The 72089-nt window shown below is 37.3% G+C and overlaps 2 long non-coding RNA genes across 2 annotated transcripts; one reads left to right on the plus strand and one right to left on the minus strand.

Moving 5' to 3' along the window:
* Window positions 1–29015: 29015 nt before the first annotated feature.
* LOC119700894 lies at window positions 29016–32236 on the minus strand. The gene is made up of 3 exons (XR_005256919.1): window positions 31856–32236; window positions 30258–30359; window positions 29016–29616 (listed from the first exon to the last, which is right to left on the minus strand). It is a non-coding gene; the product is annotated as an uncharacterized LOC119700894 (long non-coding RNA).
* A 92-nt stretch (window positions 32237–32328) lies between these two features.
* LOC119700895 lies at window positions 32329–49836 on the plus strand. The gene is made up of 4 exons (XR_005256920.1): window positions 32329–32625; window positions 37033–37096; window positions 47338–47457; window positions 49682–49836. It is a non-coding gene; the product is annotated as an uncharacterized LOC119700895 (long non-coding RNA).
* Window positions 49837–72089: the final 22253 nt, after the last annotated feature.

Genomic DNA, 72089 nt, shown 5'->3' on the forward strand with positions numbered 1-72089 from the left:
GCCTTTCACATTCCAGCTAAATGCCCAAAAATTTCCTGCCAGCTCTAATCTATGTGGAAAGAGACTAAGAGAGAGCACATTAACTATGTGTGGTTGCAATGAACAGTTTTATATATGGCAGTAAAACTGTGAGAGTCTTAGCTTAGACATACTTGACACAAACAATCTAGTTTTGCAAAAATATTACATTAAGAAAATGGAGGAAATATGGAGCTATGCTGTTTTTACAGACCATTCCACAAATTTAGCCCTAAAAACCTTTGGTGAGAAAGGTAAAATCCGTCTTTTGCTGTCACAATACTCTGCTACCATCAATGAATTTTGTTTAGAATAATATGGCCTTAATGCCCCCATCTCCTGTAGAATTGCTCAGACTGGTAGTTGATTAGAGTGGAGAGAGGTGCCAGTATTATCTGTGTTAGTGCTCCAGAGGTCATCCTACACTAACAAGACCGCCCCAGTCAGGCATGACAGAATCCAGCTGTTGCGCCTTCAGCTGAATGAGAAGAATCCACTTAATGCCAGGGATGCATCTCAAAAGATTAACTATTCTAACTAGTTACTTTCCACCTCTGAAAAAGTGTCTGGCTCATCATGATTGTCCTCTTTTTAGCAGAGGCCTATGGTATACATGAAACCATTTACCTTTTTAACCTCCTGAACTGTAAGGCACCAAATACACGTTTTTTTAAATGGATAAAACAAAGTTCTAACTTCACTGATATCTGCTTAGAGGTGAGCTCATGTAACAGAGAGTATCACTCTATTTCAGAGAAATATGCATATGCACATTTTAGATGTTTAAGCAGTGTACTAGATGTGCCATGCTCTTTGGCATGTGAGTTGTGATCTGAAAGACAAGAGGAACACAACACAAGCACGCTTGCAGTCATTACATAGCACTGCTACAATATACTCTGGAAATCTAACAAGCATCCTTAGGTAGAGGCTTAATATATTTTAAATGCTTTAATAAAAACCTAGTGTTAAATATTTTAGTCAGAACCCTTTTTTATAGCATTCCCTTGGTAGCCTGAAACTTTTTCCTGACTAACACTTTCTCATATGATGTTCCATGGGTTTTTGGTTTTTCTCTTTAAGAGGATTCAAGTTAACGTGGCTCTTGCTTCCGAGCTGCTCACGTGCTCGCATGTCAGCATCCGTGGGAATGTCATCTTGGCTCCGGGGCTACAGATTTATTGCTTGGCCAGCAGAGGGTACCAGAGTTTTCTAATGACTTCACAGATCCGAAGGAAAAAACAATGCTGAGGTCAAAGCATGCCTATTGTTTCCTTCCATTTCCCACCGAAGCTGATTACTCTGGGTTGTTTTTTGATAAGGTGGTGGAAGTTTTTTGGTTCTTGAATCTTACATTAGACAGGACTGGTCTCCAGTTTTCTTTCATTCAAGTGACCCTGCCTAACAGAAAAGACATTTAAAATTCATTTTATAGTTGAGCGTGGTTTAGCATGCAGAGGTTTTCTTGACAATAGAGTTCCTTCAAAAGCTTCAACACACTTGGATTCTTTTAAATACTTGGCTTCTAGAGTGCTGAAAATAAGAAGGTATTTTCCACACTCAAAAGAAAATTTGTGATCCATCACAATTGAACCTGAGAATAGGAGAAAGGCCTCTGTTTTTCGGTAGGCATTATCATTTGTGGATTCGTAGAAGTCCTATTCCAGAAATAGATTCTATTTCTTTTTATCAGCATTTTGATTTTGCTGATAAAGCTGATGTGCAATATACCAACCCAGCATAAATTCCCTGATTTATTTCCTGGTGATAACAGCATTAGTGTGAATGCAAAAACACAGACATGCATTCCTTTCAGCTCAATCTTGAAGTGGAATAAGCACATTAAAGATGGTGGAAATTTCACGGGAAGGTTTTCCCAAAGTTTTGAGGGTTTTCCTTGGTTTTTTTCCATTAAAAATACAAATCTTGCCTACATTGTTTACCCCAAAGCTTGCTTCAGTGGCGGGAGATTGAGTGAAATTATGACAATGCAAGAACCCAGGAAGTGAAATTTGATCAAATCAGATGTGATTTCATCTTCAGTTATTCAGAGATTTTAGTGACATAAGGGATCATGCCATCATGTAGTCTGACTTCTTACATAACAGAAACCATGGAATTTCACCCTGTAGTTCCTGTACTGTGTCCAATAAAAATATGGTTGAATTACAGCATAGTGTTTAGAAAGGCATCTGGTCTTGATTTTAGGAGTCCGGGTAAAATGTTTACTCCTAATGCTCAGGTCATTCTAAAATGGGATGGCCACCTAATTCACTTAGGCTTTTAATATTTTAGTTCTCTCTTTGAAAAATGCCTGCCATGATTGGTATGGAGCCATACCAACATACAACTAACTTATTGCCTAATGTTGCTCATGATGATTTCTGTACAGAGGGAAAACATGGACCTACTGAAGAGCTTACTGTTTATTTAGTATTGTAAGGATCTTCACCTCTCATTTATCCTTTCCAAATGCAATTTTTATTAGAAGAGATTAATAATAATTTCTTGCAGGGTAACAAGAAAAATAAAAGAAGTTTGAGTCAGAAAAACAGTGAAATACATCCTTAACATTTATATATTAAAAATAATGACAAAAAACCAAATTAATAGAAGGCTCTAAGCTTTCTTTGGAAAATCTGAGTACCAAAGCTTTTCAGCTGTGTACCAGGCCAGGCAATTTTGAGGACAGTATCTACATCCTCAATGAGAAATTCATATGATGTGATTTTTCTTTATGAAGTTTCTAATGCTGCTTCTGCAGCCTTTGGTCAAAATTCTCAAAGCACTTTCCAGAGCTGTAGTTGACCATGAATATGTGATCAACAAACAATATCTATGAAAACAGCATCTAAAAACTAAGGCTGGGAAAGGACAAAGTGATATGTGAAATGATCTAATACCCTTTCTTATCTGCATTATCCAGTTGGAGGATTTCATGTTGAGAAGCATGAGTGCTAAACAGTAATCCTTAAATTCTACTCAGGTAGGGGAAAACCTATCTTTCATCTTACCATCCAGTTGGGCAGTCATCAAGGTATTGTCTTATCTGTAGGTACAAAGAACGGGACAGAAGATGAGAGGCACTGCCATCAGCTTTACCATTGGTGAAGTCTTTTTTCTGTTCCTGTTGTAGTTGATGTTGAGTAGAAGTTGCTGCTGGTGGCCTAACAAAAGCAAAGGGGGAGGAATGGCATCTGCTTGCAGGGATATCAGCTGGGGTATGCTTCCACATAGTGCCTGCACCTAAGCCTCACCTTCCAGATATTATCTCAAGGTGCCACTGAAGACTTTTAACTAAAAGTGGTCAAATGTGACCACCTTTCTAGTGGAGCACAAGGGTGCCACAGAAGGACAGCAGCAAACACCTGTGTAGAGAGAGGGAGGTAGCAATGCACAAAACACTGTCGGGTTATTTGTTTGCAGAGTCAGAGCCCTCAACCTGTTTGTGCCTTAATTCTCTTAAATTGCCCATATCTGGGACAATCAATAATGAGAATACAATGCCAAAGATCCTTACAGCAAGCAGTAATAAGAGACTTTAATTTCGTATTCAGTTAGAAACTGGCATGAAAAGAAATTTTTAAATGGTTGTAGAGGAGAGATGCAGAGGAGGCATAAATGAGATTGAAATAGAAATTTTCAATATGTAAAATGAGTTACTAAAATATTCCTACACACAAACAAATATATTGTATCTATCCTAACTCTGCTTCAAAGTGAGTAAAGAACTGAACTTCTGTTTTTCATTGATGGTTTTGAAGATTTAGCCAGTTATTTTCATGGAGAATTGCTAGTCACCATTTAATCAGAACAAATAAGAGATCATAGAACAGGCAATGTTTGTTGTTTATTTCCTTGACATCGGTAAGAATGCAACATGATAAATAGGAAAATGAGACTGCTTAAAATGTTAGCTCAATAAAGGACATCACATATTGTTTATAGATTGCAGTGAGGTTTTGCAATTAGTTTTTTAATTGTTCCTGCATTACTTGTGGGCATGTGACATAATTTATGCTGTTATGTTGTCAGGCTCCTGATCATGGGAAGGGCTATTTGTTTAGACTGTGTAGCATTTCACTTTAATTCACTCTGGCTCCAGTGTGACATGTTAAAACTACTATCAATGGAAAATCCAAATTTCCCAGAAAAACTTAAAAGAGCACCCTCAGTGAACTGAAATTATCTCCTCTTAAAGCTAATTACCTTGGTATACTTAAGAAAGTAGCACTATAGGAAATCTGTTTCTTTAGACTTTCTTCTATTTCTTTAAATGCCTCAGGTCAGCATGAATAATTATTGTTTGCTTTTATTGCACTTTCTTTCATTATTCATCTACATGCCTCTGAAAGGACATAAAACTAAAATAATCTAACAAATTAAGAGTAATTTTTTGAGACACACATTCATTATTAAAAAACAAACAGAAAATATTTTCACCTTTCGGTTTATTTTATTAGAAAGAAAGTACTGTGAGGTTTCTATTTAATAGGAAGCTTTAAAGCATTAATGAGTCTCACAGGGCAGTTATTGCAAGTAAATATGGAATGTGTCCAAAATTAAATACATTCTATAATTATCTGTTACCTAAAGGCTGGACATAGGAGAAATATGCATCAAAGGTTGCTTGCTGATGAAAGCAACACATGATTCTGTATTCTATGTCTTCTTCTTTCAAGACAGTTCACCTACCATGAGCAGTGTGGAAATTTTCCCTGTCCACAAGTAGTGGGCTTGGAGCAGTTTCTTTATTTTGACTCACCCAAACATAAGTTTGGCAACGGTTTTAAAGCCCCACATCCCAAGGATTTTATGACCTCACAGGAGCTGCCTTTTATAAGGGCCAACCTGGGAGACAAATCAGGAAGCTCTCATACTCCAAAGCCTTCAGTGTAGACTGGAGCAAATGGGCTGGCTTACTTGCTACCAAGGTGAGAAGGGTTTGTGAGGAGAGACTTCAACACAGCTCACTATCATCAATATCCCACTTCCATTTATTTTTATATCTATTAGGCACTGCTTTCCCAGACTTATTATTAAGAGAGTTCTTTCCCTATTAGTGCTGTATGATTCAGCTTATCCTTTGTGCAACTCAGGCATGAACATAAGGACTCCCCTACACCTATTCAGACTGGAGCTGCGTTCATCCCTCTCTAGATAGGTATTATTGAGACACTGCCAAATGCACTTTGTCACAAACACCTTGTACTGATTTCATTTTAGCAGTTAAATGCAACAAACAGTTGAGACATGAAAATAAATAAGGAATTATATTTAAAAGTTAATTTATTTGAAATGAATGAACAATAGCCCAGTATTCCTACATCTTTTCTAATCCTGAATTATCCATGTGGAAGATAACCACTACAATCCTTCATTGCCTATTTCGTACAAGTTAAGGAAAAACAATGAAAAAAATTTAAAACAAGTTTTTAGATACTGTCTTCTTTTTTATTGTCATGGAAACAAAGAAAAACACTGCCACAGCAAATAAAAAATCAAAGCACCTTCTGCAAGCAACCATAATTGCTCACATATCTGCTTGTCTGTTCATCACCCCAGTATCATTTGTCAAGTTCTTTGGACAAAGATTAATTTTTGGCCCAAAAAGCAGCAAAATGAAACCTTTAAATATAATGATAATTTTGGTAATCCTCCCAGTAATATTACTCCATATCCTAGACTTTGCTTATGTAGTCTTCCCTTTTTCTACACTAAGCTATTGATCATATTGTAAGGAGCTTGTCATGTTGAACTTCTCTCCCCTAGATTAGCTAGTTTAGAAATACTTTCCTTTTAAAGGTCAGTATTCTTGTTTGGAAGAAAGAGGAAAAAGTTTGATGTAAAAAGCCTGCTGTAGAGTAAGACATCTAGAAGAAAAGGGATTTTTAAATCTATGTTATTTTCAGAAGTGAGCTAAAGATCAGCAGTCAAAGAGCCGCGAATCTCTTGTTATTTTAGCCCGAACTACACAGGATGTTTTCTATGGCCAAAAAATCTCTTAGGGAAAAACCTCGTCATGAACTCCTGGCTACAAAGTCATCTTGCAAAAGGGAATAACACAGCTAATTGCGTAGGAAAATAATTCCCCTTATCAGTATCCCCTTTTGGTTCTCTTCTTGTCTTTTTGGTTTAGGGATGAGAATAACACTTCCTAACAAGCTGCATTTAGTATGCTTCTCAGTAACATGATAATGGAGAAAAGGATTGACTTGCTGTGCCTTCCATGACGAAATCTACCTAGTTTTCATCTTTATATAACAATGACAATTATACTAATTTGCTTTAAACCCTTGTGACAATCCCTCTATTTTTTCCAAAAGCATATAATGATGAGCTTACCACTTTATGAAATATTTTCTTTTCAGATGGATAATAGTCATCCTTCTGAACAGAATCAGAAAAGCAATTTACATGGATAAGAATCAAAACTACTTGAACCATAAGTTCAGAAAACAAGAAAATGTAGACTGTTTCTTCAAGTCCAGATGTGAGATGTACAAGCTAAAATGCTCCCTGCTGCAGACAAGTGTAAATTCTTGTGTGTAACAAGTGTACATTATTGCTTCCAGGAACCAGTTTGGGGTTTTTGGGGTTTGGTTTGGGTTGCACTAGGGTTTTTTGATATTTTGTATTAATTACCTAAATTCTTTAGCAAAATTATTTAAAAATCCTGCAGCAAAAGCAGATTTCTTACCATAAAAAAGCAACTAATGAAAAATAGACTAGGGCAGACTAGGGAGTAGGGTAAGTTATTTATTTGAATGCAATTTGGGTTTAACAGTTTAATTTTTTATCAATTTCTTTTTTTAATTTGTGGGTACACACACAACATTCTACATGTACATATTTGAGCAACATTGCATGTGTTCTAGTGATCAACATAAAGGTAAGCTTAACATGTAATATTGTAAAAATGAACTAGGATATTAACTTACTAAAAGTTATTGGAAATTAGGATCCAGTGGAGTTCTGTATACTAGTGTAGAGGTTAAAGACATGAGGCATCAAATATATACAGATATACAAATTTTCATCAGGGCTCTGAAGGTTTATTTCTTTTTCTTTCTTTTTAAACAAAATCTGAAGCATCCCGCATGCATTTTTGGGTCTTTTAAAAATGCTTTCCCAAGTATTTAGACACCATGGTGGGAAGGTTTTTTCAACGAAAAAGAGCAAAGAGCAGATGGAACTTCAAATGTGAAGTAAAGCAGCAGCAAGAGATAGCTGGTGACATCTGAAAGTAACAGGACTGCTGATTGTCATCAAGCAAGTTGCCTAAATTTTAAAGAGAACCGAAAACCTGTTAATTCCTTTATTTTGGGGGGTTTGTGATTTATTAAATTTTTTTTTGCATATTTTGACATCCTGATTTGCAGCTTGGACATGCCTGAGCTAAAGACCTTAGTAACTTTGGGAAAGACCTTTACACACAATTCTATCAGGGCAAGTTCACAAAAATGTTGGTGTCTTGCTTTGAGGTACTGAGTTCATGCCTGACTTAGGGATTCTAAAGGTCCTTAGATGGGAGTGAAAAAATAACAGAGACATTCTGGGGTAATCTTTATTTAGTCTTTCACTGACCTCTTGGAGAATTACTGGATTTCTACTGTGTGGACATTTGTGGTTGGAGCTGAAGGAGGGGCAGGCTTCCAGAAATGGGAAAGTCTGAGAACAGCTGGAATATGGTTCCTCAGATGCTGTGATGGTATCCGGAAATACCTGTGGTATGACAGAAACGGTGGAGGAGTCATGAGATTACATTATGCACAATTATTACAGCTCTTTTTTTCTGCACCTCACTTTAATTTCTTGATGAGAAAGAAATTGGATATTTCCGAGCCTGAGGATACATTGTTTTACAGTATTTCAAAAGGTAAAATACAGAATTAAACCTCATGTTTACCATAAAGAAATCTCTGAAAAAAGATCTTGCAGTCAACATAGGAAACATTTTAGTGTATAAACTTTGTAAGTCCTATTTAAAATAACTTTAATTAGAACATTCTGGAGACTAGATTTACTAGTATCCATTCTTCAAAATGTTGTACTGATGTTCAATTATTTAAATTTGAATTTGAATGTATAGTTGAGCAGAACAAATACAATCCCATATGCCTAATTGCCGTCGTCCTGTCCAGCCAATTCAGGTTTCTCATTCTCCAGCCTCATGGGCAATCACAGCATGCATCATCTGGCCTCCTCCAAGCTTGGAAAAAACCCAGCAGCTTCTCAGTCCTTTACAAATTCTTCTGATCCCATTCGACAAGAAGTGCTGAGACCACCAAGCCGGCCAATTCAGCCCACGTGCCAATAGCTGTGTCAGTGACCAGTGGCCAGACCAAACTCTGTAGCCCCAGCAGTATCAGTGCTACAAGATACTGCTTTAAGCCTTGTTCAGCAGAGGCTTCTGCTACAATGATAGGTGAGAAAGGCCAACTGATAGCTCTGTCCACCTATATTTGTAAGAATGCTGCCCTTACTATAATTAACTCACGTGCCCAAAATACTGAGGTATTTCCTGCTGGGCAAATGTCCTTTACTGAGGTCTCTCATAACCTTTCACACTGTGTTCCACAGTCACTCTATCCAACTTCCCTGTGCTTTTCAGACAGCTTAGGCCACACAGTCCTGCCCTGCCGCAGTATAGAAACTTGGAATTTCTAGTCTACATCTGAAATTCTCACTCTCTACTTTTTCTTTCTCTGGGTTGAACAAATTCAAAATAAAGCCTGTGAATTACATGATCAATCTCAGTTCATTAACCTTACCTTCTCCTCAATATTTACTGCTTTTTCATTATCTCACTTAAGCTGGTGATTTAACAATTATTAGATTTTCTCAGATACTGTGTTGACAATCATTGAATTCTTCATTATTCATGAAAGAAGAATCCAATGTTTCAGTCTATTCAGCCTATTCAGTCGGATTTGGAGGTTTCTGCTAAAATGGAGAAGCTTTACTTTTGGCTGGGTCCTTTGTCTAGGTTTGTGTTAAATTTATGTTTCATCTTTGACATTGGGATGTTATTCTGAAGCTATTGAGTTTTTTTCTAATACCTATAAAATCTAATTATTTACAGAACTTTTGTTCTATTAGTGAAAAAAAATAATTAATTACCCATTCAAAGAAAAAAAAAAAAAAAGGTGTGCTGCTGAAGTGTGTAAATGCCTCAACTTGATGGAAATTTACTTTGGTAGGTGTTACACAAACCTCCCAACAAGTCAATTGTGTTGCTATAAGACACTGCCTAAATTCTCATTAAAAGATTTGGCCTTGGTCTCTGAGGTCAGGTCCCAAGAGGCTATTTGATTCCAGATGCAGATGCAGTCTAACCTGCATCTACCCACTACTTATACCCCTGTCCAGGAAAAGAAATCTGATTTCAGAATTTTCAACATCTAAAAAGAATGCATCCATGAATACAGGAAAGAGAGGGATGAGTGTGATGCACACTGTTAGGAACAGTGCCTTTCTAAAGGAGACAGCTTTACACCTTGACAACCCTTATGTCTGCTGACACCATTGCCCAAACGTGAGTCACATGTTATCATACACCTGACCAACACAAGCTTTTGAAAAAGCCTGTAGTACAGAAGTGAGCTGAGAGGTAGCAGGGTGCTGAGACACAAGGAAATGGTTGGAAATGGTTTGGAAGAGGCAGCTGTACAGTGTAGGCTTTGAACATGGACCGATTAATGCCCAAGTAAAAGAGAATAAAGACAACATATAAACAAACAGCTTGGACCAGGGGAATGATTTTCATTATATTTTTCCAGCAGAACCTAGTGTCCTTCTACTGCAGAATCTGCAAACTTCTGGCTCATTTTTTCCTAGTTACTAGGCTATACAACTATGCTTGTGGAGCTATTCCTGGTTAATCCTATGCTCTGGTACAGCCACACCTTGCTGTCTGGAAATGAAGGAACATTTCCATGAGCTGCAGATGCCAAAACAGTAGGCAGGAAAGGGTTACTTTAAAAATGGATGAGTGCACTCTGGGCCTCATTTAGAGGCCTCATTTAGATTAGGCCTACTGGAAGTGGGCAGAGGATTTTCCTAGCTCTTATAGACAACTTTTATCTCAGCCCATTTATCCTCTGAAGATACCTTGATAAAAGTTCAGGCCTGCCCTTCTAAAAGCAGTACTGGTCTGGTCTTCTAAGACTGAACTCTATAATGCACAACTCTCACAAAAGCATAAAGGTCTTGGACAGGTTGAGAAGGAGAAGGACTATGAGTCAGGCTGGGTATCCAGAGGAATCCACTGCATTTTTCATTGGAAAAAATTAATAAATCCTGCCTCAGAGGGTTTCTGCAGCTCTGAAGCAAGAAGTGCAGCACCGCTGCTCAGTCTTGTGAACATAACTGTCCTTCTGTTCCACACTCAGATGCTGGTGGTCAGCTGGGCCATGTCCTGTTTTCAAAATTTGGCCAAGTATAAATATTTACTGGAATTTTTGTTATAGTTTTAAGACAAAGGTCAGCATAAGAGAACAGACTACATATCAGTCCTTTTTCCTTCAGAATTAAAGCTCCTTTGTTAGTTTGCAAGAACCTGACCACATAAGATTTACTTTCCCTATCTTCAAAGCATGGCCATTTGGCACATAGGAATGGCTCTGTGAGTTCTCCAGCTGACTAATCTCAAAGAAGCTCTGCTGACTTACTCAAGGCCTGTGTCTGACCAAACCACAACAAACTGTGCCCCACATACCTTATGAAAGAGATGGGAGATCTCTTAAATGAAGGAGAGGAAATGATATTTTGTCATCTGTAAGCATCAACAAAAGCCTCTTCATTGATACTGGAGTTTTCAGTAAGCATTATATCAGCAGCTGGAACTAACTCCACTCAGAATGTTGATCTCAAATTGCAACTGCATCGTAGCAAACACTAGAAATCAGGAAGAGGCTGTTAGGGAAATGACCTCCCCTTACCTGCCAGCTGTATAAGAGCACATGTTGTACCTGCACCATCTGTGGATACAGCTTCACTGTAATTTAAAGTGTAAAAGCCATCATATTTTTCTGTCAGGATTCAGGACTCCCTAGTGTACACTAATATGTAAAACACTTTGTTGGTATAAGGTCCAATTGCATGTGCACATATGTCAGCCTTTACTGAGGCTCACTAAGTCATTGTCAGGCAGATGTTGTTTTGCCAGGTGTGCTTTTGTAGAACTTACATCTGGATAACTTTCCCAGAGAGGATTTTTAAATTGGAGATGGGCAAACTCAAAATGTTTAGAGGTTCAATTAAATAAACATCTAAAAACCTGGATGATTATTTGAACCAAATCAAGACCCCCAAAATAAGAGTCTAGGCCTTATAGAATAGACAAAAATTGTATTATTTCCCCACCATGATGACTTTTTAAATTTGCAGATTATTTTAAGTCAGATTCTTGCAAACTACAAAGTTTTGTTTAAGTCTTGCATAAGGGTTCAGGTCAGTTTTATTTTAGCCAAATTGTTTTTCCTAGTCCCTAATTTAAAACCCTGTGAACCATATTGCATGCCATTTAACCTAAGTGTAAAATTTCCCATTATTTTGAATATAAAATGGAAGCTTTGAGCTATGCATCTTACAAAGTATATCTAACGCAAAAAGAAAAAACTCTGTATAGAAATAAGGCTTTAACTTGCCTTTTATGTTTTGATGGGAGAAATAGGATATTGCTAACAATACCAGTGGTTCAAAAGTCACTTTTTCATTTCATTGTGAGAGAGCATTATATTTGTAATTTGGGGGAGTTTAATAAAATACCTCACTTTTCTGTTGTAGAAAACTAACTAACCTAAAATGCCAAGTAACTAAGTATTTGATAGACTTGGGCAGTTTGGAAGGTTGGATGCTAATAAACATAATTCTTCCCCTTCACATGTTAAACATTTTAAAGCTCTTGACAGGCAATAATAAGAGTTTGACTTGATGACTGGATTTGAGGGAATAATTAGTAATGGACAAGAGGTATGGCTTAATTCATCATCTAAAAATATTCCTCCAGAGGGGCAAAAATTGGTGGTGGAATTTTCTATTGAGGTTAATAAAAAGTTCTTTTCAAGTCAATGAAATGGCTGAAAATAATTCTCTCCATTCATCGATTATTTATAATTCTGTGGCGGTAACGTCTGATAATATTGCTTCATCATTAGTCATTCAGTAACTTCTTTTAAAAGTCTAGCCTTTTTTCTGTGATACATTTTTCTTGTATAAATAAAAAAGTTTGTCTGATGGAAGATATATTTGTTAGAAATATGTGAGAATTTCACAGAAAAACATTCTAATTCACAGAATTACTTATTGTGATGTGCTACCAAATATTTTGAGAATATTTTTGCACAATGGAAGCAATTAAACTGCAACCATTGCCTACGAATCAATTGGTTTGATTGGGATTTGTAAAAATACAATGATTTCTACGGATATAAAGTCATTAGAAGAAAACGATCTGTAAACAACATAAATGTGCAAATAGGAATTGCACAGTTCTCTGTACTTTTGACTACCTTCGAACCTTTACAGTAGGGTATAAACATACATTGTTGGAGAACCTTTATTTTGCTGCACAAGTTCTCAAAGTTCTCAATGCTACCACCTTTCGGACCATGTACAGATTAACATGAATTCTGTAGCCTCTTCTCATCTAACAGATTTACTATATTATAAATTTCATTATTCAGTACATTAATGCTGGAAAAGTGTGAAATATGATGGAATCACAGAATTATATAGGTTGGAAAAGACCTCTGAGATCATTGTGTCTAGCCTCTACTGATCACCACCCTGTTAACTAGACCATGGCACTAAGTGTAATTTTCAGTCATTTCTTGAGTTTTTCCAGGGATGATGCCTCTACCACCTCCCTGAAAAGCTTGTTCTAATATTTAACAACCCTTTCCATGAAGAAATTCTACTTGATGTTCAACCTGAATCTCCTCTGGTACAACTTGAGGCCATATCCTCTTGTCCTGCCACTTATTACGTGGGGGAAGGATCCAGCTCCCACCTGGTTACAGCCTCCTTTCAGGTGATTGTAGAGGGGGATAAGGCTCCTCAGAGCCTCCTTTTCCCAGACTAAACAACCCCAGCTCCCTCAGCTGCTCCTCATAAGACCCTTCACCAACTTTATTGCCCTTCTCTGGATTCACTCCAGCCCCTCAATGTCTTTCTTGCAGTGAGGGGCCCAGAGCTGGACACAGGATTCAAAGGTGTGGCCTCACCAGTGGCATACACTGGCTCAGGTTCAACTGCTGTTAATCAGCACCCCCAAGTCCCCTTCCACTGAGGAGCTTTCCAGCTACTCTTCCCCAGTCTGCAGTGCTGCATGGGGTTGTTGTGACTGAATATATGAAGCTAAATCAGAAAAGGCTGAAAGGCTGTTAGAATAGACATTAAAATTCCAAGAACTGCCTTGATTTCAGTTGAGGATATATGCTAAAAAAGCAAGTAAGGTGCCATGTTGTCTTGAGATACATCAGAGATGAGTCCTATTGGTCAGTCTTCATCTAGCAAGGCGTTTTTAGGGATTCTGTTTGTGAGTTGATTGGGTTGCATTTATTCATGTATTGTTTATACTAAAAGCAGACTTCTGTTAAGCAGCCTAGGTAGAGCTCATCAAGTTTTTTAAAGGTGATTACTATTAATGTCTCATACATGAGATTAACAGAAATACCTTTTCCTCTCCTGAATGTCACACTTCTCATCACTCTGCCAGGACTCCTCTCTAGCAGAAGTTCTATGAAATGAAGAGCATAAGGAGGTGCAGAGGAAGTTTCAGCAATTAGTACACAGAAACATCTAAGTACTGCTCTGCAGCCAATAAATATCCTGAATAAATAAAAATATTTTATAAGATTTTTTAAATATAGTAAATAAATTTCTTTAGGATAGGCCTTAAGATAGCTTAATTACAATAAACCTAAGATAAAAAATTTGTAAACATGCATTTAACTTTTCAGTTGACCAGGTGTGTATTTCAAACTTATGATAAATTCCAAACCATGTAAGTATCAAAGTGTTTCAGCCAATCTTTACGCTACTGTGGTAATTCCTGATTAGTCAGGATGTGAGATGTGAGGTTTGGGATTATGCTCAATAGGGAAAAATAACTTATATATATATATATATGTGTGTGTGTGTGTGTATGTGTGTGTGTATATGTATGTATGTATATATATGTATACATATGTAACCCATATTTGTTATGATAGGTGCAAGACAGCTGTAGAAAAAAAACATGCTTGTATTCTACTGAAAAAACTGCACCAATTGTATTTGCTTCCTTTAAAAAATAAAATATTGTTTGTTTTTTTCAGAACTGGCCTTATTTTTACATGAAAAGTGAATTTTAAGATAAGGCTATATTTTCAAACATAAAAGGATTTTCTTTATCTCACTTCCTGACACTCTGCTCTAGCTGCTTTTTCTTTAAAATAATCATTTGACCTTTGAAATTACTAGAACTGGAGATAAAACATCACAGAGCCTTTGGAGATGACAGACAACTGATCAAATAATTTTCAGTTGCTCTATCTGTATCTTAAAGCAGTGGGTTGCACAATCCAGCCACATTTGAACAGCATCAATCTGGCTTTTTGTCATTTATGTACAATTTTTTTCTTTATGGTCACAGAAATCCATGGTAAAACTGACCTGTAAAAGAGTATCTTTTTCAGACTGTTATGCGAAAAAACAAAACAGGGGAACTTATCTCATTATGTTGGAAATCAGCTCAACCACAAATCAGTGTGCACCTGCTAAAATAATTGTCTCTTTCTGGTATTTTCCATATGATACTCCTTCACTGTGCAATGCAGTGTAAGTAAATCAATCTATCTTTTAAGGAGACCTGATGGCAATTAAACTTGATTAATAGCTGCTGTGATTCCAAGGTATTAGTCTTTTCTTCCTTCAACCTTGCTATTAATTTGAATTTTCAGCTCAAACATAATTTTGTGAAATGTTATGGAATCTGAAGACAGGCAGAAGATGTTCAAGAAGACAAAATGAGATTATAGGTCATAGATATCCTTTTAAAAAGTTGAATAAAAATGAATTGAGGTCCAGGAAGATCAGACAGAAGAGCTCCATCTCCTCTTTTACCAGACCTGGGGCTGAGTCTGTGTCATGCAGTGATAAATTTGATTAGATATGCTGGCAGTGTGGCCAAGATGATTCAGGTCTTCTTCTTGTGACAGATTCCCATTATTTATGTTACGTGCAAAATTTTGGTCCAGATAAACTTAATCAAAAAACACAGCCCTACAGTTTAATCATGCCAGATAAGTGCAATGTGTGCTAAAAAGCACTGCAAAAAGAGCATGGACCACTAGAGGTCTGAGCATGCAGTCAGATGTGTGTTATTGTCTATCCACACAACCTCCAAAGAAGTTTAAAGGAAACACCTTGAGACTTGTGTGGATTTTTATTAACCCTGCACTGTGAATTGATGGGGTGCTGGGGAAAAACAAACATAGGCAGAGAAAACATGAGGCCTGCCCTGCACAAGAGCTCTTTATTGACAGTTTATGACATAGGCTTGGAGTGGCCCAATATTGTTCCTACGACCTTTGCCTCCCAAAACTTACAGGCATTTTGAGACTTTGTTCAACCCGTGAGGGCCTGCTGGCCACGTCACTGCAACTTTCTTCTCAGTGTTGTTCTGAGCATTAATTGTGATCACTGGAGACAATTAGAAGTGCTTTTTGCCATCCCTTGGCCTAAATTTCCACCAGCTTCATTTTCCTAATCTACTCACAGACCTAATTCAGGATTGTGACAAATTACACCGGACATATGAGTAACAGGGTCTACAGTTAACTTTGAGCCGGCACCCAAATTCCAAGCCCATGTTGGCCAAAATTCAAAATAGGTTGCAAGAGAGGAAAGGACACAATGTCTATTTGAAAAGCATTGCAAGAAATAACAATGTCTTGAGCTCATTTGGTTTTTTGTTATATGTTAGCTGCTATTTAAAAACTAAATTAAGAATGGCTAATTGGTTAAATGCCTGTACATACATATCTTTTAGTAAAGAAAAAATTAGTTCAGTTGGGTTTGTTACCTATATGAGTATTAAATGTGATATGTTAGGAAAGGTATCTCCCTTGATCCCAATATACCTTCCTGTATTATGCTCTGTTACTATTTTTTTTTAGTAGCTTTCTTCTCAATTTTCTCCATATTTAAAAAAAAAAAACTGTGAAGAAAGTGGATGCAGAAAAAAAAGGATTTTGGCTAAATATTCTAAAGCCAAGAGCAGGCAAAATGTAAGAGATCAAGAAGAAAATTAAACTTGCTTCAAAAGAAATCCAACATTGCTACCAGACTTCATGTTATCTAACAGGATTCATTAAAACAAAATGGAACAGAGCAGTAAAATAGATAATAAGTACACACTGAGTTCTAGGGCAAATTTTTCTGAGTGATTGAGTTCTTCGAGAGCTTGCAGAGATTAAAAGCCTGCAATCTATTTTTCTTACCACTGTTGTGTCTTGCCAAATCTGTCTTGAGAACTACAACAGGAAATACCCTCCCAGCAGCTGTATCTGTAGATTTCTCAACTTGGTCTTTCACTCACTAACAGTATTCTGCATTTCTGGGGCATGGTCACATTTTTGCTTCTATTCAAAAAATTCTCAAATACATCATTTTGGCAATGGATGTTAAATATCTGTCATTCAAAAGAGCCAATAAAATGGAAAATTTCAACTAGGCTGTTAAAATATGACAGCCAAGAAAGGACAAACAGTAGAAAACAAGATCTTTGGAAGTATCAATTCAAGCATAATAACAAATCTGTACAAACTGTAATGCTCTTGTTCCCTTTTTTTTTCTTGCCTTCAGCTTCCACATTACAATATTTGCAATACAATATTTTTTTTAATTGGTAAGCAGATATATGGTTGTTAGAACAAGTAAAAATCACCTGTCAGACAATTCTGTGAAGTGAGCAATTACAAGAAAACAGTAGTGGGACACCTTAAAATCCTCTGAAAATTAAGATAAATTCAGAATCTGCTATTTTTTTTTAATTTAGGGATTGGCTAAGAAATTATTTCTATAAGTACAGTCACACCAAATAGTTGGTTCATTAATATGTCAAACTTCTCCACAAACCACAAACTTTTTTGGCATTTGTTATACTCTTTGATAAGGAGCTCTCAGCTGATCTCCATCTGCACTAAGAACCTTTTCTCTGTTTGCTTTGATGATCCTTAGTTGCAATATTCAGAGAAATAACAAACAATTAATGTCTTTTTAACTTCTCCATGCTAGTCTCAAGTTTATTGGTTATTTATCTTTCATGTTCTGCCTCCCCCATTCTATTTCTCTCCCAAAATGCTTTTTTTCTTTTTTTTCTTTCCCACAGCAGGTCTTTCTTTGCTCTGATACAATCCTGTCCCTGCTTCTGTTGTACAACAAAGTAGAGGTTGAGATGATCTGTGCAGAATCTGAAATATGGGAAAACCATACTGCAGTGCCAAGATATTCCAAAGAACTACAAGCAGTGATGTTGAAAACCAAATGTTGACACCAGGTTTTCACTTTGAGCTTTTTAAACCTTTACTTGCATGGTTCCTCCCTTTGGAGGTTCAAAGTACCAAATTTAAAGGACTTCAAAATGCCAGTAAGTGACTATAAACCATTCTGATTTGGAGTTTGAAAAACTGCATATTTTAATGGAGTCTGTGGATATCAGTAAAAGTCTGCAAAAAAAACCCTTCCACTGATCATATGAGAAAATTATACAACATTCAAGAAACTTCCACAAAACTTCCATAGCAGTTAAATATTTTTTTTCTCTCTCTCCCTGATCATGCCATTAGCTTCTGAGTAGCACAACAAAGCAAAACCCAACACCAGCCCTAGCTGCTCCTTTTATAAGATGGCAATCAAGGAGCAGCTGAGCTGATAAGTGCCAAAGTGCTCCAGAAACTCATAGACACAGATGCTTTGATTTTCATGCAATTTAAAACACTAGAAAAACCTTGCTTGGGGAACAGCCATGCTCTCCAGACTGCTTAATTCTACTATTGCTACTTTCTACTGCCTGCATACCTCAAAGGCAGCAGATTCATCTTATGTATGAGCTGATAATGGCTGAAAGTCTACCAAAAAAGTAAAAGCAGCTTTCCAGAGCAGCCTGTGGGAAGAAACAAAAGCTTCAATACAGGAAGACAGAAACAGCAGGCAACAAAGCAACAGCGGATGTGGGGTAAAAAGGAAGCAATGAAAAAGTGGATTTGGAAACATGGAAAAAATGCAAGAACCCAGAGAACAGAGCAGGAAGACTCAATAGAAAACAGGAAAATTTTTATAAGGGATCCAGAGTCAAGATGCCAGAAGAACAAGCAACTTGGCCACAGGAATAAAAAAATGGGGGAGATGAACATCCTACTTCTGTAAAAGATGGAAACTGGGGTGTCATTGATCCGTGGGATTCTTGGCATACATGCAGGAGGGACTGAAAGGAAGAGCTGGTGACGGACACACACCAGGCACAGAGATGTGAACTCTGATGAATAGCAAGGAACCTTAGCAAGGTTGGCTTCTCAAACTGTAGAATAAATGCATAGTTCCTGTGCCATCCCTGTCTCATGAAGTCCTGAAAGGTTCTCCCAATCCCTATCGAGATGAATACGTAAATTGCTTTGGGAGGGATGGAAGGTGAGACAGAGCACAATGATCTCCAGTCTAAGATGTCCTTCACTGGTCTGTATCGTGCCTTCTTGACATTAGAAACAATTGAAAACTATACAAACAATAAGGTGACTTTATAGTAAATGCTTCAGCTTGTTAAATAAGATTGTGGGGGACCAGGAAAGAAAGTCTCACACAACATACAAATTTGTGTTCCCTGTCATCAGCTGTGGGAAGATTACTTAGGAAGGTTGAACTTCTACCAGTCTGTGTATGAAGGGTAGATGCCTAATTTTTGCACCAGCACCCAACTTTTCAGAACTTACCATGAAGTGAGACACCGAAGAGCAGAGAAGATGCTGTCAGGAACAGCACTACATTCCATGTTCTGCATGCAGCAGAGCTGATAACTTCACATACTAATGAACAATTGTGTGATTGAGAAAATAAATCAGATTGCCTCACCACAGAAGTTGTACTGGAGATGGCACCTTGTCCCCATCATTGTTTGTCTTTGGCCAAGCTGATCTTTATTCAATTACCTGCTGGTATAGATACCAGTTATCTCCTGAAGCTTCTGAGATATAAAGTGCCAGACACTTGCCTACTGCTTCACACTAAAAAATTGACCATTTTTTTGTGTCTGGAAGTTATTGAAAAGTATAGAAACCAAAAATCCCTACCAGCATGAAAACACTACCTTCACACTACATAGTTAAAATCTTCAAGAAGTTGTATCTTGAGTTCAAGCAACCTACTGAACTTCAAGGCAAAAAATACTTTTCATGACTCAGAAGTATTGTGGAAATGCAACTGAAAAATTTAGACATCATAGTTCCAAGTAGCTGGACATCTTGGGCAGCTGGACAGCACTTATGCACTGCCAAATGTCTTTATTGAGTCACAAGATATAATTTTAGGAATGATTATCACACAAGCTGTTAAACAAAGTTGGTTATGGACAACTCAGTTTTCCAAGCATTGCTTTTGGTGACCTAAAAATGAATGTTTATAGCCTATCATCAGATGCATACATTATGTTGGCGTATAAAAGTTCTGGAAGAGTCTACTAGAGCTAAGCAGAATTTAATCACTAGGAAAGTATTTCCAGTCATTAAAAAGAGTATACGTGTCTTGGAAAACTTGATATGTAGAATTCTAGTGGAGGGAGGGGGAGAAACAACAATATTTTACTCATTAAATAACTTCTCTGATGTAGTATTCTAAACTGTGCATGGATACACAGCAGTTCACGGAAAACACATTTGCATCAGATTCCAGGAACTGGATTCTTTTTTGTATTCTTTGATGGAAAATGAAGGCTTGGCTGCTTACCAGATTATTTGCTCTATGATAAATGTAAAAGTTTTACAAGCTCTGAAGGATTGTGGACAGTCATTCCTGAGAAATTTGATCATCACTGAGGCTGTTGCAAAAGCTGAAGATATGCTACCAGCTCAGTAAATCCTGTAATTGAGATATGGATGTAGAAGTTGCACGAGAAGAGTAATGTAAAGGATATTTATTAATAGTGAATAAGAAATTCAATTACATACGTCCACAGCAAATGTCTCCTGGAAATAGCATGACAGTGGCACACCTTCAGGAGATCAGTTATCTTCAAGCTGAGCTATCAGTTGCCTTGTTTGAATTACGCTAAACTGATAGAATCTCTACAGCCAACACTACTTCCAAACTTTTATTTGCACCTCTCTTTCTATCTCCGATATCCTAATCTTTTGCAATGAGCCTAAATACCTTCTCTTGCCATTAAAATAGAGTGGGATGTTATTTTAGCATCACTAGTTTCAGATTGAAGATTACTGAGTGATGCCAGTGTTTCCAGATTTCTGTAATGTTACATAAATTTGGGCAGCTCATTGCAGTATGAGAATTATTTCATTCTTCTTTTATGCTGATATCTGTCAACATACTCTCTCAGACATTCACAAAACAGCAGAATTACTTTGGGATGGAAATCTATGCACAGTGCTAGAAGTACAGGGGGTATATGTGTTGCAGAATCTTCATAGCAATACTTTCATAAGTAGATATTCTGAAGGTTCATGCTGAGTTGGGTTTTCTTTTTGGCTGAAATAGAAGTTATTGAAGAGGTAAGAGGGAATGACAGGTTTGTTTTTTTTCTGACAGAGGTACAGACATAAAACATAAGTTAATAAGACATTTCCTTAGGAAAATTCCAGCCCCTTTATCTCTCACTGAGTCACTTTTGCCCAAGAATGTTTGTGTTTTCTCTGTAAGCATTTAGGCTCTGTTATCCTCGTATCTCTCCTGTAAAGATTTACTGTCACAGTGGAAATTCATGGAGGAAATAGGCATCCTAGAAGACAGAGTTTTTCAGTGGAGACTGTGTGACTTCAGAAGAATGGTTTGCAACGTGTTGGTTGAGCGTAAAAACACACAGGGTTACCAATTCCTCTGCTGAGTCATGATAGTAATGCATGCTAGAGCCCTGCAAAGAGAAGGCAGCAATGTGGGCATTCCAGTGAGATTGTTGAGGGCTTATTTTAAGTAAACTTAAAAGATAGATCCTGGGTCCAACCAGAGTTCAGGTAGGTTTGACATGTTTCACTCTGGGTCTTACAGGAAATAAAAAAAACATAGTCCAGTTGAATCAAAGGATCAATTGTATATTAGTAGTTATTTTAGAATTATCGAAATTCATGTGTTCCATTTTTCTCACCACACCTGCAATGAATTCTAGCTACCCCCAGTGTTTCTGACACAGTTTCAATCTAGCCAAAGAAGGTAATAGTATGCCTGGCATCCCTGCAGCTTGGATTATCATCTTATGGCAGCATAGCTGACATAACTAAATTAATTTGACTTAAGAAATCAGAGAAGTCTTGAACTGTTGTCTCGTAGATGACAAACCAGTGCCTTATCAGCTGAGCTACTCAGATCCAGTCTGCAGTACTCTTAAGTGTGATTTCATCTAAGTAATGTGTTGCTGAGTCTAATGTCAAATGGATCTATCACATTACAACCTTTTCTAATTAAAGGCAAAAAAAGATTAAGTGTATATGACCAGTCATTTAAAAGGCTGTTGTAGATTAATAGCCAGCATTTTTCTAACAAAGTAATTTTATCCTTTGAGTAGAAATAAATATCTTTTATTAATTTTTTGCAAACTATATGAAGATAGGGCAGACTCTACTACATTTTTATGCAAAAATAAACTATAAGTCTATCCATTAATTTCACTGGTTTTATTGGAGAATTAATGTTCAAATTGCACCAATTTATCCCCCATGAAATCACAGCATTTTCCACTGGCTGGCCACAAGCCAAATGATACAGAATTTAGACTATTAAAGGTTTTGAATGTGGGTGAATAACCCATACCAAGAATATTTCAGTATTTCTTAGAAATAGGCTCTATTCTTCTTCCAGTATATTTGTACAAGAAAAAATAAAATACATCTGAAAAATTTCACAGGAAGCCATATCCTTTGATTTTTTTTTCCCTTTTTGAATTTGCAATGGCCTGTATCACTTGATGGTGCCAACAACTGTGCTTTTGAGAAAAAGTGCCATGCAAATGCAGTACATCGCCTGAACTGCTGACTTTTGGTCATCTAGACAGAGTCAGTGCCCAGATACTCTGGGTCAGACTGTCATTTAACTTCGGAATTAAAGATTTCCATGACCTAGAAGTGCTTGTTAAAACTATATGTACCCTACTCTAAGAAGAGTGTTACCTCTTTCCAATATCAAACCCTTAATTCTTTTTGACCTAAATCCTTTTCCCAAGATGACCTAGGCATGGGGAATCATACTTCCCACTAAAACTTATTTGGTTTATGTTTCCCTGCCACCCCTGACAATGTAAATGCTCCCAAATCACTTGAGCATCAGGTATGAGAAGGTAATGCTTCAAGCACTCTGGAGATCTTAGTTGCGGATCTGAGTCCCATACCAGACTAAGATGGGTCTTAGTCCCAGAGCACTTCAAAGTATAATAAATACATAAAGCATTAAGGCATCTGTGCAAGGAAAATAACCTACCATATTCTAATTTTAAAAGGAAAAATTGATGAATATTAGCAGAAGTCCCTTATTCAAAACCAAAATTGGGGCACAGATTAACAACAGACTTAAGAAATGGAATTACAAAAAAAAATTATTTCATCATTCCATTCATTCCATTGTAAAAAAAAATGATGATGGAATTTTTTCAGAATAGTCCATATGCTTTCAAAAAACAGCAGGTTAGTCCGTATGTTTTTCAAATTACTAGATAGAATGCTAAACTTTGTGGATTTCAAAAGTCAAAGTAGAAATAGAGGAATTTATCCCATCTCAGATGGACATTGCGAATTATTTTTCATTGTACCTGTTGAAAACTGTCTTTTCTTAAAGTAACAAGAATGCCTCAAGCCTTATTTTTTTAATAAAAGAGAGACATTTAGACCTAAAAAAAGATGAATGTTTATTTACATGTACAAGCCAGAAATATATTCCCATGCTACACAGATATTTAATTAATTGGTTTCTGCAAATGTGTGATTAATTTCATTTCTTAGCATATTCAATTTTTCTTATTTAAATTCATCTCTATATTTGCATTTCCTCACACAGAATGGGTATCCTTATGTTTTGCTGAACTGATTACATCTCCCTTTGGAGCTCAGCGCATCTTTAATTGCTACCAGATCTTCAAATATTTTCGGAAGATTCCCGTTAGAAAGATCGTCAGCCATTTCTATCCTCATTCTCCAAAGGAAACTTTGAGCAGATGCTCTCACCCAGTAGTAACATTGACACATTAACTTTCCTCAGCCACCTCACTCAGACTACTTAGTCTGGCTCCACCAGGGCTGGGAGCCTTAATCAGATATCATACTAAGGAAAGCTATGTCAGTAATGATGTCAGATGAATGGTGGTCACATGGCAACAGCCTCATTTGAAGCAAACAGTGCCACGCTTGTTTTTAGGCTACTTTATGACTCGGCTGAAAAATGACTTTGTTCACAATAAAACACCACTAATGTATGAGCTGTTACCATAGGATTTTAGCACATCTACTGTTTTCTCAACATTCTTTTAATATACCTTACTGGACGAGCAGTGTAAATATCATTAAACTACACATATTATCAAAGTCATCAATCAGCATGTAAGCCAACCAGATGAAACACTGGCAGTCCCTTCTGGCATTCTGAATCCTCAAAGAAATGGTATTATGGAAAACATATAAAGAAGAAAATACTTTAATTTTGCATTTTGATTTGGTGTATACCAGATTCATACATACAGGAGAATGGGAAGACACAGTCAGCTCTCCTGCTAGGTCCTAGAAGTGTGTTTTTCTCTTCTCTGCTCTGGATGTCAGTGGGCTGGTAGGATATACAGAGGGCAGAATAATGAGACTGAGCAGGAGGGAAGAATTTGCCCTCTGGCTCCACTCACACTGCAACAAAACAGAAGCCCCAAAGTCTCCTGTCACTTAAACTCCCTTTCCTTCCCTGGCTTCTGAGGTAAGAATGGCCCTTGCTATTTCTCATATGCATTTCAGTTAGTGCTCTTACTCCCAACATGGGATTACAGGCAAGCACAACTTTTTCATTGGGAAGAACTGGAAAGCCCAGTGACTTCTCAGGAATTCTGATGTTCTTGGAAGCAGGCCACACCCGCAAAGCAGTACAGCTTGGTTAAAAATTATAATTTAAATGACTGGTCATAGACACTTGCTTAAAGAAGATAAATATCAAAGCCAGCTACCAGAAATTACTGCAAAGGAGGAAAATTGCAAGTAGCCACATCCTAAGGCAGGCAGCTACATTTTCCTGTTAGTGTTACTCAGCCCACAGCCTCACTGCCGCTGTGGAGAGCAGGGAGAGCTGCAGTGCCTCTCACGGGCATCATGGGCTCGTGTGGTTTAAATTCCCCCTGAAGCCGTGGTACTGGCCTGCAGTGAGAGCCTGAAATCCAGATGGGGTCACAGATCTCTCTGCTTTGGTCTGCAGTGCTTATTCCATTTCAACTACCGATCAGGAAGGAAAATTTTTGTGTTTAACCAACGAGGGAGCAGGAATAACAGCAAAGACAGCAAAAAGAAGCTAACAAAACCCAATTCAGGGTAATGAGCGGTCAGAAAAATTTGAAAACATTTTTCAGTAAAACTCTAGCATGGATGACTGTGTGGAAATCAAGAACCCTCAAATAGAAAGCAAGAAAAAATATTCAGTTATTTTCGGAGAGTAACTAAGTTATCCCTACCTTCTAGTATGAGAACAGGGACTATCAATGCATGCTATAGCATATTTGACCCATAAGGGAGAATTTGAATTTTAACTAGTGCCCCTGGAGCCTTGTTGTCATAGACTTTAGATTAACAGAAATTCTGAGAAATCTGTCTTTTAAACCCTGAAGTTTCAACTATCTATAATAGATTCTGGGCACAAACTACATATCATTCATAGAGCTAAGCCTTTAGCACTGCTACTATTTTCTGTTGCCTTCTGGCACCACTTAGTAAGTTCCAAATGAATGAATTCTCTATCCACTGATATATAGTGGGGGGAGAAAAATGCAGACTCTCTGCACTGAAAAATAACAGTCATGCCTCTCTTACCTTCCCCTCTCAGCTCCTCTGCAGCATAAATAGCCCTCAGAAAGATACACTGATTTCACATTGCTAACCACAAAAAAAAACCCAAAAAAAACCCCAAAAAAAACCAAAAAAAATTGTTGCGTTTCTATAGGGAGTTTTATTTTCAATCACTTTTTTATTTTTTACAGAACATGCAAAAATTTTTGAAGCCAGAAAGGATCAGCCTTTCCCACTAGGCCAGCACAGATCCTACTCTAACTAGACACGTTAGATCTCCTGGGCTGCACGAAGTCCCAAGAGGCAAGCTGAGCATGCATTGACTGAGGAAAGTGCTGTGGGAATCAGGAAAGAAAATATGTGAACTAGAAGAGCAATAGCAATTAGAAGAGTTTAAAGAAAGCATAAGATGAGATGGAGCAAGTGTCGTCCGAAAACTGCCCAGAAGAGGTGGGGTCTCATCAACATAGTCAAAACATTATCTGAGTGAAGGAAGATCACTTACAGCTCCAATAAGGTTTGTTTGGGGAGTATTCTCATAAGAGAGCTGCAGTGGCTTTTTTTTTTCTTGTGGCTTTTTTTTTTTTTTTTTTTTGAAGCTAAACCATCAGCATCTTCTCTTAAATAAAATACTTCTGTCATCCGGTTTTGATCTTATGTTTGGTTCTATCCTGCAAAGTTAGTGGAAGTAGCTGCTTTGGAATAAAACTAAACAAAAGCCAGCAAAAAATCCAAAAAAAAATGGCAGGAATAAGCACATGAGTAGCAAGAATAACCACAGACAGGGGCAGATGCTGAGTAAAGGAGATAAGAACAAACATGCACATGATGATGTCCCCCTAGAATAATTTTCCACCTTCCATTAAAAAGATTTGTACATATGGTAGATACAGGATGGCAAAACTTCGCTGAACTGATGCAGATGGCAGAGGAAAAGGGTACCGTAAGTCCATCTTGCATTTATTGCTCTAGACATACTTTATATGTCCTACTTGAGCTTGCATAAAGTGCAGGGCTAATGAAGGCTGCAGGAATTACATGCTGTCTACACAAAGGCTTTGCTTCCTTTTTTAACCTGAGAACCATATAACAGGTTTGAGATTAGGTTTATGCTTACACAATGAATATAGTTCTGTTAAAAATACACAGAATATTGCTGATTAACAAGACCACTATTAAATGCACTTTTTATGGGATCACTGGCTGTTCTCCTTGACCAGTACACCGTATAAAAATTGTCTTTTAATGGAAGAATACTGTACAGAGACCAAAATAGAAACTGCTAAAACAAACAAGATAATTATCTAAATTTTATAATATCACTCATAAAACGTCTGCCTTTTCCCTTTATGAGCTTGATAGATTAAATTTAGGGCAGATGTTTCATATAATTTACTCAGAAAACAGGAAAATTATTTTAAAAAACTCATAAAGCCTACAAAAACACAAATGAAACTAATCTAAAACATATGCAGTCTACAGATTTAAAGGAAAAGTTAGTTATTCCTGAAGCTATGGATAAGAATGCTTAAGAGATAAAACCATCTCTCCCACACATTTTATAGTATTAGATATTCTGAACTGCTTTGGACAAACAAAAGCCCCTCTAAATTTAGGGTGCATGAGGTAGCTCTGGCTACTTTCCCAAAGACAAAGAGGAACTCACAGAAACACAAACCCTGTTCCTCAGTGCACAGAAGCCAATCTGTGGTATCTTAATTGAATTATAGAGGTACCTGCTGTAACATGAATATTGTGGAAGAATAAGAGGTAAAAGTATTACATATTATCTGTTTATGCACTATAAAAAGAGGAAAAGGAGCAAGTGCAATGTCTTTAAACCTCCAAAGAAAAAGAACCTCTTCACTGTCAAGAGATACAGAGATCAAATACTGTTTTACATGGGAGGTATTTATCATCAGACAAAGACATATAGAGGCAAGTTTCATGAACATTTTGAAAGATTTTGTTTTGAAGGCTCAAAAGTCTCCACACCACAAAACTCAATTTTCAGAATAGGTCAGCTATAGACATCCCAGGGGAAAAAAAGTATACCGTGTGCTGTCTTGTTGCAAACTCTTTTAGCCCAAAGTCATCTGTCAGAATATAGTTTATTGTTATCCGAGTTTATATATTAACTGTGTTGTGGTATTCAGTTAAGAGAGCGTAAGGTCTGGCAGTGCTTCTGGCAGTACTGTTAGTGGTGGCAAGCAACATTTTTGGTTCCTCTGTAGACTGACCCTTAGCTGCTGTGAAAGGTAAAGGTCTCTAAATGTTTAAGTGTGAGACTCTTGTAATGCAGGAGGAAACAGAGATGTATTTTTGAAATAAAATTTTCCCAGTCCCAATCCAAGTGCTGATTCCTGCATTTGGTGAGGGCAGGAAAGGAACTGAAACACTACACCCAACTGAAGGCTTCTGCGTTACATCCTTGGTTTGCAGTGTAAACCAAATTATTAAGCAGAAAAAAATCATAATGGGAAAAAATCCATTTTACAAGATTATCAGGATGTATAAGAATATGGAGTCCATCATATTCCATCATATTATTCACTTATATGTTAGTAATAAGCACCAAACTAAAGAATCTCTGTAACATACACATACCCCCTGGGAACAAAGTTTAGGCATAAAAGAAATACAGGTACTATGCTGACAGTAGTTATGGATTTCAGGATCACAGGAAAAGCAATAAATATTCTCTGCCAAATGGCGCTTTTTAAAAATACCCAAAACAATAGGTAAAGTATTAATTTCTCAGTCCCTGAAGATCAGAGACATGAGGTACTGTGGTGGTTTTGCCTAAATCCTGCTCTGCATTAAAAGCAGATCAGCTAGAGAGCAAATCCTGCTGCTGTTGGGTATGAACACTTTCTGTGTAGAAGCAAAGCTTTCCCTTCCAAGGCTTCACCCCATCACACTTTGTTCCTGCTGGCAACACATCACAGCCTGTTTTTGTGAGCTTGATAAAGAGGATTTGGCATTGGAGATACACGCTGTGTGTGAGATACCAAATGAAAGTAGCAAAGGAATGGATGAAAGCTACCAAGTGTTGCTCAGCCACCCTTTGTATCATCTGAGAAAGACAAGACAGCTGCAAAGAGAAGAGCAAAAAAGTCTACCTCAGACTCTTGGGGTATCAACAATTAACTCAATGAATTAAAATGCGCTGTGATTCCTTCTTACAAGCAGAGTTCCTTCTAAGGCAAACAATTGCCCTCCTAATATTGAATCAAATATTTTCCAATGTGTCACCTTAAGAAAAGCCGTGGGACAATTCCTCTTTCAGAGCACATCAGGTAACAGCAATGCAGGAACAAAAGTGCAAATGGTTTATGATGGGTAGTATCAAAGAAGTGCAGGACAAACTAGCTCAAATACCTGATCTGAGGCAGGAAAAACAACAAGTTTGCATTGATGTGGCATAAACACATGATCTTGAATAGATATGGCCAAGCCTCCAAAAAAAGCTGCAAAAATAGTTAACTTAGTTCGCATGTTGATTCTTCCACAGACCATAAATAAGCTTCAAAGAGTTATAAAACCAGGCAGTAGACACCAAATGCATGCAATCTTGGAGTAGTGCTAGTAAAAGTACATCACCACCTCTCTGCTGCACAGAAAAATGAGGTAAATACTTCATTCATACATGCATACACACATTGCATGCACACATTCACTTCAGAGCATTTCTATAGTTTATTAGGTACTGGCACTAAATAAAGTTTTGTAAACATTTTCATTTCATAATTGTTAGTGGTAAGGAGAATATTTGTGGTGCATGGTCACTAAGCAAACAGAGTGAAAATACTTTTACAGGGAATATAAACAGTTTTATGGAGTATCAGAGAGCAAGAGGAAGCTGCAAATATAGAGCACCAGCAGCTGTTCTGGGGCAAGGCAGCTGCTCTGGATCCATCTAGTAGCAAACTCTATTTGGGCAAGCAAGTGGGTGGGGAACTGTGTAATGGAATATAGCGACTTTGAAAGTGGCATAACTCATAAACAGATGAGAGGAATTCTTTCTCATTTTTTTATAATATTTCTAATAAGAATTGGGAAAGTGGCCCGATACTGTTCCTGGATAATCAGTTGAATAAAACACTGGATTCATTACAGTGATATTGACACCCTTTCTCAATGTATTTTCCATGAATATTCAGTTTAATTGTAGGAAAGCTTGAAAAAACAGACACCAGAGCTGGTGCAAGAGCATCTATATTTCCACATTATATATTTTTATAAGATCCAAATCCTTTGAGATTTATTTGTTCTGCCACAAATAAATAATAAAAACACTGGAAAACTATGTATGCAGGAAAATTTATTATGGGCACTGAAGATATGTTTGCAGAAAGCTTTCAGCAAATACCTGGGAAAGGAAATATACAATAGATTAGCCATGTTGGCTTGTGGGAAATTTATCAATTAAAGAAATAGATTATATTTATCAAATTTTTTACTCAGCTCCAGTCCAAAAAATATACTAGAATGTTATGCTGCAGCCAGGGCTGCTCATTCAGCAAGCAGTTGTTTCTTCTCTTGAGGTTGCTAGAGTGACAATTGGGTGCCAACAGTATATTTTTTGTGGTAACTAATGACTACAGGTTTCTTTCATCCTCAGAAATATTTTCTGAGTGCAAGCACCAATCCCACTGTGTATGTTGCCATGAGCTGGTATTTCACCCTGCGTGCAGGGCACTGTCTGTGTGCCTCTGTTCAGAGGGCAGGACTTCACTTGCTGGAAGCTCTGCGGCCTCTCCCCACCCATGGGTTTCCATAAATGCTTCTGTTTTGCCTGGTAGTAGATCTCTTTCCATGACAACCAGAAGTAAATAGGTTATATGTTCTCCAGACATCTGCTGTAACGTATTGTGGACTACAAACCCAGCAGCATCAAAGCTGCCCTACAAGTAACATAACTACATTAACTGGAAGGAAAATTGATTTTTAACTTCAGCTAGCAGAAGGGAATGGACACAACAATGACATTTTCTGGTTCCTGCAACATACCCGCACAGTTCAGCTGGTCCTTTTCACTTGGGTGAAAGAGGTGCTGCACTTTCAGGCTAGTCTGTCCTCAGTACATCTGACCCAGAGGATGTCTCATCATGACTGTAGAGAAAGATATGCCTTTGATCCATCCTCATTGCCAGATCTCTGTGAGCTGACAATTTTATCTAGCTAGGAGTCTACTTTATTTTTTGACAAGATAGGGGGAGGCTGGTGATTCTAATTCATGGCAGCAGTCTCTTTTACAGCAAAACCATCTTCATTTCTTTCTTGTATTTGCATTGCTGGTACAGTTTTAATACAGTGCATTTGTAATTGTGATAAATTATCTCTATGCATGAGATGTCCCTTTGGGGATTCCTCAGAGACAGCTTTGCAAAGAACCCAAGGTTCATAACTGTCATCAACAAAAAACAGAAATAGTCCCTTCCATAATTTGTTCATCTGAATCTTGTGTAACAAATGGCCACCACGCTCCATAGCTGATATCCCCAGTTTTCTGCCAAACTTTGTATTGTTATCCTTGGCCCATTAGCCTAGAGATATTAAGCTCAAACATTTCAGTACAGTTCCTGCTGTATTCCAGTTGGAGAACAGTGATTCATTCTGCCATTTCTCTCAGGAAGAACAGATCAACTATGGGCATCATTTGCAAAAGCTAATGAGCTGCAGGCCTGACTTCTTAGACTAAAGCATTAATTACTTCTTTTTAATCACTTGTTTCTCAGTAATCAACAGATTTCTTGACAACTGGTATGGAGTAGCACCTTGCACAGACTTATGGAGAGCACTAATGCTGCACTGAATCTGCACCATAAAAGCATCCTTGTGCTGTAGTTTCATAGCTGTCTTTTACTCTTGTTTAAAAGAGCATAACTATCAATAATGCTTTGTTCAGTACGTGTGTATATAATAATGTATATGAGTCCATCATTATGGTGTTCACTTTGGAAATAATGCAGTCATACAAAAGACACATTGCTGAAAATAAAACCTAAGATAAATAAAGGAAGCTATAAAATGCTCTGTTGGGCCCGCTTCTGGACCTATTTAAAGTCAATGGCAAAGTTCCCACTGACCTCAAGCAGGAACTAGCTCCATTTTCTCTTTCTAGATTTGTTTAGAAAGAAATATAATGACAGACTTGAAAGGTAAGATGAAATATCTGGGGAGAGGGAGAGAAAGAAGAAAAAAAGGAAAAGAAATCAAAAGGGGACAAAGGAAAATAAAAATCTGTATTTTTACTATTCTGCATTGGATGTAATAAGAATTGCTTAGGGTGGATTTTTTCAGATTTTCCATGTTCTGGTTTTGTCAGAATATTTTAATATTTCATTGCTTGCGTTTCTTTCCCAGCTCTTTCCGCCCTCTTCTCTGTGGGCACTTCTACTGGCCCCAAAAAGCATGTGGTGCTTCACAAAACTAAAAATGTGTTTGCCATTAAATATAATGTGTAAAATCTTACGATGCTTTCAGAAAAATAACGCTCACATATCCAAAATGAGGGGAAAATGGTACCTAATCATAAGTATAATTCACAACATTTATTTCACCGGTAATGAATGTTGTCAGGTTTTTCCTCCGTTGAACAGCCATACCTGAGGGGCACAGCGTTAAAGGGCACATTCACTGCAGACATAAATGGTAACTACGGCCACTTCAGTGAAGTTATCTCCAATTAAGCCAGCCATTACACTCACTTCAAGGTATGCAATACATTTTAAATGATAGAAGCAAGTCCAGGAAATGCTGAGTACTTCTACGAACCCTCCTTCATGTGTGACTCCCCCTGGACTCAGGTTCCTTTCCTAAATCCAGCGGTTTTGTGGTAAGTGCCGCCTGAGCAAAGCACAGCGATGGTCAGCGCTGTGTCCTGTTTACCGTCGCAATTAACAAAGCGGCATTCAGCGAGAGACACCAAAGAGCCTGCTGCACTTAAAGGGCTAAGGAGAGGTGATAACAGCCCTCGCTTCGTTAAGGCTCGCTGCCCAACTTTACTGAAAATGTAGTGACAGATAAAACATAAATCAACATCCTTATCGTTCTGGCTTCCTTGCCTGCCAAATGGGGGTTTAGTTTATCAGCGACCTGCAGGCCCACTGGCGGCCTTTACACTTACAGCTGGTCAGCGGGGTGGGACAGGGTGGAAGCTAAATGGCTGCTCTAAAACGCCTTGGTGTAAACAACCCAGGGAAGGACTTCCTTGAACTGCCAGTTACCTGAGTGTGATCCATCTCACTAAAGCGTCTGCCCCAAGAGGGGTAGTATCACCAGGAAAGAAAACAAATAAAAGACACCCAGCATGTTGCAGCACAGGCACAGGCTGGGGAATGCTGTCCCCTTGAGGGGGAGAGGGATCCTCAGCTAGGTAAGCTCCTGATGTCATTGTTTAGCAAGCAGGCAAGTATTTTGGAAAAAAGGGACGTCGTCAGCACAGCCTGCTTCCTCTGTTTTGTGACCAGAATGTACAGCCTTTGCATTTATATATATACATAGTACAGTTTTTGCTTTGACTCCCTGTGAGCCTCATCGTGGGAGCAATCCTTTCAAAGGCACCAGTCTCCCCCAAGGCTCAGGAGAGGACTGTATCGAGGGCATACTCATCCCCCCTCGCATGCCAGCAGACTTCTTTCCCTGTGTTACACATAGGTTGCTGTATGTGTAGGGATTTTAAAAGCATTTGTCCCAGTTAATTGTGTCACAGTTATATTTGCATTAAGTTCAGCTCATAAAACACAACTAGGCCTCACTCATGTAGAGGCTATGAGTTTGGACAGGAGAGCCCCCAGTTTTTGCTAGTTATGGGACTACACTGATTAATCAGCCTAGTCCCATAATCAGCCTCTTGCAAACAGTTCACGAAGATGAAATTAGCATTTAGATCAGTGATTTATTTCTCCCTTGAGATTTACTGCAGCAAATAATTTTTTAGGAGTTTAAAGTGAGGCAACTGTAATGGTAGGTTTATCTCACTATTAAAAGAAGTATCATATGCAGGTAGGTTTGACAGACATTAGCACCAGACTTGTGGGGTTTTTTGTAACTGAAATTGAATTTACTTTAAAAGTATTCATTTTCCCCTGTCCTTTATCTATAGTGAGTCAAGCTACAGCACTTCATTTCAACACCAAACTATTCCATATTTCTTTGGGTTTTGAAAGCCCTATCTTCTGGCAACAACTCTATGGAAAATAATGTGCTGAACACAAGTGAATCACAGGTGGCAAGTGAAGACACAGTGTTGCACCCATACCGTTGTGCAAAAAAATGCAAATGTACACACTGAACAATGTTACATACATTGGAGCCAAACCTTCTGGCAAAAAAAAAATGTACATTTTATGATGAAAGCTTTGCTTAGTGATTCTTTTTTTCACAAAGAAACATTTTCTAAATGTGTTTCATATACCTGGGATATAAAGAAAGATATTCTCTTCTTTGTGTACTTGTTTGTTTAGCAGTGTACTTTGACAAGGTTACTAAAGCAACAGCAACATACTTGCACCTATATTTAGCCAAAAGTCTCCTCAAAAGCTCACACCGCACATGCTCAGAGTGTACGTACAAGAATTAGTTTGTCCCCAAGAAGTCTGTCAGAAGAGCATGTTTCAATCTAGAGCTACAAGGAGCTGAACAAGGAGTTTTTTGAAGCAACAGATAGCAAGAGAGCAGTCTCTGGAAAGGACAGAGTTGAGACCAAAGCCCTTCCACTCTCAGTGCCCTTCAGGCAGAGAGGCAACAGCAAAAGTAGTGGCCTGCACAGCCAGGAAAAGTAGAAGGCATATTTGGAAATGCAGCAAGTTTATAGGAGTTGCAAATTTGAGAGGGGGCAGAAAAGAGGGTGAGAAGGAAACTGAAGGCAGAAACCAATGTTGAAGTCAAAGAGAAGGGCCAAAGCCAGAGCGTATGAAAGGATGAATGCAAGACACAAGTGGAGGTGGAGTGCCATTACAGGGATGCCAGTGAAAGAAAAGAAAACAACAGAACCAGAACAGAAAGTTGGAAATGTTGGTGAGTGCTCTACTTTAGTTGAAAGTTTCTGAACTACATCTGCCATGAGCTGTGTATTGTACTTATAAAAAATGACCGGCTTTCCTCTAGCTGCTGAAAATAGCCTTAAAAAGGCAAATCACCTACTACTACAGCTACCAATTGCTGTCTGGCCAACTGTTAGTTTGTTGAAACACAGCACAAACTAGGTTTGGGAAAAAAAATCTGCCTATGATATCAAAAGTCTAATGTAGGACCCTGTTGTGTCCCAGGAGCTATGGATCACACATTTTGGAAGAGGTTGTGCTACTAGCCAGAAAATTTTCTTCCTAATGGAAGCCCAGCTAACCACAGGATCTGCTGCAGACCGCAGACCAGCCAAGCTCTACTAAAGACAGCCTGCTAGGCTGGAATGCAGACCACAGTTTGGAAACCACTGGCTTATGAAATAAATGAGATAATATTTCAACCTATACTGTCAAACATGCTTTTCTTGAAGGACTGTCAGAAATAGTGTCATGTCTATAGGATTGTCCCAGAGGCTCCGTGGAAATACAGTGAACTCTGTTCTTCCAGAAATCAGCACAAATGTAGACAACTGATAGAGAATGGTAATTTTTCATCTACAAAGCCTGCAAAGGTAATTCAGATGTTACCATCAGAACTCTGGAATTTTGCATCATCATTAAAAACGAAAATGTGTGTCAATGTATGATAACCAGCACCACAAACAATGATTTCAATTAACACAGGAATGTGTCTCTCCAGATGTGTCAGAACCAGGACCGGTACCAAGTTAATATTTACCATGCATCTAAGTATGAGAAATTAGTGACAAATTTTTCAATATCATGAGTTTGAGCATTCATATGTGAACTTTTTGACATTAAAGTTAAGGAAAGTAAAGGTTATTATAGAAAATGGAGACATTTCCTGACAAAGCCAGAATTACACAATTTTGAAAGATAATATTTAACCTTTGGAAAGGCCAAAATTCTTTGGACTGACGCAGAAGTTATAAAGACAGATCTTGCCAAATGTAGAGTAATTTTTGAAGAATTACTCTTTTTCACAATGCTAATACAAAAATCCTTGGACATAAAACTGAGAACTCTGGAACAGGAAGGAGAAATGATAGATGCCTTAAAAAACAAGTCTATTTAGAAGCCATTTGTCTGAATTTTGTAACATCCGCTGACAAAAAAATATTTTCATCCTTGACTGTATTTTACAAGTTCATTTCTTCATGGACAGAAACCAGTATATTTAGAGTCTCAAAATATGTGTTTTAAAAGTGGATAGTGATTGCTTGCTTCTAAATTCTATGAAAGAAAGGAAAATAAAAAGGACACTGAGAAATAATGCAAGCATATACACAAACGGCCATGTGTATAAACTTGCTCATACACTTACATTGAAATTGATTAACACAATTGTGAAGAAGTGGAATTAACAACGGAGTTTCTCCTTTTCTGCACTATCCCACTTTTAGAATAAGGAATTCCATATATATTTGCTTCTGCAGATGGCAAATATGCTTCCTCTGAAACAGCTTCCTATGTAGAGTTTCTGTTTATAGAAACATGGAACACAAATAATCCTGTTATTTAACTGAATGACTACTTTTTGGTTTTGTTGCTGTTGAATGATTAAACCATGACAAAAGCTAAAGCACTACACAGTAGTAATGTGAAATCAAATTCTGCATTGTAAGCTCCAAAATCTTGAGACTTTCTAGAGTGCTCGCATTCAGGATGTATTAAGGAAAATTCCACACAAATGAAGAATGTCATAATAGCAAAGAAAAAAGGAGAGAAACAGGGAGGGAGGAAATAGCAAATTCTGAGAACACAACATCTGTAAAATGCACCAACAATTTCAAGCTTGCAATGGGCTGTCACTGTACACGCTATGAGGAAATTTCATTTAAAAGTTACAAAAATGACCTTGCTTTGAACCAAGTGAATGCGATTATTTCTGAACTGAACGGAAAGTAAAGAAGTTTGGATTAAATGTTTTACCAGTGCCAATGTCCCAGAACTTTCTTTGGCTCTATACACTCTTTTCCTATGTTTGTCAGCTGAATTTAATGTTCTCTTCTTTTTTGTCTCCTGGTCTCTTTGACCTTAATGTGACATTTTAGTTGGGTGATTAATTACTATTAAATGGCACTGCATTTATTAAATGGAGTCCTTGTCTGTGTAAGAGCACAGTCACAATGCAACGATTCAGTTTGATAAGCTTAAATATACACAGTTAGATGTGGTAATATCTAATTTGTCAAGGATCTTGTGGCTAGCTTTTCTGCCACACAGATAGAGAGGAGATGTGATTGCACAAAAAGCTTAATATTCTGAGCTTAAATGTTCTCAGAAAATTGATCTTCTCCATCATGTAATCTTATTTCAGAGTGTGCAGGAGACAGCAAAGTTCCACACAAGCCTAAGTTGCCTTAATAACAGGCCTGAGGGTTCCTGACCATAGAAATAAAAGCTATGTGACAAGATTTGTATGTCTCTTTTCAGCAGACAACAGCTGACTCGCCCTGCCAGAAGCTTTCTTTCTGGGTTAATTGAATAAAAAGAAGAACTAATGTCAGTAAAAGGATGAAAAGTTCATTGAGAAAGAAAAGATACATCTCTAGGTTGGACACATAAGTCAAAAAGAGATTGTGAATATTTAGCTTATTAAGTGACGCACCAGCACCTAACCTTGTAATCAGCCAGGTTATTATTCTGTCAGTTATATTCTCTGAACACTGCTTTACTCTTTTCTTATCTAACAGCTGATTTGGAACTTTTTTTAAGACTATAATGAATCATCACAGCAAAATTTCTTGCAAGCAAAAGGTAGGTTTTAACATCTGCTGGGGAAAAAAATTCAGGCTGGACAAAATAGAAATGTGAGAGAGACTTTCACAAAAAGCTCGGGACTTTTGGGTATTCATGGGAAAGACAGGCAGCAGCTGGAGCCAGTTCCTGACTGTTTCTTGTATCAATTCTTTTCCCCTCTGGTTAAACACAACTAGGCCAGCAAGAAGAATAACGGTAGTTTTTCTCAGGTTTCACTCTCAGTCCTCATGTCTTCCACTTCCAAAACATTCATTCTTGCTCCTACATCTGCAGAGTCTGTGCCTGTCTTTATAACTCTTTCCTACTACACAAAAAAAACAACTAGAAATTAAAATTAAAAGGTGAAAGAGATCAGGTTATTATAAGAAATAAGAGGCCTTCAGTCTTATCTCAAACCTATAGGTACTTTCTCACAGTGAAAATTGTAAATGCTCTAAGCTAGGAGTCACACTTCTCATCTGAATTTAGGGGTTTACAGAGATCTTGTAGAGATAGTGTGGAGTTGTGGGTAATGTTTGGACATGCATCTTCAGACCTTCTTTAGATCTGAGATTAATATCTTCATATGAAGCACAGTGGGAACCCAGATGCAGACCTGCACCAGAGACACATTTGCATGTGGTTCAGAGAACAGCTCCCACCTCTCTGCTGGAAAAGTGGATCACGAAACCATACTATGGAGGCATCCTCTTTGCATGAAGAGTCAAGCTGAACTCCATGCACAAGGAGATACTTGAACTTGCATGTTCTGCAGGTTGGCAGACACTGTGTCATCTGGAGACAGTGAAAGAACCCTGCCTTCAGGCCAAACATCTGTAGTGAAGTGAATCTAAATGAACCAAGAAAGGCCATAATATTGACTACCTCTAACAGGATTATATTGTTGTCTTGAATACTGATGACAGTCTAAAAGCATTGCACAAGAAAAACATTCTTACTATTCTCATTAAGGATTAAGTCAGCGTATTCCCAGTTGCTCCTGCATGGGTTTGTTCATCTCCATCTTCCATTATCAGGAACAGGAAAAGAGGCAAATTCACATTGTCCAGAATCTTATGGGCTCAGGATTACAGGCAGGAAGATGCACCAGGTGTGTGCTTTAGCAGACTCAAAATATAAATCTTTCCAACACTCTGCATGCTAGAGATATGTTGGGCACTTCTTCCTGAAACCTTTGTAGAAATTATATCCAACTGCAAAAAATGCCTTTTTTTTACCTGAGGCATCAAGCCTGGGCATAGAATCTACTTAAAAAGCACTTCATTCCTACCTTCCTTGCAGAAATATATTTTTATTGGTCTAAATTGCTGGTTTTAGGAAACAAAACAAGGACTTTTAGCAGTCTGTTCCCATGATCTTCAGAACAAATTTCTAGAAAACATAGAGCAACTTTGCAAATATAATTATTTAGTCTCAAAAACAGTGTACCTATTTTCAAGTGACAGATTGCACTACTTCTAGAGCCAATTTAATCTTACTTTATATTATTAATAAAAAACTGGTTAATAGCAACACAATACATTTCATGTTTATATGAAGGAAATGTTTTAATTTATCGATCCAAAGGAAAATTTTACTTCAAGGAAGTATCAGAAATATTCTTCAAGATTTTACAAGTCACTAAATTCATTTTCAACAATGCCTAAGCTTTCATTTTGGCAGATGATGAAATATTGTATTATCTCCACTAGAGCATTTATGGGATTTCAGACTATTGCTAAAACATACGTAGAGAATTTACCATGTGTGAAAGAAGTGGTAATCAAAGGATTACCTTATTCATTCAAAACACAGGAACAAGTTTCTGCTGTTCAAATCATATTACTTGGTAGAGACTAACTAAAAGCACAATCTAAGATACACTTCTTTCTATATGAAAAGAACAAACTCCCACAGATCCATTGTATAAGCTGCTGATCAGCATGCTAATTTTCAAGCTGTGGTTTAATTATCTCCTCTGTGCAGGCAAGCAATCAGGAACTAACTAAAGAGTCTGTAAAATGAAGGAGTATAATATTATATGCCAACACACCAGTAATGGTTTTAAATTACAAGCAAATCTGACAGGGGAAAAACTTCTTCTCCCCTTTCTCCCAAACACATGCACAATTTCCTTTAGAAGAAAAAACACAAGAGAAATAAATGCATTGCTTGCTCTTTCTCAAAGGTATATCAAATGCTGATTGATTCTAAATCATCTGAATTGTAACGTGACCATCAGAGCAAAATGTGGCCTTACAATGCTTTCCTGTAACTCAAAGGGCAGGACAAAAGTGACTGTGTTGAAAGAATTATAGCCAAGGACATAACTGTAATGAAGTATTATCACAGACATATAATATTATCAAAATATCAAACTCTACACATGTCAACAGTCACCCAACGTGATTAGAGGCAGATCTGGTTTTCAGTTTAGGTGAAAGTAGGCAGTTGTTTACGTTGGCAGATCACGGGGGAAAGGGAGGAAATGAAATGCCCCCATACAGGGTGCCATGGCCTCATGGCCTGTTTTGAGGACCCCGAGAGAAAGACAGGCAGGGACAGGAGCTGTGTGCCCCACCACCAGTAGATCAGCTCAGAGAGGGAGCACAAGGTTAATGCTTCCCTGCCCACCAGTTCCTAGTAAATCTGCTCCCTCCCAATAAATCCCTGCTTTATTTCTTCGATCCTTCACATTTACCTCCGGGGATGGGGCAGGAAACAAAACAACCCCTCTTCCCACCACCACCTCCTGATTGGTGGTGGCTTCCTGGATGCCACAGCCGATTCCTTTCAATCCCCTTCCCTGACATCTGCCACCAAGCCAGAAAAGGTATGTGGCAGGTCCCCAAGCCTGGTGACCTGCTCCCAAATTTCTGTCTTCTCACAGAAGCTGCTGTAGCGCTGCCAGGCTTTGCCTCAAAGTTGGTTTTTTTTTTGTCCTTTGCCCAGAGGCTTATCCTTGCAAGGCTTCGCCTGCAAGCCTGGGTGTCGATTCACCAAGCTAGCAGTATTAAATTGAAACACACCAACCATTAAGCATGGCTAAAGGTGAGCATGTCAAGGAAAGGCAGTGTCTGCTGTCAGATTAGAACCCTTTTGAACTGCAGCCTCATACAACTGTCCTCTATGCCTATTATTTATGAGGTGAACTGAGGATATGACAGCCTCGTCTGCTGATGTGACAGGAAAAGCACATTGTTCTCTTTGAACCTTGCAGAAACGTGGAAAGCTTTCTTGCACTCCTTTCAGCATAGCCCCACTGCAAGAACCATACTGACTTGTAATAGCTTCTGTTTATGCAGTGCAATGAGCTGAGGTCAGTGGGAAAGTGTCAGCTGCAGCGTATGACTTTGCTTTCACTGCATCATGGAACTTGGCACGGCCCGCAGTGACAGATAACAAACTGCATTCTATAGCTTTCAAAACCCTCAAAGGATATGTGGCTGGGAAAGGCTTGCAAATGCCTTCTCTTGATTAATAGTCACAAAACTGAAGTGATCATAATTTAGTCCTAGCAAGGAGATGTACTTCTTTCCAGCAGCAATAAAGAAAGACACAAAAGCCCACAAACCTACACATTATAAAGAAATCGTCTTTAAAGAAATTCACAGTCATCATGCCAGACACTAAATGAATTATTTCTCTCATTTCTTGTCTCACCACAGTTTCCTCCCACTTGGACACACATGTTAGGCATTCAGTTAACCTCAAGCGTAGCACTCCTGGCCCTATCACTGTATCTGCACTCCCCATCAGGAGGGTATGCTAGCCTACATTTTTGCAATGTAGAAAGAGTGACATCATTTTTTTTTCTTAAAGTAGCTTGTCTGTAAGAGCACTTCAGCTGTACACAGCTCGGCTCAGTCCCAGAATATGCTTGTTCCTGTGCACTTTCCAATCCTGGGCTCAGCACGGTGTTCAGAGCTGCTCTGGCTCACAGCTCTGTGCTCTATACCCCGTTCTGAACCTCTCAGCTGCATTTGCTTCCCCATCTATAACTTTCATCGACCTCCTGCTCTTGCACTGCACTTCCTGGGAAGTGTTTTGTTCACGGACCCAGCGGAGGAATATGTTATGACAATGGAGTTTTAAGGAAAGCTTTTTGTTTTGTTGTGTCATGCACTTTATCCATCCCATTTTGTCATCTGGTGGTTTTCCTTTTTTGTTCTAGCACATATTTCATTGCTAAAGCTGTTTCACAAGCAGCATTGGAAGTCAATCCTTTTTCAGATAACAATTCTTTTCAGCTGATCCACCTTCCTATGTACTTCCAAATCTGTCAGAGAGTGCTTTATTTGGCTACACTCCTGCATTGTATACAGGAATATTTATAGAATAAGTTCCAGTGCCGTGATACTCTGAATGAATCACAGAATTTTTTAATCTTTTTTTACTTTCTTTCCAATCAGAAAATCCAGCTTGGGATACTGACACTGAACTTCACTGGCTGTGTAGAAACAAAAAGCTAAAAAACCTCATGTTACAGAGGACCTTCATTGTGGAAAGAGTCACCTTTATTTCTTCAGGAAAAATTGAATTTTGAATGGTTTGATCACTTTTTAGATCTAATAAATCTAGTGGTAGTTTCTGATGTTTTAGACATTCTTGAGAATATGTCATGAAAATAAAAAAAAGGATTAATTTCTCCATACAGAGCCTCTAGTCACTTTTCAGAATCCCATGCTACAAAGTGTCATCATTCTGATTTCACAGAAAGAATTTCACCTGCATTTCACAGCCTTCCCCATTTATTTTTTGGTTTCCTTTTCTGAAACTTTTCTGAACTGCCTTGAATATTGGGTTAACAAGCCTCAGTGAAATTTCTCTTCTTTCTCTTCTTTCCTGTATCCTGATAATGTATACAAGTAACATGTGGCTTAAGGTCTAGGAAAAGTTTTTAATTAAAACCAAGTGCTAGAATTATACTGTCTTAGGGTTTCCTCATGTTTCCTGACTTTTTTGTGTCCAGTTCACAGCAAAAAAAAAATTGTTCTGAGAATAAACTTTATTGTTACTGGTATCTTGTAAATACCTTGATACACAAACTGTTTGTTTTGTTGCTTATTGCAGGAGTACTGTTATGGATGTGCAGTTTTAGGATATCAAGTGTAGGAATGGGAAATGTCTATATTTTTAAAGATACCTCTGATTAAGAAATTACTGCTGAAGTACAGTAAAATAAATACTATGTTCATTGCCTTTTTACTTCTTTCACAACATGGATTTTGTTTTAAACAGGAAAACACAGCAAAATCCTGAAAATAGGCTGTGTAATCTAATGTGCTATATTTGCCTTCTGATAACCTTCACCAACATCTAAAAGTAGTCATTTGACTTTTAATGACAGCCACTGCTCGTGTTGTATCTACAAATTTCCTTCTTGAAAGAGCTGGTTCTCTTACCATTGAGATACCACTGCTTCTGCATTTGCAAGGGCAGAGGGGGTGTAGTTGGCCTGGGTTCAGTTCTTACATAGCGTCTGCAAGGATTTAAACACATCAAAGTGTCAGCTAGATCCAATGAGCCAGAATCCATTTTAGAGTAACTGAAAGTTTGATTTCCATTTGCCCAAGGTCTCTATTTATTGTAACTTTGCTAAAATTTCCTCGGAATTATAAAATTAATTACGGTCTTGGTATCTTTCCCTCTTTTCATACTCTTAATGACAGCAGACTCTGAAATGTTTCTTGCAAAAATCTCAACCCTAAATACCTGTTTTTTGTAACAAAGCAGGGACAGCATATTCTATGGAAGTTCCTGATTTTCCATGTTCAAATGGATACAATTCCTTTTTTTCTTCAACTTTTGATCATAATAGGAAGTCCAGGAGGAATATCTCTCACAGAAGCCTTTGAACTAATTAAAAACCAAATCACATCTACTTTGAAGTAATTTAAGAAAACTTTAATTATACTTTTTTGATCCTACCATATATTTTCAGGCCTGTGACATCACCTGAAAAGCTTTCTTTCATTAAAAATCTCATCTCATTTTTTGAGATGAGATTTACATCTGCTCAGATTTAGAGAACACAAGGTTAATCCAGACTCTGTGTCCATTCTTTTCTACCAGAAAAGTATGTAAAGGCCAATGGATTAATTTAGTGGCACCTTGGCATTCCTATCACACTGCTCAGGTCCTGGTCTTGTCTTTTTCACCCATTGCTTCCTATAGTGTATTACCGCCTCTTTAAGAGCACATGTACCAAACAGTATGCCTCTGCAAAATCTTTTGAAAGTCAAACTAAACTCCTTTGGTTGCTGTGCAAAAGACAGAAAAGACCTGGATCTTTATTTGATCATTCTTATTTTAGGGAGTGTATAGAAACAGACTCTCGTAATTAGGGGATTGGCTGAAGGCTGGCCCCTGTGTGAAATCTGACATTGTCTTTCTTACTCTCACATAATCTCAATGAATAACAATTTTGGCAGTCCACTTAACAAGTACAATGTTCAGGATGACCTGTATTTGTATTTATTTTGAAAATAGTTATCTATTTTTCAATATCAAAATAGATGCTTTGCCTGTATGCAGGGTCCCTGAGACTCGCAAGAGCATACAAACTTCCTGTCTTCTTCAGCTCTCCCAGCAGGAGAGGTTTTAGAAATACTACATCAGTGATTCAAATTCTAAATTTTTGTGTAGAAATTCACACACAAGAATAGAAGATAGGATAAAGAGTCCCCAAAATCCACCAACTAATTAAGAAGTCCTTCTCAGCCAAAAAAAAAGCCAAAACCCCACAAAAATCACCAAAATAGCCCAAGAACAGCATCTACACCAAAGGTCTGCTCTTATTCCAGAAGGCTGAGAAATATGCTTTTTACACTTCTTGGATATTTACAGGCCAGCCTCAATTCTGTCCCAATAAAGTCATACAGACTCTAACAAGTCCTTTCATGTTTCATCAGGGCATAGAAAAATATGTTCAAAAATAAACACTGCCTCTGAAAAAACTACCTTCTTCTCTACCATGCTCTTCAAGATGAAGGATGCATCCATAATAGGAATTTTGTGTTAATGAAAACCCAAATTTTAATTTATCTAATGGAAAATTATGAGAAAAAATGAATTATTTAGCTTCTCCAGCCTGTGTCTTTTCTTTGTTCTTTAAAAATCTCTTTAGAAAAAAAAAAAAAAAAACTTGCCACTCGTACAGTAGACAGTGTCCCCTTCTATGTCTGCTTCTAATAACATGAAAAATATTATTCTCTCCTACAAGCTGCACTAAGAATCTTTTGGGAAGTAATGACATCTTTGCATTATTAATAGCTGATTCAATCTGGCTTGCTGTAGTAACAGCTTTTACCAGAGTGAGATTAGGTTCAAATAACAGCTTTACAAATTTCAGCATGTCTTTATCTAGAAGGGTATTATAACACAGTGTCCTTCTCTGCCCAAGAAAAGTAGCCAAACAGAAAGCGTGCCTGCTTCATATCATCAATCATGAGCAAGCAATTCTCAAGTACAATTCTCTCATCCCCCTTTTTAAGGAATTATTTTTGAATCTCAAAGGGAAAGACTAAAATAAGAGGGCAAACACTTTTGTGATTCTTCCACATTTTATTCTTTGCTACTTCTTCAAATTTCTTGAAGCATCTCTCCCTGCCTCTTGCAAAAGAGTATCTGTTTCTCACTGACTTCCTTGCAGTGTATTTTTCAATCTTTCTCCAAAGTTGTTTCATTTTTCCTTTGAGAATATATATTTTCTATCCATAATTCCACTCACTTTTAATTTCCCACCCATGGTAAAGGAATGCCTATAATACTGTTGAGCAAATATTAGGACTTCTTTCGTAGATTTCTAACACCACAAGGGGCAGGACTGGAAGAGTGACATTTTGACCTCTCGTTTACTGCCAGATGAGCTATTGGGTGTTCTGGATACATTGGTTCTCCTTTTCCTGTCAGAGCAGACCATTCTTTTGCAGGTATTATCTCATCAGTCTTTCAGACAAGTGCGCACACTAAACTGGTCTGGTTCATGAGTAATCATTTGTTTTCCAATTTTGTTCACCTTCTTCATTAAATGAGTTTAGATGATACAAAAATTGAGAGTTTGAGGGCAAGGAGGATTGAAGCACTTGAGTCCACAAAAGTTTGTTGATACTATACAAAATAAGGAGAACCTCTAGAGAAGATTTAGGACACAATTTGAAAGAAATGGAGAAATAAAAGTAGCAGACAAATATGAACTAGAAAGAATGGGAGCTTTTTGAGCTGTCTTTTTCTACTCTAAGCCTTATTGGTTTTATTACTGACACTTTATTTAATCTTAGATGCACATAAAATTTCTAATTTTATTTTCTTTTCTTTGAGGTGAATTTTTCCTGTTTTAGAAAAAATAATGAGTGCCTGCCTTTAAAGCAACAAAACAATTTCCTGAAAAGTTAAAGACAAGGAAATATGCTAAAACAGGATGATAGTAAAGGATGAGTATTAAATTAATTTTTAAAAAAAGCCACAAAATCAGTCTGTTCCTCAAAGAATCTGATCAGGATACAAATTATGGTTGGCAAGACAAACAAGGAGCATCTGCTGAGCAGCTAAGTCAAAATCAGCCAAGCTTGATTCAGACCAACAACATAAAATTAAAAAGGTTTCCATCACTCCCCCGAATCTCAGCCATCCATTTACATTTGCCTATTTTTTGGTTCTGTTTGTAGCTGGTGCGTTGATCTCATCTTTGTAATACTAAGAGATTTTCAGTTTGAAAAAGCAGAAACCGACAGGAAGTTTCCCAGGACATAGTATCTTTTTCGTCATTTTCAGATTATTTTAACAACCAATATTATTGTGAAGAGTGGTTTTGGTTTTGCTCAGCAGAGCATTAGCCATGTGTACCCCACAGGAAAATACATGGAAATATTGAAAAGTTGTTCAAAAGATCAGGACAGATTATACTACAGAATAATATTTAGACTTTTCACATTCCCCAACATAATCAGAAAATTATTATGACCATGTTTCAGGTTTCATAGTAAAGCTCTTTTTTGGGAGAAATGAATTATTGCAGGCCTAAGAGCTATGTGGCTGCTGAAAGACTACCAACTTATGATGGTCCCTCCATTCAGATGAGTGCTATCAAAACCATGGTAAAACCTTAATATTGAGCTGTAAAACTCGAGGGAAAATATATTCACATGAAGTGATTATCTCTTATGTTTCTGGACATTCTAAAGATACATTTCATTTTCCTAATAATACTTGCCTTCTTTTGGATATGATATTTTAGAAGAACAGCTTGCACTTATAATCAGCACAATTTATCACCTATCCCCAAAGTACCCTGCCGTTGAAATGCCTGACATATATATTAGGTGTTGTGGATTTAGCAAAAATTGAATTATAAATTGCCTTGCCAGCTTTTGCCTCTGGAAATAATGAAAAAGTGAGCTAAAGAAATGTTCTCCTGAAGGATTTATTTTTAGTAGCAATAGAGAAAGAAACAACAAACATGGATTGACCAGACTTTATCATTTTAAGGACTGAATATCTTTGTCTCAAGAAAAGTTTTCATTCTTTTTCTTTAAAAAAAAAAAAAAGACTGCTGCGATTGCTTGAATGTCTCTGAAAATAACCCATTGAGAAAGGAAGAAAAAAATAAATAAAACCCAAACAAAACATTGATTTGTATTCAGTAAGCCCATATGAGAATTTCAAGGTCTCTTGCTCAAATGAAGCCAAGTTAAATGTCATCCAAAATACTTTCTTTTCTCTTCTCTTTTCTGTTAAGTGCTGTTTCTCAATGAATGAAATTATTTGCAGTGGCCTTTTAGAGTTTAACATTATCCAATTTCCCAAAATAATAGCGCCTTTAATAAGCTATCTAAGTTGGCATAGTGATGAAAAATCCATTTCTAGAAATATTTCAGCATCAAATGTGCATAGTTAGCTTAAATTATTATAAAGATAGTCATACAGTAAGATTTAATTCTTCAATTTTAAACCAACATCTAAACATTTCTTTCTGAAGTCTCTACTGTCTCTCAACAAGTTCCTGCCCAAAGAAAAAGGCAACTTATATTCATCTACAGCTACATAATTTAAAGAAAAAATAATCTGTGTGAACGCACACACAAATATACAGCCTGCTCTCTGTATTTCAGTGACTCTGAGAATAAGCTTTATCAATCTAAGTTGAAATTTTAACTCAATTCTTATCATTTTTAAATAACTTGTGTTTTTTACCATCTTATTGGGCATTTCTGATGTTTCATCATGAATGCAAAATCTTTATTCCTTCATCTTTGTAGGATTAAACAACACCAAACATTTTGGATGCAAGCATTTTTGATATAAGCAATGCAAGAATACAAAACCACAGAGATGTGCATGGCAGGGTGGGGGAATGCATTTGTGAAAGAAATTTAAATGTAAGTACTTATCAGTCAAATATTGTCTTTTCTTATATTAAATATCCAATTACTAAATGAGCTGATCATAAAGTGTCAATGTCTCTTTAGCAGTATTGGGCGAAAAAGCTCTATGAATTTTCTGTATATTTGATGTATTTTACAATATGACTTTCAAATTATAATCCCATGAAATTCACTCAGCAGCTCGACTGCACAAGTTAACAAAACATAAAAATGTCTTAAAATGTAACTGTCTTTGCCATGTTGATAGGAGTGCAGGCAAACAGATGAATTTGTGCCTAAATCTGGTTGAGAACATAAATGATATAAATTTAACTCAGTTTACCTCACAGACTGCTATTCCTTAGGAAATGATGTAAAGATACTACCAAAACAAAAGGAAGCAGAGCTGTGCCTTCTGAGAAGGTAGATCCTTAGCAAACACAATCATTAGGATCCTTAACTATCAAGTGAGAAGGCAACAATATCCAACACTTTGAAGGAGCAAGTGAATAAGTTTAGTGAAATAAAGCCCAAACACATTAGAGAAAGGTGCAAAAGAAGTTATTTATAATGAAATAAACTCTCCATGGAAGGCAGGGAAAAGTGTACAGGACACCCACAAAAATACTTGCAGAAGTGTAGTGCACAAGTCTCATCCTCTTCAAAATTCTAAGTAGTAACAGGATTTGGGGGGAAAAAGCCCAAAACACACACACACACACACACACACAAAGTCAAAACAAACAAACAAAAAAAAACAGTTTAAAGGAAGAACACAAAATAGGAGAAAGGGTGAGGTTTTGCTGTATTTATGTTTTGTTACATCCCTGTTAGAGGGTAAACGTTTAACATTTTGCCATTTATTTTCTCTTTTATATGGCTATTTACTTGGTTTTGATGGTCACTGTAGGCGACTGAGGTTGAGGAAAGAATTAAAAAATATATTCAAAAGGTCATAATTTACTTGCATTTTATAAAATACATATGTAAAGGTTTACAAGTCAAGAAACATGATGAAGAAATGTGTTGTCATCATATAGCCACAAAGTATCCTGCAGATTAATCCTATGGTGGCCCGGCATGACACCTGTAGTATATGTGGGCATTAGGTCAAAATATTAGCTGGAGCTAATGATGGGCCCATTATAACCCTCCTTAGTGCTCATTACTTAGGGGACCTTTTGAAGGTGCTCTGTATCATTCTCTGGCTGACAGGCCAGTCAGTGAAGGTTAGCAACTCCCTCTGAAGTCCTGTTTCTCTGTTGCAGCTAACAACTACTTGGGGTCATGGAAGGCACACATGGATTCTTCACCCAAATGACAGAAATCGTATAGGAAATAATTAACATCTGCATGTGGTACAAAGATTTCGAAGGAAAATAAATTTACTGGTTTTCGAGGTTAATTTTTTTTTCTGAATTGAGCATTATCAGCACAACAATGAATCATCACTGTTAGCTTTGCACTCAGATCAGGGGCAACATGAGTGTGCAGGATGTGTTCAGAAGCTCAGTGAAAGAATTCTACACAGATGTGCATGGTGAAGGCAAGGGGTTAAAATAATATTCCCCACATCGTAGAGTATGATATTGATGAACAATGAGGTTCTTCACCAATAGCTCAGACGCTTCAGAGCATCTTTCCCTTAGATTGGTCATCCACCTCCTTTTAAGCCTCCACTGCAACATCCTACAGTTCATTTTTATCCTGCTTTTCAGCTTTAATAATCTACCTCTAATCAACAATCAACTTGGTTTACTATGAGCATTCCTGTTCAGTTTAGTGAATGCATAACGTGGAGGAATAATTGTGCTTTTCCAATTTACTTTCTATTTCTTGCATATCTTATTACATAAAAAATAATAAACACTTGAAATTTTCTTTTCTATCTTCCTGCCCCTGTAATGTTTCTAATGGCAAAAATGCCCAACATATACAAGGCCATAGGCCTGTTAGTTCAGACTTTTTTTACCTTTCCCTAGCTTACACATCTATTCCTATCAGATTCCAAAACTAATTTTAAAGTTGTCATATTTACTTTTCTTTAGACCTTGTTTTCACTGATGTTTCACTCAGATTTCGGAATGATTTTAGTGAATGTGTATGCCTATTTATTCCATTAACTTCTTTCGGTCCTTTGCAAAATACAAAATAAAATTATATTTACTTACAATAGATGCTCCCCCTCCATAAATAAAAGACAATTTGGTGAAATTTATGCTTGTATATTTTCCTCCAGGAAAAAAATCTATCAGCATGTGCATCTTTTTTCCTGGCTAACACCTACAAGCAGACAGCAAGAGACACAAGGCTGCTGAATAAGACACAGCATAGCTGTGAACAAGAAAGCATGAATAATAGTGCTGTGGAAATATTGTACCTCAAAACCTGAATATGTTCCAGCAAAAAAAAAAATGCATCACAAACTATGGAGCTGAAGACAACCATATGGAACTGCAGCATACTTAACTATTTCTCAAAATGCAGATTTACAGATTTCTCAAAAATGTGCATTGAAATCTCCAAAACAATAATCTTTTTATGTGTGCTTGAGCACAAAGTGAAGTCTGAAAATATAAAAGCAGTAGAGAAAAAAAAGAAAAAGAAAAAGAAAAAGAAAAAGAAAAAGAAAAAGAAAAAGAACAAAATACCTTTGAAAGTTTGAAGCTGTTATCTGCCCAGTTTTAGTACAATATAACACACAGCATCAAGGAAGACACTAATTTGATTCATGAAGTATTCAGGTAACTCCAACTGGAAAAAGTCAACAACATTTAACAAAGCTTAAAACTCTGGAGTTTAGGTACATTTATTGTTCAAGGAAAATTAAAAAAGAAGAGCAAAACTAAAGGAAAGAAACATCCCCCAGTGTATCAACAATAAAATGAAAGTCATTCCTTCATAAAACAGTCCACTATTAAAAGCTCTGAGTTGTGCTCTGGAGAAATAAAGTATTCCTTGAATATAGATCAGTAGCAAAGAAAAGCATAGGAAATCAGCTATTTTCTGAAAAGCAAGAGGAAATTCCCCAAAAATAACAGTGCTTCAGTCAGAGAATTCTGGGTGTCATTTATAGCACTAAAGCTGAGGTCTTGGAACAGCTCTCACATCCTCAGCATCTATCCAGACCCTAGGGACTGGTAGGCAGCTGAGGGAAACCATTTCTGATAGGACAATGAGACCCAAGTTTGTCTATGTTTCAGGTCTGGGGCTACAGAAATATTGATGGACAGCTAAGAATCAAACCCAAGTCACCACAGTTGCTAGGTTAAATAAATGAGATTTAAAAGGTAAAGAAGTAAACTGAAGTATCAAAACACCAAAATTCTAACAGCCAAAGTTTCAACAATATTTTTTCAAAAGCTAGAAAAATTTGGCAATGTGCCTTGTTACCACCACAGAATCCACTGCAAAGCTACAAGAAAACAACTTGTATGTTCATTTTTTTAAGCTTTCCTTACCCCAGTGTCCCAGAATCCTCCTCACTTGCATTATTTTCAATACAGTAAAGTATGGTGGTGGGGAACCATTACAGGCAGTTCTTCTGGAGTTCAAAATAATTTGAAAACTAATTTATTCCCCACCCCAGCCAAGCAGTCTCCAATAAAGGAAATTATCTGCTTCTAACCTGAGATGACATTTGGCAAATTTCAGAGCAAATATCCATGACAAAGTCATAAGCCTTTGTTAACAGAGATTTCCACTGGAAATGCTGACAGGTCCTTAAGCACAGTGGTGTGAACAGCACCTCTGTAATAAGCAGTAATTTAAGGGCTGTGCACTAGTTAACTATTAGTGCTAGTAAACAAGTGACCCTGATGGGATTTCAAATTAGAGCTTCAAGCAGCTCATTTGATATTTAACCCTTGTGCTTTCCCACCTTCCATGGCAATGGAAACATTATATAGGATAACCCTATTATTTAGCTCCTTCACTCACCTGAAAGAAATAAAAATCCAATAAAAACAGATAAAACATTGTGACAATAAGAAACACTATATTTCAACAAATTCAGCCATTTAACATTTTTCTGGTGGTAATTACCTCTACAGCTTTACGCTGGCCTATGTTGGCCATGACACCTAACAATGAGAAAATAGGGTGCTATCCTATTCCTCCAAGCAGCAATAGTATATCAAGACCAACTTTAATCACCTCTCCTTTGACAGGGAACCTGTGTCACAAAACACACCAGAGTCTTGCCACCTCCCTGCTCTGTGCCCTTTGGATAGAGCAGAAGTAATCACACTGCCCCCCCCCCCCCCCCCCAAAAATTACTGCTTCTTCCAACCTGAAACTAAGAAGCCACAACTGACTCTCCAGGGAGTGCCAATGGCATGCTTAGACTATAGAAGAGCATTTGATTTATAGCTTTAAATCAAGAACTCTTCTAGTGCCTAAGCAAAATAAAGCATTTGAACACGCTTTTATATTACCCCAGAACATCAGAGAGGTCTTGAGTCATATTCTCAGCCACACATGCTGTGGTGCTGTACCACATGAGCTGTAAACAGCCCTGAAAATTCAAGGAGAGAATTTCATCACTGTCGCTTACATTGACCTCCTGCAGGTATATAAAGAAACCACAGCCCCTCCTCCCCCTGTTTCTCATAGTCAAATGCAGTAAACTTTCACAGAGCGGTAACTCCTATATGCTTTTGACTGAGAAGCCAGGAAGTGACAGGATACATATTCATTTGATCATAGTCCTGTCCAGCTCTCTTAGACCCTTTAGCCTCTGATAAATTGTAAAACAGAAGGATTTTCACAGCAACATTGCCTTCCCCCATTTAACTACTTCAATATTATGTCCATCACTGTTGCCTTTAAATTCCAAGACTATACAGAAGCCTTTAGTTTTCTTATATTTCAACACAGATTAGACACAACAGTTTTTCTGCAAGTGGTACAAACACAGTTCACATAGCTGTACATGTAAAAATATGTTATCAAAGAGAAAAATCCTATAAAATGTAGGACACAAAATACACATAATTAGCTGAAAAACAACTACAAGAAGAAATACTAAAGAGGCAATGTAACTCTTTAAAACAAAATATTTCTACTCCACACTGCTAATATTAATCAGATGTTTAAGTTACCTAAGGAAAACTTTTGCTATGTATTTTGGTCTCTATAGATAGCTTCACAATGACATTTCTAAAAAAGTTAATTATTCTTCCAGCAAGATATCATGAAAATATGCAGTTATCTGTTATGAGAGTCATTTTCAATTATAAGCAGATTTATTATGACTCCAGAAGGAAAAATCAATGAAGCAAATAATCTCTAAAAAGCAGTGATCTTATCTTCTTACCACTAATTTAAAAAAAAATAAAATAAAAAAAAAGAAAGAAAGAAAAAGGAACAGAATTCCTTTACCTGGTGTGTTTGCATTTTCCAAGTAGGTACTAATATGTCTTTATAATCAAAACCAAAAAAGTACCACTATGTGTCTCCTAATTTTGGTACCACAGCCATAGCAAGTCCATGACAGGTCTTCTAATTGTTAGTCAGCAGTAACTGGTACACTACAATCTTGTCACAGTTTACTATGATATTTTTTATTTTGCATTTGATTTGACCTTACTATGTTGTTAATAGCCCTTTATTCTATTTTTAATAGGTTTGTTGTCACAAAGTAGTAACATCCAAATGCAAAGGGAGTGTGCCCCTCTTCAAGGTGATATTCTTGCAAGCGTTACAATAAATTTGGTATTTGCAATATACTTTTTTTAGCTCTTTGTAATTAAGTATACCTCAAGTATAATGCATGGTACAGTTAAGTACTCCCAAGGCTGCATTATATTGCAATGTGGAAGAACTCACCCTCCTACACTTCCGTGCAAAACCAATTATTTCTGAAAAAATATTAGAACACCTCCCCCAGTTCTTTCTCAACCTCCCTTTCAGCTAAAAGATTCAGAAAACTTCTTACTCTATCTATTCCCTCAAAATCATTTTTCATATTGCCATGTAACAATGAAATGACAGAAAAGTGCCAGCACATCAAACAAAAAATTAAAGATGTTTCCATATCTGTTCACCAAAAGGCAAAAAGGCAAAATAACACTTCTCAGAAATTGGCTTGAGCACTTTCTCATAAAGTCACACTTTTTTCTTTTTTTATTTTTCTCACAGACATTTACATCTTTCCCCATAAGATGATGAAGTGTCAATCATTTTAAAATGGATAAGTTCTAGCTGAAATATCAAATCATTACAGCACCAAGTCAGCATCACTGCAATTTGATACAATTCCACTGACCTCCTCCCTGTAACACATGCAAGTCTGAATTTGCTTCTGAAAATTTAGGCATACACTTCTACAAACCAGGGAGACACATTCTTAGTTGTGCACTGAACTACTGAATTGATCAGACATACATAACCAGAGGTCTCTACCCATTTGCAGAAAAGCTCCTTCCAGTACAACCAAGCCAGACCAGTTACACATTATGCTGGTCAGTAGGGTTTGATTTGAGCTAGGGACAGCAGAGTTCAATAAGCAACACAAATAAGCTGTCTGCTATGAGCTGTAGCATCATGAGACACAGGGACCAGTCATTTGGGAGCTGCAGCTGTCCCACAGCAAGACGCAGATATCTGTGCATACCCACTTCTGCAATGTGTTTTATCAGATACAGTGGAATAACAATTTGTGCTTCAGTTCCTGTCATTTTAATCTGTATCTGTGGTTGCTTTTTTTAACATGCATTTTAAATTGAGAGGGCAGAAGGGTTTGCCTGTCTTTAGCTTCTTCCTGGTCCTGTCAGACCTAGTTCTGTTCATCCTCCTGCTGGTTCCAGATATTTGCTGTGTGAACCCATGCCCTCTGTTCTGGCATGCCATTTCTGTCTTGTGTCTCCAGAAACTAGTCTCATTACCAAATGAGTACACTTAGCAGAATTAGCATGTAGCCCAGCTAAATACTTTTTTATTTTAAAAGTGCATTTGAGTCAGTTTACAGCTGCAGTCAGGTGTATTAGATGAGGACACAGCAAAAGATTTGGCACTGTAGCATATTTCTTTTACTGTGTTGTCTGAATAGCCTGAAAGTAAAAGTATTTGCCAGTTAAAATGTTTTAGAACAATAAGCCAAAATGAGCTTTCATAACCTATAAAAGCTGGCTTTGTTACTCATTCTTCAGTTTCTTCTGTCTTTGTTTTGGTTTGGATTTTTTGCATTAAGGTAAAAGTCTAATCCCATGAGGGACTGAGCAGGCCTGAATGTCATTAGTACAATGGTCATTAAAAATATTCAGGCTCTCATTCTGTCATTGGATATGGTCTTTATTGGACAAAAAAAAAAAAAAAAAAAAAAGAATGGAAAACCAAATAGCACCAAACCATCCTTGGAAATTTTACATCACTGTTGGACATCTTTAATTATTTTAGATAAAATGGCGGGAGGGGGGGGATGTTTTGGTTTTTGGTGATTTTTGTTGGGTTTTTTTCTTTTTTTGCCCTGCACTGTTTATTCTAAAACTTCCATTTCCCTCTCCACATTTCCCTAGACTTTTCCCAAGTTTTCTCAGACTCTGTTGTAAAATGCAAGGGACTGTATTGTTCATCAAAGCACACTTTGCAGAATGAGATACTCATTTACAGGATAAAGCTAGTCACTACTCTCTTGTTTATAAAGCTAAAAAAAATAAGCATCTGCTCATTTGAAAGTATCATAAGAAACCCAAGCTATCGTGGCACATGACACATCATGTTCCTTGCTTATTCTTTTTGTGGGCTATTTATGCTTCTGTCGGACAAGTTTGTCTTCAACATGTGCTTTCTATATAGCCTACTGGTGTAAAAAATAATTATAATGTTTATTAAATTAAAATAATGAGGTTTATATGAACTTTCAATAATGCAGACAGGCAGACTATAACTGTAAACCACATGCTATATACTTTGGACTTTTACGGCTTTTAATTTATCAAAGGAAATAATTAGCACACTTTGTGGCAGCCAGTGATGGAATTTATTCATTTGGAAGCCATGAGTTTCCTGTCATTAAAACTACATCATGTCCTTCCTTTTCTATTAAACTTCAACTGAGGGCAGTAAGAAGTCACTAAAAGGAAATGAAGAGTTTTTTTGGCAACATTCACATGCAATGATTTAATACTGCTAAAAGATAGCAACCCATAATCTATGCCAATAAGGGATAAGGGCTCCAATTACCACATTATTTCCTTTATTTGCTGCTTTGTTTGTGGCTCAATTAACTGTGATTTGCAAAGTCACTTCAATAAATTTATTTTCTCTTCATTGACTTACTGCATTTTTCATTCCTAATTGCAAGTGCTTTTTTTGTGGCAAATAAAATTATTTAGATCTTTAAAGAGTACACATAGATTTATATGTAATAGGATATTACTTTTTTCCTTCCATAGTGATCAATCACATCTCATTAACTAAAAATTCATTTTGCTAATATTAATGCTTTTATTTTTTCTTTAATATTTTTTCAAATATAAGTGGCAAAATATCTGGGGTTTCTTCAACTCGAAAAGGAAACAAAAGCACCAATAAATGTTTCCCTTCTCCTTCTCACCTACACACACAAAATACCCTCTGCCTTATGCACACAGCTATAAACGGCTCCTGAAGACATAAACTTCCCCACAGAAGCAGCTCAGTCCAGACTGAAGCTGGCTGAAGGACACACATACTTTTTCTTCAAAGGAGGTCTAAAATCGAATTAGCATAGAGACAGACTTACCCTCTCTCTTACAGGAGTGGGTGGTCCTTCCAGGTCATGACCAAGGTACACCAGCACCAGCAGCATGCTGCAGCTACAGGCAGCTACAGGAATTTTATTAAGTGATGTCAGGAAATGCTAAGGAATGGGTGATACACAGTACTGTAAGGTTTCTGGGGTATAAAACATATAGATATTAGTTTAAAATAATTCAAAATATGTAAAACAGCCAGAGCTAGTCCTTAGCAAATTATGATGAAAAAAAATCTTCAACTGCCTCACAGATTTATAATTTCTAGTGCTTTATGTTTGCTGTAGTCAATTCAGAAAAATTTCAGCACAACTTACAGTCTTCCAGATACATATTTGATTCCTACATCTAGGATCTACCAGACAGCTTAACTGAGACAGACATTAGATATCCAGAATATTTATTATCAGAACCTATAAAACTGGGGGAGAGGAAGTATTTAAAGCAATGTGCCGACAATTGTAAAAAGGGCCTTTACTGCAGGTCGATGGGAAATTGTCTAAATTCAAAAATATTTCCTCATATCCCCTAAAGTTGGGCATTGATGTTGCTGCTGAGTTTTCAAATTAAGATGTAAGATCAGAGCTAGCTAAGATTGTCATATTGTCTCCTCTAATTTGGCAAAGTAGAAGTAGGTTAGAGAGAAACCCATAAAAGAGACTTTATGACTCTCTTCAAGGCTGACATAGAAGCCAATGCTCCAATCCTTTCTCCCAGCCTCTTGCAATTACATTTCCGCAGGAAGAAAGAACAGGAATTAGAAACAGGATAATGTAGCTTTAAATCATTTCTCCTAGTCTTTGCCTTCTAGTGAGCTTTTTTAACATGCTCCTCATATTGTTTAGTGTGACATAACAAAAAGCACAACTTGTTTGACCCTTCGTCAATAAAAAATCATTTTGTTCTGACATCCTATAAAAATCTGTGCGTGAGCCTACTAAGCTGCAGTGTCTCCTCTAATTGACAAGGAGCAAGCGCTGTAAACATGTACAGTAAAAATCCCTTACAGACACATTAAAAGCAGCTCTAACAAAATAATATATATCGTTAATACGCCATGCTAACAGGCAGGCATGTGCCACTGTGGAAAACAGTGATGTTTACAAAACTGAGAGTTATTTCATCGTCAAACTCCAAAGTTTCTGAGTCACCAGGGGTATCTTTACTGGCTTATGTCACTTGTGTACATGAAGAGGTATGACATTGCCCAAAACCTCATTGTCACTGCAATCCAAACCTAAGAGTGCATCAGCATGGGCAGATCAGTATTCTAAGGAAGAGCAGTGTGTTCATACATTTGGCCTGACAGCACTAAAAGAGGCTGAAAAGTTTAGCTGATTGCTTATTCCTCCCCTCCACTACCTATGAAACAGTGAAATCCAGATAGAAACTTGCTAAAGATCACAATAGCTGCTAACAAATACTGTAGCATTGTATATGTGAAGAGCAATTTTATTCTGAACAAGAAGCATGTAGAAAACTTTGGTTATGTTTACTAAAAAGACAATTCCTGAAGGAAGATGCTGTATAATATTTTCAGCAGAAGAACTTGTTTTCTATTTGTGCTACTCTTACTGCAGCATTACAAAATCTAATATCTGTAGCAACAAATTAAAATTTTCCTGAATTGAATACCTACATAAATTCCAACCAAAATCCTCTTTAGTTCCAGAACTAGGATTCTTTAGCAATCTTTTTTGAACACATTTCAACTTTTACAACCATTTTTCAAACAATTTTTACTCTAGTACCACACTTTTCTTAATGATGATGTTCAACTATTATGTCTGTTGTTAAGACCAGTAAAGTGGCAAAACTTGCAAAAGCACCTAAATTAATTTTGGATGTCCAGTGTGAGATATCTAGGACTATTTTCAGACTGCATAGCATTAAAGCTATTTAGAGAAATTAAACAGTGGAAAATGTCAACTTCAAAAGTAAACAAAATCTGAAATATTTTGGCTCGCAATTAAAATACTTCGGTAATGAAATACTACCATAATACCTCAGGCAGCTGTAGTCCATAATCTGACTGTTCCCATCTTCCTCTGCAGCAGAGGCTTTCTGAGCAAGACAACAGAATAAGAGGTTGCTTTATTATACAGCCCCTGGTTGCAGTGTGGAAGAACAAACAGCCTTGCGGGAGGCTTCACCCCATGGAAGTGGAAAAAAAGTGGGAAATAATTGAAAGAGGAAAAAGGAGGGGAAAACTGAAAAATAATGAAATGTTCCTTAAAGATATTGTGGATGGCTATCTAAACTGAAATATGTTGGTTCTGAGGTACTTGATTTTAGGAACTATATAAACAGCTGCTACATAAGAAGAGCCTAGCTGACATTTTCCTCTTTTCCTAACATAGGAAAAGTAACATTTTCTGAAGCTTGTACCTTCAAGGACAAACCCCCACTCAGCTTCAGGAATGTGTGGGCACTTATCACTTCAGTAATGACAATCTCAGAGACTCAAGTCAGATGTCTTGAAAAGATCATATGGTGAAAGCTGGGATGAGGCAGAATAAGGAGCCACTTTCCCACCCCAGAGCACAGTCCTTCAGAGCTTTCTTCAGTGGTTGCCCTGCTTCCCACACTGCCTGTCTTCAATTAACACCTCCGTCCTCAAACTTCTGTCTCTTGAGGAGTGAAAAGAGCATTTTCTGCTCCCTTTTTGACTCAAGGTTGAAGAGAAATTTCAGGCTTCTTAGCACACAGATGGATGAGAGGACGCAGGAATGGGGTGCTCTCTTCAGTTGGAGTACTGGTAATGTTCCAAGGGGTTTTCTTACTGACAATGAAGGCAGAGGGCTTGAACATGGCACAAGCCATTATAGTGGATGAAGGGAGGTGTCTGTGCTTACTCAAAGGAGATGTTCCCAATTCTTCCAGGCCTCTCCTTGCTTCCTAAATTAGACATCATCTGAAGTAAACTTGCCCCAATAATGTATGTGTCAAATACCCCAGTCTGCAGCTCTGTTTCTGTTTGATCCTACTACTTGCTGACATGAAAATAGTCTGAGAGGATCAAGCACCCCAAAAAAATTGCCTAGAAGAGTGACTGTGCCTTGAGTAATTTGTAAGAGATGAGCAAATTGAGAAAAAACATCTGTTTGACAATGAAATTAAAACTATTAGCCAGGTCTGTCTGTACAACTGATGGAAAATCTTTAGGGGGATCAAAAATCACTGAAGATCACCAAAAGCAAGCCCTGCTGTAGTAATACTTCACAAGATGGTAGTACAGTATTAGATACTGTTCACATAGTAGGAAAGACAGTCTATGTATCTTGGTTAATCCTTACAGAAAATCTCTTCAGTTAGTCTTGGAAGAGGGTGTGACTACTTCACACAAAAAATTCGACTTCAAATTGTAACAGAGGCTAAGCTATTTCAGAGAAACCTAAATCCCTGTGACATTTAAAAATTTTCTAGGATGCTGAATAACCACTTCCCATGGAAGAAAAGCTCTTGGGAGACTTTTTCCTCTGCCATTGTGTGACTCCATTCTGTATATGGTGCAAGTACGAATGCAAGCATGAGCCTGTTGGCTCTGGATTTCGTGTTCACCTACAAAGCAAAGAGGCCCTCAGCACAGTAGAATATAAATGCTCAGGTAAGTCCTTTTTTGCCATACAGATTAAAATAAACATTCCCAATAGAATCTGAAGTTCAGGTCTTTTATTGAACCTAAGAACCTTAAGTGTGCAGTCTTCATCTGGAGTCAAATTCAGCGCCAGACATATATATTTAATCTATGTTCAGATCTAGTTATTTTTGTTGGCAGAAGAATTGGTGCTAAAATCATAACACATTCCAGTTTTCTCATTCTATTCCACTTTAGTATGTGGATTATCTGAAAGGATGTCCATATACAGTTCAATGAAAGTTAATGAGTCAAGCTACAATGTCCCTGAAGCTTTACTATTCAGAGCTCAAAACTCTTTCAAACTAACTTTAGAGAATGCCGGAGGTACTGAGACACTAGTTTATTTGTTTAGGCAATAATTGTCCTCTGCCTCCAGAGAAGCCCTAAAATTGCTTCTATGTTTAGAATCAAGATTGGTCTGTTAAGGCTGCTTGTCACAAAGTTTCACCACTTTTTAGAACTGTTTATTCCCACTACCCTATTTTCCAATTTAGACCATTATGGAGGTTGATTGATGTATCTGCCTGACACAATATAGCAAGAACACTAGAATCCTTTATCAGATGCCTTAGGCAGTACAATTACTATTTAGGGGTTACAGTGACATTGTTTGTTAAAGGTTTATGGCCTGCCTTTCAGAACAAACATTATTATTTGTAGCTATTGAGGTTTTTACCCCTCTTCATTGGAGGGAAAAGACTGTGTGAAAATACATCAATATAAGAAATAGGTAAATACTCATGCTCCCATCCCTTGGCAGACACATGACATTCTGCTGGAAATTACTGCTATTAGTGACATTCTTGTACAGAGGTGAAACAGAAAAATTGTTTCTGGTCTTGTTCCATTGGCCAGAATAAGGAATTATCAGCCTCTTCAGCAATGGAATATTGGGTATTACTGCTTAGTAGCCAGTACTACAACAGATAGTGCCTGTACAAGAGGTCTCAGAGCAGCTACAGCCACAGAAAAATAGACTGGGAAGGGGACTTGAAAAGTCATCTGGCCTATCTCTTGCCCCAGGACATGATCAGCTCTAGCTGTGCTATTTTTGAAAATGTTTGTTTGGCTTGTACCTAAAGACCCTCCAGAGCTGGGATGCCCCAAATTTCCCTACATAATCTCTTTTGGTGATTAACTCCTCAAAACTCACTACCTGGTGGTTAAGAATGAGTCTTTCTGTCTGAATTTCAGGTCTCCTTGCCCTTGCCACAGCCAGCATGGACACAAAATATTATTCTTTTTTGCAGCTCTTCATTCAGAAGCAATGACAGTGTAATTCCTTTGGTGAAACGTGGTTCACTGCTGCTCCTTTGTGCCCGCAACTTCCTGCAATGGGCTACTGCACAATTTAGGAAACATAGATTAGGAGTGGCCATGGTGGAATGGAAGAGGAGCAGGAGAGGAGATAAAATCTACTTTATGACAGAACACAGTCCTTTAGTTCTCTTCATCCTGCTCATTCTATTCCTTTGAAGTTAAAAGTTACAATGACTTCAATGACTTATTCCTGTAGATAACTTCATACCTAAAGACCTGGCTAAAAGAGATGCAGGAATATTTAACCCTCATTTAAACTAAAACTGCAGCATTTGCAAATATTAAACTAAACAGCCAAAATAATAAATAAATTCACAAATATATGCACACATAGCATGAATCTGGTTTAATTAGAATTTTGCTTTTCCTAGGCACTCTTTAAATATCTGTAATATCTTTCCATTAATTGTCATTATTTTAATGTCTTCTGGGAGTACAAACATTTTTATTATCCATTAAACAACGGGTAAACAATCATATTCTATCTGTGTATTTATCAAATAATGATTATAACTTGACAGACTTCAGAGCTGTCTTCACAGCATTTAGCAGAACCCACCTGATTTGACGACTAGGAAATGCATAAGTCTGCATTTCAATGCAAACTATTTAAACTCATAATCAATAAACTGTGGCCCCCTCTCAAGCACTATCATTGCCATTATAGTAAAGGAAAATACTTTATGCCTTGCTGTAGAATAGTCCTAGAAAGGCTTTCTTTAAAAACGCAGTAGGTTAGGCAAGAAAAATTGGTTTTCAAGCCAGGCAAAATCTGTACCAACTCCTATACCACTGTCCAGTGCTGTTATGTTGGTCTGCTCAGGTTTTTGGTGATTGTGACAGAGCACAGCAATGTTCTCATTGTGGCTTTCCAATTTAAATTAACATAGCTTCCTTTCTACAACTGTGTTTTCTTCGATTCCTGTGTGTATTTTCTTTATTAACATATCTTGGCTTCAAATTTCTCTTACTCTTCCTTTCCTCACTTCTCTTAGAAACTGTTTTTCAGTCCCTGATTCCTCTCCCTGTCCCTCTCACTAAATAGCACCTTACCTGACATGCTCTCCTCAGTCTCTTCTTTTCATTATAAAGTTGGCCATTTGGCCTTAAACTGAACTCCCATCTTCTGCATTTCCATTCTTTATCCTATCCATCAGAAGTGTTCCAGTTGTGTATGGGGGGCACACAGTTCCTGAGATGTGTGTCCCACAATTTCATAATAGGTTTTTTGCTGAAATGACTGAAAAGATATTATAAGATCAAATTGTTTAGACTCAGATATTAATCTTTCAGTCCATATTTCTTGAGATTTTAAATTTGGTGGGACTTGTACCAACATTTCATATGGAACGTCTTCATTTGCTTGTATTTCCACACTTTGGACTTTTTGTAACCAAGAAATCCAACAGATGACTTCTTCATTTGGTATCTCATCTGGTCTGGCCAGCCCAAATTAGTATAGTAAGTGTAGAACTCTGCACAGAAAAAGAAATTTCATTTGAATCTTATCAAAACCTCTCCGAATTTCCCCTCTCCCACCACTAGAATTGAATACTCAATGAATATAAAGAAAAGGATGAACTTTCTCCATCAGCACAATTTGCAGAAATAAAAGTGCTGGTGAGTTCTGTCAGTGAGTGTAAATCAGCATGGTTTGCCCAGAGCTATTAGAGCCTCACTCAGGTGATATCAGTAGCAGCTAAAGAGCTGGGCCCTGAGTTTGCAAGATAATTTTCCGAATAAATCCACTGGATACATAAATCTGCAGTGTCTTTTCTGTTCTTGTCTTAATCTTTTTCCTGCCATCCGACCATTCCACCACAGTCAATGTGGAAATCTCCCCACTGGAAACACTGAGACCAAAGGATGTGCTATTGCCAAAAGCTGTCTGTTAACAGAACATCAAGATGTTTTGTTCTACAGTTCCAGCTCTAAGTGTCTTAATCTTTGATGTCTTTCCAAGAACCCTAAGTTTCTATTCCATTCATGGAAACAATTTACATATACCTGAGCTCTCACACGTAGCTAAGCATCTCTGTCCATAGCCAAAACAAAAGGCATGTTTTGAACAAGAGGCCTTGATTGCTATTTGTTAACACTGGGACTTGTAAAAAATGTTACTGTTGATGAGTGAGGTTAGTCAGAATTTCCTTTTATTTCTAGATTCAGCCCCTACAAGGAAAGCTGTTAGAAAAAAACAGCAATGCAAATTCATTTATCTTTATGGATTTCTTTCTGGAACACTCTAGGCACACAGTTTATGGTCATAGGGAGTGGGGCTGCAGCCAAAACTCATCCCCAATGGGCTACAGCTGTGAAAAGCAATGAATAGAAATTGAAATTGACAGCAATGAGCCACGGAGTGCCCAGGTGCACTGACCAATCACCAAAGAGAACAGAGGACACGCAGGAGCAATGCATGAACAGGAGGTGATAAAAGGCTGGGCTAGAGAACAAGAAGGGCAGACTCTTGCAGCCTTCTGAGTGATGTGGTGTTGCTCTGTATGGGCAGATGTTTAGAGCCTTCTGAACTTGTATGGTGGCATGCTGGGTATCCTGGCCATCTAAACTGCGACATATGCTGAGACAGAGCACCATGCCAAATATTTCAAGTCAAATTTTTGTGAGGAAATTCCCTCACGTTAAATTACCCACTTCATAAATATTCTTGGCTGGCTTTTGGGTTCCATCTAAAAAAACCTATTGTTATGGATGTGTAAAAGCACATGTTAATTGATTCATGCACCAGAGTTAAGATGTAAATTCTGCCTAATTTACAATCATAGAATTCAAGCATGTCCTGAGTTACAAAGGACTTGTTAAGATCATCAAAGTCCAGCTCCTGGTCCTGCAGAGGACTGCCCCAGGAAGCACACCATGTGCCTGACGGTGCTGTCCAAATGCTTCTTAGCACTGTTGCCACTTCCCTGGGAATAGAATATTTCTGTGAAAATTCCAAAATTACATCAAATTCAATGTACTAGAATCACATTTTAGGTAAAACTGTCCTTTTATGTGTAGTTCATTATTCTAACATTGTTTCAATTTATAATGTTGCAATACCTTTAATGTGTAGATAACATGAAAATTTTGTGCCATAAAAATATTTTCTTTTAACCTTGAAGTAAAGCTAATAAAACTAATGTATAGTCTTGTGCACTCTGTGAGCATTTTTATTCTAGTTCAGATTAATTTGCTGTAGGTGCTGAACATATGTAAATGTTATTATTTGTCTAAATTTTTGTAGTTACATCACTGCATAAAAAGTTAAACTGATGTGAAACCATGTCAAACATCATCTAGAAAAATATCCTTCAGAAATCAAAATAGATTTCTACTGGCAAGAAAACCTAGCAACACCACATTTAAGACAGCTACAGGAAGTATGACATGGGTAGTTTTTAGATCAAGACTTTGATGTTTCTTTAGATTTCCAGTAAAAGCTGGTGGACTTCTGCCTGTAATTATATGAACTTCTGAAAGGCTTCATATTAGATAATGCAGAGTTTAAATTCCTGATGTACCATTTGCATCCTTTATGGATTCAGTTTGTGATCCCAGAGATCATCTTCAACTGTCCATCCCTTCATAAACACCAGCCTTCAAAGGAATCTGTTTTGAAATGAGGATTATTTGAATTTAGGTTCTGCTTCTGTTCAAGTGAGGGGTCATCTTTCAACCTTGCCCACATTTTAGTAAAACTGATTTTCTGGTCTTTCTGAAGAGATAATAATCACATCCTGCTGAGAACAGCTCAGTTTTTTAGCTTGAAGTAAAGAACATGATTGTACTGTTTCACTTGGTCCAGTCTTTCTTTCATTTCAACTGCCATTTATCAAGGTCTCGAAATAGTACAATTCAGTTTATTTGTGTTATTAGGACTCCTTCCATGTAGATTAGGATAATAAATTTTAGATGATCTGTTTTCAGAATCAGACATATTGCTGCCTAAATCTAACATGCAGGAGAATCCTTGTAAAAAAGGAGAAACTTCTGTTTTAAAAGGTCCTTTGTTTTAAGTGCTGGCATAGTTATTAAAGAGGTTGAATTTATGTTCTTTGAATTTCCTTAGATATATTAAAACTTTATAAATGAAGTTCAACATGTTTCCAGGCATTCATCTATTTGTTTGTTGAGACTACTGTATACCATTCAAAAAAAAACATAATTTCTTGCTTAGCTGTTAATGCACTTCTGCTTTCAGAATTCACAAATTTGAAACTGGTTTGCTTTTACTTTTTTGTTATCATTTTAGGTAAGTTTTATGTGTGTGCGTGCTAGAATAATAGTTATTGTATTTATTCTATACACTTAATACATATACAGCCACCGTGAGATTTGGGGTTGCTTTTTAACTATTGTTAAGCCTTTAATTAAATCAAACCTTGTGCCCTTGAAAAATTATCCTGCAACAGATTTCTTGGCAAAAACTCTTGACATGGAAAAAGAACGTACAAAGGTGATTGTCTGTTCTCTTAACTAATCATCACTTTTCTAACAGAGAAAATAGTATCTTCAGCAGAATTTTGAGGAGTGGGCAACAGTTTCTGACCTTTCTCTGACTCTCTTTTAGTTCCAAGGGAAGTCTGCTACTCTGCCATGGTGGATAGAATGAAGGTAAGGAACCCAAAATGGTCCATTAGTTCTCGGCAAGAAAATTGGAGGTTGCAATGTTCCTAATGTTGGGACCAGTGTATGAGGTACATATAGTACATATACACATAGTATCGAAAGTCTTCAGTTTTCCCTGTCCTCTAGGATAGTTTATATCTACTGATTCATTTTGCTTTCCAAGGAGCAAAGGTAATGGATGCTCCTATGGAACGTAGGATCCAAATACATTCTTGAACCAGAATGTTTTCTCAGCCTTTGGAAATCAAGAAGCTTAATCCAGCTTTTAAATAATTTTCATAAAGTAGGTCTCCTATACAAACTTTTCTTTAGATATACATCAGTGATGCAACCATTATGATTGAAATTAGATAGAAATCAGAGGTAGGGCCTTTATCAAGCTTCACACTCACTATAGCCAAACATATACATATATTGAATTTCCTCTTTAAGGCCCATGGAGACTTTTCCTTATCTGTACTCTCTCCCTGCCGTCTTTGTATTCTATTAAAAATTAATGGATTACCTTGACAAAGTTTGCCTGAACTGGCAAGCTTTTCTTTGTAATTTTTTCTTTTTTCGTTCAGAATTACAGGTTAGGGTCAAGCCATTCTGAGACCAGAATAGACTGTAAAGAACACCCCCAATGGATTAGTCCTAATTTATTTGACCCAGGTGTTCCTGTAATTGTGACACACTGAAAAATTTCACAGTGCTTTAATGGCCCTTAAACTTACATTTCCACCTGCTCTTTCTGGCAGCGTGGTATTGCTCAAGTTCCTTATGTTCCTTTGTTTATTTAGGTGTGTTTCTTTGTTTCTGTATCTAATTTAGCACATTTTTAAAAAGAGGGAATAGTAAAATTTAAAAGGCTGGTAGTGAGAGTTTCTCACATTACCACCACATGCACTACTAACACACAGGTGTTCACCAGAGGAGCAGGTAAAGTACGGTGTGAATGATATTCATAATGAATGTTTCCCCAGATGCAATTAAACATCTGTTATATACACTATGTAGCTAATTTCTTTCCTGTATTTCTATCAGAATAGGTTAAAACAGAACTCCACTGGGAGTTCCCTAAAACTTGCATATACCCATGTCCTTTTTGATGGGGTGAAAGACAACCTCATTTCTCTGAACAACCTTTTATCTGAGAACTTCAGCAGTAAGCACTCTCAACATCTGATGCTAGAACCTGCTTATTCTGTGATCTGTGCTCTGGAAGACACCAGTTCAGCCACATTTTGAAGATAGTTCAAGCAGTTCATGTAAACAATGACACTTCTACCAGGAAAGCAGACAAAGAAACCAGGCACAAAGAAAATTCAGGAAGACAAGAGGGAAGGGTAGCAAGCTGAAGTCTGAAACACCCACATTAGAATCCTTTTCCATAACAACTAAGAGCCAAAGGGTCTGGAAGGATCTGCTGGTCAGTGTCTTACTGAATAATGTTGCAAAAAATAAGTCTCCGTGTAGTATAACAACTGATTGCAGCTCAAAAAAGCTAGAATCTGCTTACTTGTAATGCTCTGTACTTGTAGTTTCCCCAAAATAGCAACAAACCAGCAAGAATCAGGGTTATCTTCTGACAGTTTCAAATACACATCAACTTACCTATTAAATTAGTTATACCTTTTAATCTTCTGTCAGGTCTTTGTGGTGTAGTTTTGATGGTCATTCTCATTGAGGACAATTTCTTCAATAAAGCCCAACTTTGATATTGTATAATAAACCCCAATCTAAAGAATTCTTGATTCTTGCTTCAAGATGACCTTGGCTGCACTTATATGTGCTTGTCTTTTTATCCTCTCAGTTTTCAGCAGTAGATACTGCTCATGCCATTCTTTTCAGGTGTAACCAGTACTAAACATTGACTTTTAAATCAAATAATTCCATTTCACATCTTTCCTTTTTCAGAAAACTGCCTTCCTGCTCCCTTCAGCTGCCTCCAATTCAGCTGCTCACAGTCCGTGAGGAGTCGTTGGCACTTGATGTTGCTAAATGTGTGTAAGACTTTGCCTACAGCCTCACCACAGCTGCATTTCAGCACTGTAACGATTTATTACTTCACTGAATTTCATCTGCTTTGTCATCTTGGCATTTATGAGTCGGAATTGACTGATGTCCGATGTAATAAAAGTACCAAGCATGGGTCAAGCATGTCTGACTCTTGTACATTGTTATCAGCGGGCTGAGGAGTTTAGCTCTCGATCATCCAAAGTCATGTCTTCCAATTCATCTAAACTTCTCAGTATCCAGCTCAAGAACGTGTTGAAAAGTGACCATGATTGCCTTCTTATTTCATACTGAACACTGGCCTGAAGCTTTTGTTTCATTTCTGTCACTGTTTGCCCAACATTACACATAGCTTCTATGGATGTTATTACTCCCTGGGTGTTATTGCTGTATGTTTTTTCCTGTTACCCATCGTGGGCTCCTCCTAAAGGAGACTTTCTAAAATTAATGAAAATGTCTTCTAGTCCTATTTTCTTCTTTGTCTTCCCCTCCCCTCCCTTTTTGCTGAAGTTGACATTCTGGCTTGTGGCCAGAAATTGTATGTTCTTTTCCAACAAGCTTATAACAGTTTGGTCTTTTGATCCTATAGCTTTCTGAAAGATATTGTGGGAAAAAAAAAATGAATGAGACAAAACACATGTATAGATATACAAGTAAAAATGCTACGACTTCATTTTGGAATTCCTTGCTTATTATGGTTACTTTCTGTTAACACAACCTCTGCCATCACCTGCATTTTTATAAATGGAAGTGCAGTAGAGCAGAGTCTATCTGGCTAAAAGGTAAAATAGCAACAGCTGTTGACATACCACAGCACAAGGTACAGGCTGAATCTTCTCTTAGCACCAGGATTGAGTTGAGGTTTTTTCTCTGGTTTTGCAGTGAGCCAACAAGGACTGATGTGATAGACAGTAAAAGATCCTAAGATAGTCATCACATAGCAGGAAGCATGTTGTCTTCAAATTGCACACCTGCTGACCATCCCACAAATTTTTATGTCAAGGGAAATATGCTGGTGGGAGGCAACTCTGTGAGAACTACAAGACTGCTTTAAACAGCAGTTCTGTTCTCTGCTTCAGAGGACAAATTTAGATTATAGTGCTGAGCAGAGAGAGAAGAGTTGAATTTAGGACATACCACCTAGATAGGTGTTGTCCCCTTTTAAGAGATTGCATTTGGGTAGCTTAGCAAGAAACACAGCACTGTTGGAGCAAATCTGTAGAGTACAAAAATTGTTACTGAGTGTTTAATGCAAGTAATATATGCATTTCAAGATTTTCCATTACTTTATGAGGCTCAGAGCTGATGTCCTTCTCTGCCTGATGTCCTTCTCTGCCTATCCCTTTGAGGCCAGGACATCTTCCAGAATTTGTTTTACCTGAAACGAACCTAGCCCATGCTGTTCTGAGACCCCTTACTGAGCCTCTGGAAAGTTATGCTGAAATGCCCTCCTAATCCACTTTATTATATCCAGAGAAAAGTGAAAGATAAAGACCCATGATGGAAATCAAAAGAGAAGAGCAAAATATAAAGGCATTAAAGATGGGCAAAAGGAGGTCTATACTGACTGTGGAGCTAGGAATTTATGTATTCCAGATAGTACAAATTCACAAGGATCATTGGTTGACTGATTGTTGTTTTTTCAGAGGAAATAATTAGATGTCTTGTGAAAGCTTCTTATCTCCTTCTTCTATTTTTGTAAGAGAATACATAAACTATGCAACAGACATGGAAGTGAAAAATCACTTTTAACAGTGGTAATTTCCTCTTTCATTAGAACCTTTTTATGTTTCCTCTTGTGAGCCTATTATTTTGGGGAAAACGGGAAAGAGAGAGAAGAAAATAAAAGGCATAAAAATAAGGACAGATTTATTTTGAGTTGGGAAAAATGTAAGCCAAACAAATGTCTTTAGAATAAAACAAAGATTTTTTTTTTCAGTTTAAAAATTTTAGCTACTATCCCTATATTGAAAAAACTGTTTTCATATTTTCACCAGTTTGGGCTCAAGTTTTCAGACTGAGTGTGTTTGCTTGCAGGTGGGTGATGAGAGAGGAGGACATTATATTTTGTTGTCATTCTTTTGCATGTTATTATATTTTAATGCCATAAGACAGTACTCAGAGAGCTTACTTTCTATTAAACAGAAAATATTTTTATTAGTAAATTACATGCTAGAAACATCAATTTCATTTATAGCTTCAGCAGTGCTTCGGTAGCCTTGGGTATTTTCATTTTTTGTGTAAATATTTTGTATTTTAATATTTTCACAATCGGGCTTGCATGTATTACTATGCCTAATTCCTCAGATTTTTGCCCTTTAAACAGTACCATCTTGTCTGACATATCATATCCCATTATTTAAAAGTGTAAGAACCGCTTGGTGGCTCATACTTTCAAGGGGCAGAGTTAAACAATTTTAGTGTTGAATTCAAAAATTTCTAGGTGTTTAACACTATCATTACCCTGACAATCCATCTGCTTTTGCTTTAGAATAGCTACATATTCTCACACATAAATAGGTATGTATCAGCTTGTATTATATGTGCAAAGTGGTGTACTAACCTTGTTTATCTTCTATATCTGCTGCATTTGCCATCTGTCTGTTAAAATATCACTTTAGGGCTGAAGGGATTCAATAACTTCAGAAAACCTTTTTTACCTCCTTGAAAATTTGAATTTTATCTTCTTATCTATGTTTTTCTACTCTCAAAATTATGCTGTCTTAATGCTCAGGCAGCCAACATTCAGTCCCAGGCTAGAAAGCTATTAAATTCAGATATCCCTCAATACTATTGTGTTGGAAATTAGGACTTCCTGAGGAAAATGATTCTTAGCACAACTCCCAAAGACCACTAGCTCTCCTAGAGTTTTAAATAATTATGTTCTTAAGCATAAACAAGATATTAAAGGTCACTTTTGCAATGTGTCAAAAGTTTTCCCTGCATTATCCTCACACATGCTGCTGAACAAGTCTGAGTATAAGAATGAGGCAGTAAGGAAAAGAGTTCCTATTAAAAAAAAGAATTAATCTTCTGCAGTTTCCGAAATTTTGGTATTATTGCACAAGATCCTCTTATATATTCTGTGCACTTGTATGATGTAGTTTTAGCATCACCGATTGCCAATTTAGACCAAAGAGCTTCATCCCCTCACAAATTATTATCCATATCTATAATTTGCTTGTACTTTTATCTGGGAGAGCTATTATGATATGTGCTTTTTGCTTTACAACTCAAAGAAAGAAAAGAGAAGCTCACAGTCCATGCACACAGTTACAGAGCTTGGCAGAAGTTACCATTATCCTGCACCATGTATAAAGCTTTCACTAAGAGCTCCCTTCATCCAGTAAATGAAGATGAATGCTTATTAGGAAAAAAAGGGCTTGCTGTGATCAACTTCCCAAAAATAATCAGAGTGAGGCACGCAACCTGAACATTAGGGCTCTTAATGGCTGCTTTGGAGTGAACTGAGGAAGGCTAAGGATCCTTGGCTGCTTGCACTGAGTCATAACTTTTTAAACAAGGCCCTAAGTCAGAGCTATCAGTCCTGTGGTGCTGTTTTCCTGGCTCAAGATAAGCCTGTCTCTTTCTATCCCAGGCTAGGGCCTGTGATTTAACATAGCAATGACAGCAATTGCTAGCCCCAAAAACATCCTTAGCAACTCTCATCTAATACAAATCACTTATTCTTTGTGAAAGATGAGTGAGTCATGCAAGTAGCAGACGGCACATTAAGAGTACATTGTTAAAGTGTGCTTTAATTAGTAATGTGGCATGTAATGATGTGGGGTCAAATAATAATTTAATTTTTGTACACTATCCTTTTTTTGTACATTACTAGTGGACCACCCTCCATGATGAAGGAACTCTCAATAACATACAGGATACTTAACAGGATACTTACTAGAGAACATGAGGAAATTCTTTATTCTTTTGCCACAATAGCTCTTTACGTGTTTTTAAAGTGCTTTTTGTGTTATATAAGTGACTTTGAAAGCTGTGGCACAAAACTTTGTAAAATATCATTGGGAAAAAGAAAACAGATGCAAACCCCATGCCATAAAATTAAATGAGCTTTTTAGACAAAGTATAACATACCACTTAGCTATTAATTTTTACTTCTACATCATAAAAGCCTAAGGCTAACCCTTTATATATCTCTACGCATACTGAAGTTGGTTTCTGGAAGAAAAATCTTTGGTTTATTTTTGTTGTATGAAATAATGTAATACCGCACTGATTAAAGAAATAAACCACACCAACCAACAACAACAAAACACTCTGAAATGACTCCATGTATAAGATGGATTTACTTTAAATAG

This window comes from Motacilla alba, chromosome 4 (assembly GCF_015832195.1).
Source record: "Motacilla alba alba isolate MOTALB_02 chromosome 4, Motacilla_alba_V1.0_pri, whole genome shotgun sequence".
Taxonomy (NCBI): Eukaryota; Metazoa; Chordata; class Aves; order Passeriformes; family Motacillidae; genus Motacilla; species Motacilla alba.